At 27.6% G+C, this 61,411-nt stretch overlaps 6 protein-coding genes and 1 long non-coding RNA gene across 9 annotated transcripts; 5 read left to right on the top strand and 2 right to left on the bottom strand.

The window, feature by feature from the left end:
* Positions 1-4,597: 4,597 nt before the first annotated feature.
* On the top strand, positions 4,598-8,339 carry LOC134838025 (uncharacterized). Of its 3 annotated transcripts, XM_063853462.1 has the most exons (5): positions 4,598-4,782; positions 6,476-6,991; positions 7,056-7,217; positions 7,377-7,505; positions 8,038-8,337. In XM_063853462.1, exons 1-5 carry the CDS (start codon positions 4,720-4,722, stop codon positions 8,131-8,133), a joined length of 966 nt encoding a protein of 321 aa, XP_063709532.1. In that variant the 5' UTR covers positions 4,598-4,719; the 3' UTR covers positions 8,134-8,337. The 3 variants fall into 3 exon arrangements, with proteins under 3 accessions (XP_063709532.1, XP_063709534.1, XP_063709533.1); XM_063853464.1 differs by lacking the exon at positions 7,056-7,217 and having other exon boundaries at positions 8,038-8,339; XM_063853463.1 differs by lacking the exon at positions 7,056-7,217 and having other exon boundaries at positions 6,476-7,000; positions 8,038-8,325.
* A 16,317-nt stretch (positions 8,340-24,656) lies between these two features.
* LOC134836754 (uncharacterized) lies at positions 24,657-26,360 on the top strand. The gene is made up of 3 exons (XM_063851962.1): positions 24,657-24,784; positions 24,847-24,899; positions 24,958-26,360. The coding sequence occupies exons 2-3, from the start codon at positions 24,854-24,856 to the stop codon at positions 26,307-26,309; spliced, it is 1,398 nt and encodes a 465-aa protein (XP_063708032.1). The 5' UTR covers positions 24,657-24,784; positions 24,847-24,853; the 3' UTR covers positions 26,310-26,360.
* A 564-nt stretch (positions 26,361-26,924) lies between these two features.
* LOC134837752 (uncharacterized) lies at positions 26,925-44,669 on the bottom strand. The gene is made up of 14 exons (XM_063853137.1): positions 44,565-44,669; positions 43,949-44,383; positions 43,143-43,612; positions 43,015-43,086; positions 42,766-42,958; positions 41,474-42,703; positions 39,995-41,358; positions 39,804-39,939; positions 38,526-38,653; positions 36,735-38,469; positions 36,460-36,674; positions 28,613-30,901; positions 27,840-28,580; positions 26,925-27,441 (listed from the first exon to the last, which is right to left on the bottom strand). Exons 3-14 carry the CDS (start codon positions 43,203-43,205, stop codon positions 27,085-27,087), a joined length of 8,523 nt encoding a protein of 2,840 aa, XP_063709207.1. The 5' UTR covers positions 43,206-43,612; positions 43,949-44,383; positions 44,565-44,669; the 3' UTR covers positions 26,925-27,084.
* Positions 32,660-35,531, top strand: LOC134826923 (dual specificity mitogen-activated protein kinase kinase hemipterous-like). Its single transcript, XM_063839435.1, has 2 exons — positions 32,660-32,835; positions 32,904-35,531. Exon 2 carries the CDS (start codon positions 32,952-32,954, stop codon positions 35,094-35,096), a length of 2,145 nt encoding a protein of 714 aa, XP_063695505.1. The 5' UTR covers positions 32,660-32,835; positions 32,904-32,951; the 3' UTR covers positions 35,097-35,531.
* Positions 44,670-44,975: 306 nt separating the features above from the next.
* Positions 44,976-46,401, top strand: LOC134826974 (uncharacterized). The gene is made up of 3 exons (XR_010161742.1): positions 44,976-45,090; positions 45,897-46,232; positions 46,295-46,401. It is a non-coding gene; the product is annotated as an uncharacterized LOC134826974 (long non-coding RNA).
* Positions 46,402-46,710: 309 nt separating this feature from the next.
* On the top strand, positions 46,711-52,650 carry LOC134827132 (zinc finger protein 729-like). The gene is made up of 3 exons (XM_063839681.1): positions 46,711-46,856; positions 46,917-48,442; positions 52,383-52,650. Exons 1-3 carry the CDS (start codon positions 46,746-46,748, stop codon positions 52,558-52,560), a joined length of 1,815 nt encoding a protein of 604 aa, XP_063695751.1. The 5' UTR covers positions 46,711-46,745; the 3' UTR covers positions 52,561-52,650.
* A 143-nt stretch (positions 52,651-52,793) lies between these two features.
* Positions 52,794-56,192, bottom strand: LOC134837749 (mucin-2). The gene is made up of 2 exons (XM_063853136.1): positions 55,930-56,192; positions 52,794-55,170 (listed from the first exon to the last, which is right to left on the bottom strand). Exons 1-2 carry the CDS (start codon positions 56,190-56,192, stop codon positions 52,794-52,796), a joined length of 2,640 nt encoding a protein of 879 aa, XP_063709206.1.
* Positions 56,193-61,411: the final 5,219 nt, after the last annotated feature.

Raw genomic sequence — 61,411 nt, 5'->3', positions numbered from 1 at the left:
AGATTATGACATAGCAAAAGCTATATTTCTCATAGACAATTTTGGATTCCGGATCCGGAGTTCTTTTTAAGAATTCTTTCTTTAAGAATTTAATAAAAATTCAAACAAACTGTTTCTTTAGATTTTGTTCAAAATTAAAATTAAAACTTAATAAAAATATACCATTAGAATAAAGTTTCATGAAATTATCCATAAAATCAAAAGAATTTTCAAAATACGCTCAAGCCTTTTACCATATCAAGACAATTTTTAAATAATTTTTTTTTATCTTAAAACCTACCAACGACACAAAATTTCGGAACACATGTTCTTATTTAAACTCAAAAAAAAAAATAATATTTTTGTAATCCATGGATTAAAATATCGTTAAGCTCGTGTTAATTGTCGAACAAACATTTGTACAGACCCGAGTTATTATATGTCCAACCAAACTTCTGTATATAATATGAGCGATTGACAAGCTATTTATTATTTTACAGCCAACTCAACTCGGTTCAAAATCTCGGGAGAATATTATAAATATACACTTCATTTAGTGTCTTTCAGTGTTTTGTTTTGTTAATATTTATTATTTTATTATTATTATGGTTTCCTGTTACAAAATTGAGTAGGTGTCAAATGCACTTTAATTCTACTACAATATAGTATTCCCATGCAGTTAAAAATACGTCAGTCATTCACATCGATTTTTGGAATTGTGAGTCATTTTTTTTTGGAGTGCTGGATTAAAAAATGATAATTATGCAAGTGGATAATCTTTTTCTCACAAATTTGTCAAAAAAGAAGAAATTTATTTGTTCAAGATTCAATAATTTACGGATTTTTTTTTTGCAAGTTGAATAACATTTTTGTATAAAAAAAAATTTGTGTGATTTTTTTTTTGTAATACGACACCATCCACGCTCAATTGCTGGACAAATTCCTGAGGCATAAAACATTTGTCACAGCATTGAAGTTTTTTTTAGTAAACCACACGCGAGACCAAAAATAGTTTGGCAATGTACTTTACAATTGTACAACATTAAATTCTTTTTTTCCCATGTAAAATTACAAAAACAAAAAAAAAATGAGAAACAAGCATATCAAATAATTGTCTCTTTTTTTCGTTGAATTTGTACTTTTTTGATATTATTACTTCATGTTTGTTACATTTTATTCGAAAAATACATGTTTATTGTGTTTTTTATTTGTCCAAAAAGTCTATCGAGAAATCTAAATTTTGTCTAAAAATTTATTCAGTACTCGAAAACTTTAAATAATTTATGTGTTATCGTGCACACCGCATGCAAGATTGATATCGATGGAGGTTAAAAAGATGTTTTTTTTTTGGCAGAAAATTAAGTATAACAAGAGAGAAACTTTGCGACAACGAAAAGTTGTTGAAAAAAAAAGTCGTACGTTTAATTGGAGAAATGTCGTACAACTGTTTTTTTTTTGTTCAAGTTGCATGGATATTTCACCGCGTCGCGACCAAATAAGTAGTATAGTTTATCACGTTTAACGTATTATAAGATAAACGTGTGACCCGAAAATGCATCTGTGTTCGAGAATTGATCCAGTTAAGTGAAAGGTATCCCAAAAAACAATTTGTTTGCAATTTTTGCATAGTAATCGTTAACAAGGGTTTTCTTGTTGCGTAACTTGTCTCGACATCCTGGTTGAAAATAAAAGTTTAATTTCGTTTAAAATTCTGAAAAGACATGAATTTCAGGTATTTCATAAAAATCACGTCGATGTCACCAATAAAAATATTTGAACATGTGTAACGAGCGACACGGTAAATTACATCGCAATTCCAGAAATTTTGTTCGAAAGACTAATTAAAGGCAAAAACAATGAACCTTTCTTCTTTCTTCACGTTTTTTGAGTTGTGTTTCAACACTTTCGTTCAGTAACTGACTGACGAGTTACATTGTAAAGGCACGTCATGCGAACATGTTTATGGCAGCTTGTATCATCAACGTGTGTGAAGTGAAGTGTGAATTTATGCTATAATGGTAGGAATTATGTAAAGTTTTGAAGATGTTTGTTTTTGTTTTCGGTACAGATTTGTATCTTGAAGGGATGTACTTTGAAAAGGAGGATCGCGAAAGTTGTGAATTATTAGTTTTGAGTAAAAAACGTGAGATATTTAAAGTTTGTGCTTCAAAATTGCAACTTTGTTGATTTATTTTAATTTTCAAAGTTTATGAGGTAAAACTTTTTCTATTAAAGTAAATGTAAGAGGAAAGTTCAGAAACTTTAAAAAATTTTCAAAAAAGTAAGTCATGAAACTAAACTAATCCAATTTTTTTCTTTACAGATCTTTCTGGAAATCAATATCATGAGACATGACATCTTTGGAGGGTTCATGAAGATCCATACAAGCAATCTTTTAACAAAGTATCGTATCTTATGTGTACGAGAACCAGTTCACTATGACTTTAGCATGATGATATACAAATTAAGGGACGAGTTTTTTTAATTCTTGTCTTGAAGGAGTTACTTACGTTTTTAGGCTAAAACAATGTTTTTCATATCCTTTTTCAATTTTTTAGGAACTCTCAGGAAGAATAATATCAAGCATCTGAAATAGAAGAAAAGATTCATATTTTATTACATTTTTCATCAGAACTTTTTTAAAAATAGAAGAAAATTATGCCTAAGCTGAAAAATTACCAAAAATGACGAAGAACAAAGAAAATTAGATGTTAAGTGTGAAAATAAATTTGTTTAGTTAATTAAGTGAAATTATCGTTTAACCAAAAATTGAGACAGAATGGAAGTTCGAAATCGATAAGCACGTGGAAAAGAAGAAAATAGATTCCAAAAGGAGAAAAATGAGTACAAGGCAAAAGAACAATACAATACAATATTTTCATTAACCAGGACTTAAATTTACACAATAAATGACATTAATTAAAGGGACTTGATTACTAACTAATCATAACATCTTATATATAGAACAAGAAAGAAAACTTGTTTTGATTAGATCTGAGGTTAAAATTCTTAAACTTAAAATTTTTAAAGGTTTATGAAATTTAAAATATTTTCAACACTTGTATCAGCCTTTTTTACTTGTTGTTTCTTGTTTTGATTCATGCCAGTAGAGTAAGTGATATTTGTAACTCAATGAGATTTGTATCTCTTTCTTACAAATTAAATATTATTTTACGCGTTATTTTTTAACTCCTTTAAGGCGTTGGATACATATTTTGTATCCGTCAAGCTTTATGCTTTTGAAAAATAGAACATTATTATTCATTTGGAAGATTCCCTTTATTTTACTATTTTTTATCAAAGGCTCAATTCAATTACGTCTTCAAAATATTTTTTTTTTTTCATTCAATTATCTCAGATTCAAGAAATTTTAAATCTGATTCTTGAAAGTAAATTGGTTACAAAAACTAAAATTTCTCGTTTAAAAAATCTTTGAGTTAGTCAATAAAAATTTCCAAAAATTTTAAACTAACTTTAAATGCCTTTTAAAAAAAAATCTTGGAAATAAATTTCCTTTTACGAAAATAACTGCGTAAGAAAAATTCCAGTTATGAAAATTATTAGTGACACATCCCATGTCTATAGACGTCAATTACTCCATATACAGGGCTTTTTAATAAATATTCTAATTAACCAGTAACTACAGTTAATTGCAATATAAAAAACTAAAGCATTTCCGTCTCTATCACTTCCGAACTTCACTTACGCTTGACGTACGTAATCATGGAAGTATAACAACAGCAACTACAAATTAATGCATGACTCATTTTATTAAATGATTAAAATTTAATCAGATCTACAATAAATTTCGTAATCTTTGATATCACAGATCATTCAAGCAAATTTTTTCTCACAAATTTAAATACAAAATTTCAGTCATAAACTAACAGCTTATAACATTGTGAAGGTCAAGATCTTAACTTTTTATTTATTCTTCGAGTAAAATGGCCATAAAAGAGACTTTTTTGTCATAATCCCATACTAAAAAATATACAAACATTTCGTAAGAAGATATTTACACGAAAAATTTTACAGAACTTTGAGCCGTGACTTTGTAACGTCACAAAAAATGAACAATATTCATGCATTGACCTGCTTCTTTCCTATTTTATGACTGGCCAATAAACAGGAAAGTCCCACTGTGGCTTGTAAATTTACCTGAAATCAAGTCTTGTATCTTTGGAAAAGTTGCAATATTGCAATGTGGTCATTCGTCTTTTTTTTCATCATCATCATCACGATCACACATTTCAATACAAGACTAACCGGTGTTAATGACGGTCTTTGACGTAAGTAAACAATTCTTTTTTTTATATTTTTCAGGCAATTTAAATCTGAAGAATAAAAAAAAAAGAATTAAATCAAACGCAAAAACGAGAATTAACTCTCGTATAAAGTTTTGTTCTTGGGCACTCTAGAACATGTTTCAGTACAGGTAAAATACGCTCATAAACTGGTATTAAATACAATTAAAAATAGTATACGACGAGCTACTAGTAGCAACGAGCAGATTAACTTGATGGTGTCGTAGATGCCTATCTGGTTGTCGCTCGCGTAAGTTGTTGTTCGTTCGCATCGCACAAAACTTTTGTTAGTTTATTCTTGCTTATTGACCAGATCGGGTGTTAAAAAATCGCGCGCGCGTGCAATAAGAGAGGAATTTAAATCAAAAAAAATTATTTGAAGAAGAATTAACAGTGATTTACATTTAAATTTGTGCAAAATACAAAAATAAAAAAAATGTTTTTATATAAAATTTTCGCTTTGGCATTATTGTTCGTGAATGTTAACTCCATGCCACAGGTTAGAAAATTTTTAATTTTTTTTTTTTTTTTTTTTTTTTTTTTTTTTTTTTTGAAAAATTCACTTCGTTAGGATAGCAACTCAAAAAATCAAGGTCGATTTCTATTTATTAGACATTTAATTGATTTATGACCTTTATGCGTTACACATCGACAAACTGCTGGAACAATGCCAAATATCTAAGCTGCAAATCTCATGAGCATTTCCTGCATACTGAACTTACTTACATACGTCATGGATTTTTTTTTTGTTCAGTAGCTATGCATTGCGGATATTTACTTTACTTTAGGAATAAGTAATTTTTTGATGTTTAATTAAGTACATTTTAATTAAGCAGTTTTTTTCCGATGATTGATTCAGCATAGTAAATAATGCTTTTTTATTCTAATTGAAAGTAATTAGAATAAAAATGGTGTTTAAAGATTTATGAAGGTATTGTTTGGCTAGGTTGCAAATCATAATTAACAATAAATAAAAAGAACAGGTTGTGGTTGCTAATGTAAAAGTTAACTTGCAAGTTGATTTTTTTTTTGAACAATGAGGTTTTTAGTTAATTAAATTAAATTAGGCTGATACAATTTTGAAAAATGTTTCAACTTTTTCAAAATTATTATTAATAAAAAATAATTTTATATTTTCTGATAAAAGTTATGGGCATTTGTAATAAAATATGAAAAATTATTTTATTTTAAAAATTTTAATTTTTACCAGACAAATTTTTTAGATTCGAGAATTTAAAAAAAAAATTAAAAAAATATTAAAAAAATTTGAATTTAGATTTTATTATTTTTTTTTTAATTTAAACATTTTCATCCTTAAAATCGAAAAATTAATTTTTAAATAAATTTAATTAATATTTATTTCATAAAAAAATTATTTATAAATTTTGATTAATTTTTTAAATTTTTAATTTTTTTTAAAAATTTTATTTAATAAAAAAAAATAAATTAAATAAAATAAAAATTAATTAAAATTTTTTTATAATTTAAATTTATTTAATTTATTTTATTTAAATAATTTTTTTTATTTAATAATTTTTCTAATTATTTATCAATAATATTTTTTGTGAAAATTATTTTTTATGTGAAATTATTTTAATTTAAATTAAAATTGTAAATAAATTAAAAATTAATTTAACATAAAAAATAATTTACTTGAATTAAATAAATATTTTTTTTTTTATAAAAAATAAAAGTGAACCTTAGCTCTTTTAAGAAGAAAAAAATAAAAAAAAACCCAATAAAGCACAATCTCATGATGAGAAAAAAATCTCTTATGTAACAAAAAAAAATTTACTAAGAAGATATCTAATATAATTACATGTTCACTTCGTTCAACTCTTCAATGATTTTGTATAATTTTAATTGAAATAGTGAATAATTGCACACTTACGATTAAAATAGTTGTAACAAAAAATTTTCTGAACCTAAAAAAAGATTTGAAATAGGTTGAACGGTCAAGTTTGTGCATTAATGCGTGAGATCGTGACTTCAATTAACGCATTTTTTTAAAGGTCTTTATTTATTTTGGCTCAAGAGTTACAAATGTAATAAAATATGTAAAAATTTATTATTTTATGTTTGACCTTGAACTTCAAAATTAAAAATTTTATGCGAAAAATTTTTTTAGCTTCTAACTTCAATAAAATTATTTTTTCCTTTTTTTTAAATAAATTTTTTTAATTTTTTTTCAGTTCATCACATTCGACAACGGCAAAATCGGCGTAAATTTCGCCGGATATCACGCTGAAGCCGGCTTAGGAGGCCTTCTCACGGGAAATGCTGCGCACGGAGGACTTTCTGCGAGTGCAGGAACTCCCTTCGGACAAAAAGCGGGCGCCGGTTTGGGCGGAACTGTCGCCGGAAATAATGGGCGCACAGCTGGCGGTTTGTATGCGGGTGCTACTGATGGTTTTGGACAAGGCGCCTCCGCTGCATTGGGCGGAAAAGTTGACGAATTCGGACCTGCAGGCGGAAGCGGTGCTGAAGCTCATGCGCAAGGCGTCAGCAAAAAAACTGTCAAACTCGGACAAGGAAATGCCGTCAAGGAAATTCACAGCGTGCAATATCCAAGCGGAGGCGTCTCGTCAGGAACTGTGAATGCTCAAGCAGATTCCGTAATTGACACGAGATTCGCTGATGAAGTTGCCACGCCAGTTGTGAAGAAAAAGGTTGTTCACAAGGAAAAAACTTATGTTCGCCCGCACAAGGTAAAGAAGGTAAATTTCCAAAAATTTTCATTTTTTATAATTTTTTTCCTTGATAAACCAAAAGGAAGTTGTTCATGAAGAGCCAGAATTCGATTATAAAAATTTCCTCGATTTTGGCTTCTTTTCCAATTTGGGAGCGCAATTCGGCGGAAATCACTATCCCGGAGATCAACAAGTAATTGTTGAGAAAACTTACGCAGCTCCAATTCATCACACACAAAAGGAGGTTAGACATTTGTTTGGCTTGTGTGTTTAGCTTTTGGGGCTTTTCTTTGTTTTTTTAGAACTTGTAGTCTTGTAGAAAGTAGATTTTGAAACGCTTCCTGTTTTTTGCTTGTTTTTTAATTGAATTTTGTGAAAAATATTAATTTTTGTTAATTTAAAGGTCAAATTGCATCATCGTAACAACTTTGCTGCAGGAGCTGTTGGAGCACAAGCTGGACCTGCTGCTGGAGGAGTTACTTATACAAAAACTGTGAACACTGGAGGATCTTTCTTTGATGATATTTTCAACGTAAGTATTAATTTTTTTTTCTTTTAAATTAAAATTAATTGATTAAAAAATTTAAATTAAAAAATAAATTTTAAAAAAATTATATTAATTTTTTTAAATTAAATTAAATTTATTTTTGAAATTTAAATTTTTTTATTTTATTTTTTTATAAAATTAATATTTTTAATTAAATTTATTATTTCAATATAAAAAAAAATTTTTATTTAAAAAAATAAATAATTTAATTAATTAATTTAATTTAAAAATTTTTTATTTAAAAAAATTTAAAAATTATTTTAAAATTTAATTTTAAACTTTAAAAATATTTTAAAATTTTTTTTAGTTTCATTTTTTTTTTACTTCAAATATATTTTCTTATAATTTTTTTTAATAATTTTTTTTAAAATTTTAATTAATTTTTTTTTCTAATTTTGAAATTAAATTTATTTTTTTACTTTTTTTTATTTTAGTTTTTTAATTAATTTTTTTTTTAAATTATTTAATTAATTTTATGTTAAAAATTTAACTCTAATAATTTTTTTTTATTTTTTAGATCCCAATTTCGACATTACGTGCAGTAAATGGCTTTTTAAATAACAACCGTGCAGGAGTTGTCACAAAAACCAAGACTGTCGCCTATGAAGCGTAAACACGAACCACTTTAATTTGAGATTTTGACAATTTTTTGTTTTATTTTTTAATAAATTATTCTTTTTTATTGGGAATTTCATACCAAATCCTCTTTCAAATGCCAACGACCTTCCCAAAATGACGTCGAATTCGCAAACTAGACCTACTTTTCTCTACATTCTCGACTCTCACTTATGCTTATCATGCGCAAACTCGCCCTGAATACGTAATTATTCGTTCACGTCAATTGTCCAAACGCTACTTTAGTCGTTTAAAAATGAAATTTACAAGTGTTTAAATGCACAGTCCATTATCATTAAAATAAAACTAAAGAAAGAAAGAAAAAAACCACAACAAACTGCCTGATAATGGTCAACGCATAATTGTCATCAATAAATTACAGAAAGGAACGGATGTCAGTGTAAAAACGTAAAATTATGAATAAATAGTTTTGTATTGTGTTTATTGGCTTTTGTTTGTCTCGTCTGACCACTTACTGGTGAAAAGTTGAAATGAAAGCAAAAATTTGAATAAATTGACATGACAAAAATTTATGCGGTATGACAGGAAGAACAAAGAATATTTGTGGTTTGTTTGTTTATTTTATCGACATTTGCTTGTAAAGTTTCACTTTTTAACAGGAATTTGCATAAGTTTCGAGAATTTTTGTGTCACCAATTATATCGTGGCTGTACAAAATGTAAGAATTTTTTTTATTTTTTAAATTTATTTATTTATTATTATTTTTTTTATTTATTTTTCATGTTTTATTTAAAAAAAAAAATTAAATAAAAATTCTTTTATATTATTTTAAAAAATTTGATAAAAATTAAGCAAAAATCGATAAAAAATTCAAACTTTTAAGGAAATTTTTTTTGTAATTTTTATATTTTAAAATTTATTTAAATATTTTTAATTAATTTTAATTTTTTTTTTTATTAATTAATCAATAATTTTTTAATAATTAATTTTTTTCAAATATTTTTTTTAAAATCAATTTTTTTAAATTTAAAATTGAAATTCTTCTTCTAAAATTTATTTCCTTCCCATTTGCATTGATTTCAATGGATCAACTGAATCCAACAGAAAATTCAAATAAGCTATAGCAAACGTTTGATTGTCCTTTGTGAACCCTCGAAACACAATTTTATATTCGCCTTTCGGGATAATTTGCGGAAACATTGTGCTCGCAGTTTTATCAACACTAATATTGCGGAAACCTTCTTCGCCGCGATACGGACATTTGTGCAATAATCCAGGAATATTCTCATCTATAGATGTTTTTAACAACTGACCAACCAAAGGAACATCTTTTATACTCTTTTCAAAGCTACAAACGTCTGCTTTGACTCCCGGATGCCAAGGGCGAAAAATTGTTCCGTACTTAAAGAATGGCCTAACTTCCATCCAAATATCATTTGCTGGCTTCCGAAAGTTGTAAATCATGGAAGTAAGGCCGGTGCCATCTCGGGTAGCGCGTAATCGACAAACGGAAAAAGATCCGTTGTAGACTGATGGATCTGGGGTTTCACATTTCATAGATTTCATGGAAACTTTCATGAAACGCCCAGAATGACAAAATGCGAATAAAGTAAAAAATATTACAAAATGACTCGTTAGTCGCATGGTTTATTTTGAACTGATTTTGATTTTTTTTTTTTTGATAATTATTTAGACGGAAGTCATTATTTAGTTATTAATAGTCATGGAAAATTAAAAAAAAAATTACAAGCGTATCAGAAAATTTTCCATATATTTAAAATGTTTTGAATGTTTTTGCCCAATGCACATTTTAAAAATTTTACCTAATGCATATTCAAAAAAATTGATATACAAATTATTTTTCATTAAGTTCAAAATTAATTTAAATTTTTTTTATTCAATAACAATTAAAATTTTAACCTGTTATGAACAATTTAACTTTTCGACCCAGTGCACATATTAAAATTTTTGCCCATTGAATATTTGAAAAATTTGACCTACAATATACTTTCCATTTTACACGATTTCTTATTATTAACTTTTGATACAAAATAAGTAATAAAATTTTGACCTATTTAACATTTGAAATTTTTATCCCAGTAAACATTTTAAAAAAATTAAAGAAAAATTTTTATTTATTTCTTTTTTTTTATTTTTTATTTTTTTTTTTTTGAAAAAATTATTCTCACGCTGAGCTCAAAAAAATCTTTAAATGGTATCAATTCACTCCCAGCTTTTAAAATAATCATAAAAATGACAAAACACTCCATTATCATCAAAAATTAGTAGTAAATCAAGAACAAACAAATGGTAATAATAAGAATAACAAAATTGATGATAACATAAAAATTTTCCGTTATTCTTCTTAACTTGGGTAAACATATCATTGTCACAAGAAATGTGGGAGTTGTAAACATTTTATGCCCACTTAAATGGTCACTTACTTAGCAAGTATTCAATCCAGCACTTCACAAAAGTAGGTATCATACTTTCACTCTTTTTATTGTAAGTATCATTTTGGATTTATTTGACATTTTTTGTGCTGATATCTTAATCGTTTGTCTGCAAAAACAATTTGATGTCTTGATTTTTTGCCTTTTTTATTAAAAACACCTCCAAACAATAAAAAAACAGTAAGCTTATAATCTGATATTTTGCTAAATTTGTATAAAAAAAAATATTTTAGAAAAAAATATAAATAAAGAGATTAAAAATTCAAATAAAAAAAGAAATGTTTTGAGTATCATTTCCCGATACAACTAGTTATTAATATTATATTAAATAACATTATTCCGTTATTGTATAATAATTAAGCCAGACGTTGCCACACAACTATAACCAATAATTTACTCCAAAAACAATAAATAAGCTCAGCAAAAGAAGATATATTCTTATTTGTATTGTGTATTGTTTCTGGTTTTTTTTTTATTTCACTTTCTTTTTGTTGTTTTATTACATTTTTTACTTGATTCGTCTCATTAAAAATTATATAACGAAATTTCAACACAGAAAAAATTTAACCGCAAAAAATCGGAAATAATTTTTTTTTATTTTGAGGTAATGCGACAAATTTTGCAAAAAAAAAATTAAGTAAAACAAATAAAAGTTATAATAAATAAAAAAAATATTAAATTTAATGAAAAAACATATTTTATTAAAAATTATTTAATTTTAATTTAATTTAATTAATTAAATTAATTTTTTAATAAATGTAACTTTAATTAAATTAAATTAATATATTTTTATAATAATTTCATTAAATTTAATTTAAGTTATTTTAAATTAATTTTTAAAAAATATTTCAAAACTTTAGTTCATTAAATATTATTTCTTTTTCATAATAAATATATGATTTATTTAAAAAAAATTAAATTAAATAAAATTAATTAAAATTTATTTAAAAATTATATTAAAACAATTTAATTAAGAAAAATAATAAAATAATTTTTAATTAATTTTATTTAAATTAAATTCAAAAATTTTATAAAATAATTTAATTTAAATGGAATCAATAGAAATTTAAATATAAATAAAAAAAAAGTTAATAAATTTAATTAAAATATTAATAAACATTAATTTAATAATTTTAAATAAATTAAATGTAAAATAAAAAAACAAATTAAAATAATAAAAAATTTGCCAATGCTAAATAAAAATAAAATTCTTAGACCATATGTCACCCATAAAACTACATTTAAAATAAAAACCAGTAAATAGATAACAAACTAGCCAACCGACAGAATGCATTAAAAATTCACTTTTATTGTCTCGCATTGTATGTCGTAATTAGCGTTATTGTGATATTGTCACCTATTTAACGTAAAAGCCCCCGAAATTGATACGGACGAGTACATAACAACAAAAACAGCTGTAATATATTTTTTTTCATTAAAAATATTTCAATTTAGACCGGTTTCGTCGAGGATGGTAAGCATAAAAAAAGAGAGAAAAAAAAAACTTGGAGAGAATTTTTTAACATTTCCAATGAAATTCCAGCCGACATGAAATGCATTTGATGCAGTCAATGGAATGTGATGCAGTAACAAAAATGCATCGAAACTGATATCGAAGTACGTGCAATGAAATATTTTATTCATGCAGATTTTCTGATCGTGTCGTCTTTCACCCAATCATTAATCAAAATCATCAATATCATTTGTTAATCTGTGTTTTTTTTCTGTGTGCGTTGGTTTGTGACGTGCTTTTGATCTTTTATGGGCGTTAAATTTCTTGCAGAAAATTTACTTTAATTTATTCCGAGTTGATCATTGAGCCAATTTACTCAAGACTCGAGATAAACTAAGTAAAATTATTCATTCTAATAATATTTGAAGAAGTTGAGTCAAACTTTTTGAAGGAGAAGTCGTATGAGTAATTTGTTAAATAAATAGAGAAAAAAATAAAATTTAAAGCCGGAATTGAGAGAAACAGAAAAATTGTTTCAAATCGCTCAACAAGGCCATTAATATAAACGGTCCGTAATGTTTATTTACTTTTTTTTCCTTATTTATTTTTTTTTTATTTTTTTCTGCTTTCGTGATTTCGTGGTTAATTTATTATATTTAAGAAAAAAATTAAAAAATTTCATCTTCACTTTTAATTTTTTTTTTAAATGTCAAAAATGCTCCATTTCATTCATTAATATCTCGAATTTCACACCACATTATTGCCGTTTGTTTAGAAAAAATTCTTCTTTTTTACTTTGTTGTTATATAAAAAAGGAACATTTCCAATACAAAAGTTTACATAAGAATAAAGGGGAATCATTGAACATATTGTTGTTACTTGTTACAAGCGTTTTGTATTAAAAAAAAGGCACAGATTTTATTGAGAGTTGATACAGTTTGCCCTCATATGCATCCACATGAAGTGTGTGTAAAAATAATTTATTTTTATTTATTTTTCGAAAAATTAGAATAAAACATGTTGTGAACGAATTTATTAAAACTGGAGTTATTTTTAAAAGTGCATGTTGCGTTTAAAAATAGAACGTCAAATAAGGTAATGTGTGAACGAACACTGCATTAATAACAATAAATAATAATAATATTATTTATATAAATGTTAGAAATGTCACTCAGGAGAGTGTTTTTAAAAATAAATGCATTAGTTATGGCTTATGTAATGTGCTTTCATTCTAGAAATGATCTAATAAGGCAGTAGAAAACTTGTATTATTATACGCTTGTTTTACTGAAACAACAACCATTTGCTGTGAAATTGTCAAGTTACCGGGAGTGTGTATGACCTAACAAACCAATTATATTTTATTATTTGTAATTTTAATATAAATATTTTGAAATGTTATTTTTTATTGGTTTTTTAAGATGTTTGAAGCGTGCTTTTTGTTGTTAATATTGGCTTTGGTTTTAATTTGTTGTTTTAATTTATTTTTTTTTCTTTTTATTTAAAAATAAACATTTACTGATAAGAATTTTAGATTAAAAAAGTTAATAAAAAAATTAAATTAAATTATTTATAACATTTTTTTAATATTATACTTTTTAATATACAAAATTTAGAATAAAAAAAAATTAAATAAAAAATAAAAAAAAATTAAATAAAAAATAAAAAAAAATAAATAAAAAATAAATAAATAATTTTATTTTATTTTAAATGTTAAAAAAAAATTAAAAAAAAAATATAAAATGATTAAAAATTATCTAAATTTAAATTTATTTAAAAAAAAAAATTAAAAATATTGTTAATATTTAATAGTTAAATAAAAAATAATATGCAATAAAATGTTTTAAAATATGTTTTTAAATTATTTTATTTTATTAAACAAAATTAAGAATAAAAAAATTAAAAATATACCTATTATTTAATGAATGAAAAATAATTCTAACTATTAAAAATATTTTTTTTAAGTTTTTATTTATTATTTATTTTCTTTTTTAATTCAAATTAATATTTTTTTTAATTAAAAATTTTAAATTGGTAAATCTGAATTTTAAATAAGTTTATTTTTTTCTTATTATATATTTATTTTATTATTTTTTTGTATTAAATTTTTTTACTTATAATTTAATTTTAATTTTTTAAATTATTATTTTTAAAAATAAATTTTAATTATTCGTTTATTTATATATTTATTTATTTTTACCTAACCATTTATTATTTTTTTGTTCTTAATATATATTTTTAAATATTTTATTACATAATATTTGATATTAAATTTCTATTAAATATTTTTTTTTCTAAAAATGTATTTAAAATAATTTTAAATTTTGATAATTTTTTTATTAAAACAATTTTATATTCTATATCATTTTAAATTGAAATTCCCTTAAAAATATTCAAAAACAAAAACCAAGACATAAAATAAATAAATGTGTCAAATTCTCTTCTCGAGTTAGTCTAAAAGGGTTCATTAAAACAAAAATAATCTTCTGTATAAAATAAACATACATAAAAAAGACAATGATATATATTAAGATGTCACTTGATACATTTTTATAACAGCAAGTCTTGCAAATAACTGACATTATTACATAAACATTTTCACAAAAACAATCGTCAAGTGCGCTTCTCTTTGATTCAAACTCTACTCACTGACTTGAAAAATGAGTCTTTCTTTCTTTATTTATTAAATTTATGAAATTTCTTTATGTTATGCTAATTAACTTTGATAATGTCTTATAAAATTATTTTTTGTTTTTTTTTGAAAATAATACTGAGCAAAATTTAATTATTTTTCTTCCGGTTAAAAAATTTTTAATAATAAAAAAAAATCAAGGATCGGAGAACAAAAATTTCAATTCAATTCCGACCCTTGATATTTTTTTTATATTTATTAAAATCTTTTGTATTACAATTATGAACCATATGACAAAAGTTGAAGTTTATAAAAACATTGTTTAACATCATGCAAAAAAAATTCACGTATTTCCTTTCCAACTTTGTTCTTCTAAGAAAGGATATTCCATTTTTTGATACAATCTGTCCCCATGCCAGACCATACTTTCAATTTCAATCATCAGCCAAAAAAGATTATAACATACACAGTCATATATTATATTTTTAGTCGCACGCAAAAGGGAAAAAAATTAAACTTTGTTCCGTAGAGTTTATTCGAGGTGTAGAAAATATTTTTAAGCGTGTGCCAAGCAGCTGTTGATTTTTTTGCTCCTTTTATGTTTCTACCTTTATATTAAATAAACTTATATATTGAATGTTCGGTTAAAGAACTCAAGCTAAACCACATGATAATTATAGATTTTGAGATAAGTTTAAAGAAAAAGAAACAAATCAATCGATTTTGATTTATATTTAAAGTTTCGCCCATTTTTGGCAGTTTTCGGCTCTTTCAGAGTTCAATGTCACGAAAAATAAAATTAAATTAGTCATACTACTTGATTTTAAATTGAAACTTGGACCCTTTTATAGGAGTTCACCAAAGTCTAGAACAAATATAATAAATTTTAAAATTTTTATGAATAATAAAATTATAGTAAGACCTGAAAAATAAAATAAATCAATGTTGAATGAATAGAAATGCAAATTATTAGAACAAATTGAATCATTCATGTCAGAAAAATATTTTTCTTGTCCTGGATTGAGGCAAATGGTAGTAAAACTAACAAATAATTATGACGGTAATAATCTGCAGACGAGAAAAATAAATGTAGCAGGACGTTTTTGTTCAGTTTAGGGGATAAAATTGCCCTTCATCGGAAATTTTTTGTTTATTTTGTATATTTGATACTTAACCAAATGGTTCAAAATTGTGTGTTCGTTTAATTTTTTTCTTAAAAATGAATTTTATGAAATTTTGTTAATTTTCATCATTTTTTTTCTAAATTTCTTATTAAATATTTATTTTTTTCTTAAATATTTAATTTTTAAAAAAATATTATTACATAATGAATCAATTAATTATATATATATTTTTTTTAATTATTTTCAGTAATAAAATAATATATTTTTTTTAAAAATTAACAAAATTTAATAAAATAAAAATTATTTTATTTTATTTTTTGTTTTTTGATATGACAAAATAATAAATAAAAATAAATTAAATTTTTGATAAAAAAAAATATCTATAAAAAAATAATTTAATAAATAAAAAAAATATATATTTTTTTAAATTAAATATTTAAGGAAAAAATAAGTATTTAATAAAAAAAAATTACAAAAAAAATATAAAAATTAACAAAATTTCATTAAATTCATTTTCAAATGATAAAAATATTTAAAAAAAAATTAAAATTAAATTTATTTTGTCATAACAAAAAAAAATTTTTTTTTCAAATCAAAAAATATTTTTTTTTAAATTTTTTTTTTTTTATTAAAATTTTTTATAAAATTTTATTTATTTTTAAAAATTAATTATTTAATTAAAATATTTTTGAAAATTAAGAAAAAAATATTTTTTAAAATAAAATCTTCTTTTAATTGAATTAAAATGTGTGAATTAATTTTTTTTCAATTATTTTTTTTTTGCTTTTCCTTTAATGAATATTCAATGTTAACTGACCACCCACAACAAATCGTTCTAAATCTGGTTTTGTCTGTTCTCTGCGCATTTAGCGCGAACAAACGGAACGAACAATCTACCGGCATGACACTAAATTACAAATACACAATACTAATAATAATAATAGTAATAATAAACATTGATATATAAAAATAAATAAACAAGTTTTGAGAGCAAAGAATTCTCCCTGTATTCATTCTTCGTATTTTTCTTTCATTCTCCCAGGTACGGCACGACACAGTATCACAAAAACACAAAACAGATAAGAAAGAATAATAAATTTTACTTACATTCTACACACGAGGCGAGTACAGTCGAGGCGTAAACACTGTTTATTTTAAAGATGTCTGGAAGTCATAATCCAACGATTTGTTCTCTCGGTTGTAGTATTTAATCCTTATTATTATTTTTTTATATTTTTTTTTTGCTCGCTTCGATTGTGTCGCAAATAATTTTTATTTTATTTATTTCTTTTTTCTTGCTTTTAATATTTTATTATCTTCTTTAATTCATGTTGCAATTGTAAAAATGCAACTATAAATTAATTTACTGAGAGATAATGTATAATATGTTATCAGCACATACACTCGCACAATGATTTATTGTTTTTTAATTTTCTGGAATTTTTTTCTCAGATTATTATTTTTATTTATTTTCTTTTTTTCTGAACACTAAGTTAAAATTTTTAACATATAATTTTTAATTATTATTTTTTTTTAATAATAATTTCACTAAAATTCGTTCACTTAAATTATTCGCATGGTTCGTTGGAAATTTCCTGAAAATAAAAAAAAATAAAAGTTTATTATTAGAATTCATGTCTAAGTACCTAAAAGACAATAAATACTAAAAGAGTGAAGATAAAGAGACAACAGTTAATGACTGAAACGTGTGGGACTTAATTTTTTTTTATTTGGAGTCATTCGGTTTAGTAAATGCGTCGTTCGTGGGTTTATTGACACAAGCTGTTATTAGTAAAAGTTTTATATCCTTTACTTTTATAACTTATTTTTATTTTATTTTACTTGACTTATTGGGATGCGGGAAAAAACAATAAATAACAATGTATTTGGTGACATTTTTGGGTCTCATTAAGGATTATATTAACTCGAAATGTGGAAATTTTTTAAAACCAATGTTTTTGGTTTTCCGGGTTTTGAAAATTAGGAAAAATAAATGAGATTATTGACTTAAAATAACTTGAATTTATGAAAATTAATCGCTTTTTAGGGTTTCCTGTTGATTTTTGTTTTAAAAGGTCCTTAAACTCGAAGAGATTAATATAAATTAATCCATGGTCAATTTTTGGTTTTGCTTTAAAAAAAATTAAAAATTCATTTTGAAGGAAAAAAAAATAGAAGAAATTACTTCTTTAATTTCAATTCTATGACTTTTCATTAATTTTAAATAATTTTTCTTTTATTTTTAATTTTCTTATTTAAATATACTTGAAAATAAAATAATCTAAGTTCAAGTGTCATTTCTTCGATTGAAAATCTTTCATTAAATATTTTTTTCAATCGAAAAAAGACACTTGAACTTAAGGTCTCGATAGATTATTATTTTTTTCTTTTTGTTTATTTTAAAGTCAATTTTAGGAATTAAGAATTTTAAAAATTTGAGTTGAAAGTCAAAACTTATAGAATTTACTTGAGGTAAATAATGTCAAATTAAATTTATTAAAAAATAAATAAATAAAAAACTTAAAAAAATATTATTTTTTCCCCAAAAACGGTCGAAAAGTAAGAATTTGATATAATTAAAATAAATTTAAAAAATAAATGAATTAATTAAAAATTTTTTAAAAATTTAATTTAAATTTAAATTAATTAAAAATTTTTTAATTAATTCATTTTATTTTTTAAATTTATTTTAATTATCAAATTCTTACTTTTCGACTATTTTTGGGGAAAAAATAATATTTTTTTTAAGTTTTTTATTTATTTTTTTTAATAAAACTAAAATTAATTAGTTAAACGATTAAAAATTAACTTAAAAAGTCAAAACATTTAGATTTGTTTTTTGAAGTTTTTTTTTTAATTTAACTGAAGAATTTTTTTCGTTCCTGTCATAATCTTAAAAAATTTCATTATTTTTAATTCCATTTTTGGTTTCTGGTTTAGTTTTCTTTTTTTTTCTTCATATTTTATGAATTTCACGAAATTTTCAGTACATAAATAGTTGAAATATTCACCAATTAAAAATTTATCTCATAGAATTCTTCAAAAAATCCTTCTTTAAATACTTCAAGAATCCATTCAGAAATATATTTCACTCAAAAACTTCCGCAAATTTCTTCATTACTTCAAAATTCCTGTCAAGCACTCTCGAAGATTTATTAGAATTTATTACTCAACGTGAACTTCCCATCTGGTTTCCTTCATTTCCCCACAGATAGCGAAAGAAATTGCACACACTCAAAGGTAAAAGGACTTTACACATTTATTTCCCTCCTGACTATTTTTTTTCTACTATTCCCGTTAAATACTTTTACATTCAGGGAATGCATTTGTAATAATAAACAGCAAGGGTGGTTTCTCTTTGTCTTTGTATGAGTTTTGTTTTTTCGTTGCAGAATTGAAATGTTGAATCGATCAATAAAGTACCACAAAATGTGTTAATAATTTGCTCTCATTTTGCGTTAATCGAAAAAAGAAAACAAGGCGTGATGTTCAAATAATGAAGTTTTTATCAATAGATTTTTTTTGCAATGTCACTTTTTTTCTGTTTCGGCAAATTTCTGTATGGACACTTAACACAGAACAAAGAAGTCTGAGGGTAATTTTTCATTTCACTTCACAAGAGTAAAATTTTTTTTCTTCAACTTCCTATCGGTTTCTTTTGTTTATTTATCCAAACTAATTGGAAAATGTAAGAATTTCACAATATTCTCCAATCCAATGTTATGTTGTTAGGCGTATGTATGAAAATTTAATGTTTTTGTTGGAAAAACCAATTCTTCAGAGATTTTCCTCGAATTACACCGAGACATACCTGATACCCCTTTTCCGGCTTGTTATAGGGCTTCGTGTGTCTTGTTCGCTAATTAATTAAGCTTCGTTAGTTAATGAACTTTTTCCAAATGTCTTTTTTCTTTTTTGCAAAATAAGCAGCAAGGAAATTCACACACCCGACAAATGTCTGAATACAAATGATTTTACTTTTTTTTTCGTGGTCGATGCACACCGCGTACCAAACAACAAAGTATCGTATGGATGCGAGATGTGCAGAGCTCCAGTGCGCAGTCAGCGCATGTCTTTTGATAAACTGTCATATCTCGTGCTGTTTGTTGTTGTGTCGGCTACATGTCCGCCACTCAATATCAAGTTGAAGGAAAATTGTCTGGATTTTGTGTACCGTACGTTACTTGCCGAAGATGAATGACTTTTGTAGAGAAGTCGTCAAAAAAAAAGAAAACAGAGATAGAGTTCTATCCGGTGGTCTATCTCTGTTCCGTGAGAAAGCATGATGATAATGCTTGTTATTTTTGATACGGTGTTAAAATAGGAAGTATTACTTAATGCATGTAACAATATTTTTTTGACTATATACTACAATAATATGAATAAGGGGGAACACTCAAAAAAAAAAATCAAATGAGCCATAATAAAAAATATTTATCATGAGGGTTAATCTCGGTACTTTTTCTAAAAATAAACGTTTAACAGATTTTAAAAAGTTAAATTTTATTTTTTAAATAATTGCTATTTTTGGTGCATGATTTTTTTTTTAGAAAGTTTTCACCAAAAATGAAACACTTTCGTGACAAAAACTAACAAAAATTACACTCTTTAAAAAATTCATTTGACAAAAACTTTAAGCTTTAATATCATAATAACACAAAAAAAAACATTTTAATCTTTCAGATCTAAACAAAAAGAGCAACAATACACGATTAAAGCGACCGCAAACAACGTATTTACTTTAAAAAGTTAAATACAGAAAAAAAAAACAAAACAGCAAGATGCACCAAAATTGAATGCAAAATGAGTTGGTAAACTTTTGCACACGATTTGACATTGCCGTCATGCATTCTATCGAGCCAAAAGGGAATATCCATGCGATGTGAAAAGCTTATGTTTCGCAGGAGATTAAAGTTTTTTTTGGAGAGATGCAGTGCGAGAATTTGAAAAAAGGTAATTTTTCTTTGAATTTTTTTATTGATATATTTTAAAAAAGTTTGCTTTAAACATTTTAAAGCTTTAGCAAATGAAAATTCTTACAACTTTAATACTTTTTTTACAGAGACTCGATATTTTATGCAAAAATATGAAATCATATAAAATACTGAAAAATATTGACCATTATTGAATTAAACAAGAGAATTTTACCAAGAGATCAAGAAATCATATCCAAAGTGTTATAAAAATACGAAGTACCTTATGCAAAATGACAATCGATTAGATGTGCCCATCAAACTTTTTAAACAAGTCTTATGAATAGATTGAATGAACTTTTATGATATGATTCAGTAGTAAAATAACCAAAACGAAAACAAAAAGAGCCAATTCTTCTATATCAAAGATTAAAAGCAGTTTACTTGTAGCAGTTAAGAACTCAGCTTCATCTTTACCGAATATCCGAATTTCATCAGTTTACTGAAGTAAAAGTGCTCCAAAAGGCTATTGTTATTTCATGTCATATGTCCCAATGATCAATTTTGCCACAAATATATATGTTATATCAACCAAAGAAAACTAAAAAGAGACTGTGCCTTCAAATATCTGATTCATTTTACATCCAAGATCCAATACCTTGATTTTCCAATCGAACTAAAAATATTTAACGACGAAATTATGCAGTTATGCAACTTTTGAATATTCAACAAAAAGAAAATCTTATTAAAGCATCTAAGATAAGCGTCAGTATCTCAATAATAAAAAATATTCATATCAGGTCAAAAAAATTGTACTACTTCAAGTTAAATTTTAAAGTGACACGAATTTTACTTTCAAACTTTAACAGATTCAAAAGTTTTTTTTTAAATTTTATCATAAAAATTTCATTTCAAAATCTCGCAATTTTTTTTAACGTGCGAGACACAAACTTTTCACATCATCAGACATGAACACAAAAAATTTTCGCAAACATTCGCCTCAATATAAACTTAATTATAATCACAATCAGAAATTGAAACTAAAATTGGTGCACAAGTAAATTACCAAATCAGATTTAAATTGATTGACGTGCCTTTCTGTTACAGAACGAACTGAGAGAATATCCCTTTATCTTTATTACTGCACTAACGCACCAACGAGACAAATGTAGATCTGGATCGGTATGCGCGCGAGTTCAATAACTTTCTGGCTCCACTGACGTCATTTTCAGGCATTAATTAACGTTTGAACTGAATCTCTTAATTGAAAATAGTTTTTTTTTTATAAATCTTACGTCTTACTATATGGAAGAAAGTGCTGCTAATGAAATTTAAATCCAGATACTTTTTTTTCATGTCTGTCAGGCACATCATTTTTATTTATAAAACAAAACGGAAAAAAATTAATTTAGTTTCTGTTTTTTTTTATTTCTAACATCGTTCTTGGGACGACACGGCACAGACACCCTTTTTTCGTGTTTTCTCTTTCCGTCTGCAAAATCAATTAAAATCATTATGCAACTGAATACACATCAGGCAAACAAAAAAAAAATAAAAAGACGAGGATGATGTCATCGCCAGAACAAACGCAGGAAAGGAAAACGAAGGTTCTTCGACAAGGAATTCGTAGTAGTAATATTTTATAGTCTGATATGTGACAGTTTTGTCAGAACGCATGAAAGAAGTGGAGATGATAAATTACTGGAACATGAGTCACGCAACCAGGCGCGTAGTTTCAGAATTTTTTATTTTCTCGAACATTAAATTTTGAAACTTTTCCCTTAAAAATCGAAATTTTGAAAAAAAAAATTTTTTTTTTTTGAAAAATTTCAATTTTTAAGGGAAAAATTTAAAAAATCATATTCTAAAGGGGCAAAATTTTAATAAAAAAAAAACAACTTTTAAAAATTTCTTTTAGAAAATCGAAATTTTTTAGAGAAAAATTTCTCAAGAAGTTTTAATTTTTAAAGAAATTTTAAAAATATTGTGTTCAAAAAAAATTTTTGCCCCTTTATAAAATTTTCTGTAGCTACACTTCTGGTCATAACTCACGTTCCTCGTCAATCTTCCGCCTTTTTTGTGCCATTTTTAATCCTTTTTTCTTTGTTCTCTCACTCATGTGTGTGTTTTGTTGTTCAAATCTCTCTATTCTTCCAGAAAAAAATCAACATCGCATCATTTTTGTAACTAACTAGCTAGCTGGCTATATTTATTCAGTGTCATGTTTCATAGTGTTCCTCCGTTGCATCATCCAGAACATGTTCATTGCCCTCTATCTCTTTTTTTCTCGTTACACTTCATAATAATAATAATCACAAATAGTGTCTAGCTACACAAAAAAAAAGAAAGAGAGACGCAAAAAATATCCTTAAGCGAGTATCATGCTTGTTATCATAAAAGATGCATCATGTCTCTGTACTGAACGTGTAGCGAGAATGGCATTTCATGTAAATTATTTGAATAAATTGCATTCAATGGCTTGTCAAAAGTGTCTGGAAACTTGCGTTTTACTTTTGCACGAACATCAAGTCGATATTTTTTTTAGAACTTTTTTTTTGTATTTACAGAATTTTGTAATATTTCGACTTCCCATTTGAAAAAAAAATAATCGTGGGAGTCACGTAGTTGTGTAATATTTTTTTTTTTTGTACGAAATATTAGAACAAAAACACATAAAAAATTAAAAGTTCAAATGTTTACCATTTAAAGCACGTGCACGTAGATTAACACTTTTTTTGACGTAAAATTCGTCGTCGTCAATATTTTTTTAATAAATTTTTTTCTTGAGATATTTTAATTTTTTTAATAAAAATTTAATTTTATTCCGGATTCAATAAATGAAAGAATAATTTAAAAATCAGATTTTCTTAATTACTCGAAAATTAGAGTAATTAAATCTTCACTGAATAAATAAACAAACATGAACCGGCGTCGATCGCGTAAATTTTTTTATTTTATCAAAACAAAAAACACGGCATGACATGCTAATACGAGAGTTGAACAAGAACTGATCTGGAAATGAATTCAAAGTGCATGAAAAGGTTGAGGGTAAATAAAATGTGTGTGAGAGAGAGATAATGATTTTTATATGCTTACCGTTCTTTGGGTTTAAAATTCATTTCGGTTAAATTTTTCTTTAAAAATTTGAAATTATTCATTTGTGGATTAAATAAATTAATTTATTTTTTTTATAATTTTTTTTCTTTTTAATTAAAATAATATTTTAAAAAATTTATTTTTTTTATTTAAAAATGAAATTAAAATATTTTTGAATCAAAATTTTTAAAATTTTATGTCTACTAAATTTTTTGAAGAAATTAAAAAAATATAATTTTTAATAAAATAATATTTTTAAATATTTTTAAAATTTAAAAATTAATAATAATTAATTATCCAAATCGAAAATAATTTTTAAAAAGTTTGATTTTATTTAATTTAATTTTTAATTATTTTTTAGATATAAAAATAATAATATTTATTTATTTTAATTTTAAATATTAAATTATTTTTAATTAATTATAATGTAGATTTAAAAAAAATAAATATTTTTATTTTATAAATTTCAATAATTTTATTTGAAGTTTTAAAATATTATATTTACTTATTATATTATTTATATTAAATAAAATTAAATTATTATTTATTTATTATTTTTTATTATTTAATTTTAAATATTATAAAAAAAATAATTGAAAATTGAAGAAAAAAATTAATGAATTTTAAAATGTATTTTTAAAAAAATTAAATATAATTTAACTTTTAGTTATTTTTTTAAAATTTTATTAAAAATATTAATATTCATTAGTTTAATTTTTTTCTTTATTTTTTTAAATTATATTTTTAAAAATTTAATAAGTAACGGATAGACATTGAAAAAATTTGCAAAAACGATTTTTTGTTCAAAATATCTATGAAAGTAAATTTTCAAGGGCATATGTCTTTACTTTGATAAGAAAAGTGTTAAACGTCAATGATTGATTTCATTTAAAAAAAATACCAATGTGGCGTCATATCTGTCTTTTACATTTTTTTCTGTTTTTTTACAATTTTCTTAAATCAAAGCATTCTTCTTTGATAAAACATTTTTTAAAATTTCCTGTAAAATTATTTAAAGGTAAAATTTAAAAAAAAATAACTTTTATAACTTTTTCTATTTAATAAAAATTTTAATTTCAGATAAAAAATGAGTGACATTTTATCTCCAATTTTTCCCAAAAAGCGAAAACTGCGTAAGTTTTTGTAAATTTTTCAAATTTTTTTTTTCTAAAATTAACAAATTTTTTTCAGATCACGTGGATTCCATCAAAATTCCATTCGATTTGATGAGTCTGGATGACGATTGCTTGCTTCATCTTCTCGCCTACTTCACCGCTTTGGAACTTATCCATCTTCGTGGTCTCTGTTCCCGCTTAGATCGCCTCATTCTTCGTCATCGTCGTAATTACGTCACTTTCAACTTTTCCAGCATTCCAATTTCGGAACTGACCTCGGTACGAGTTCACGAAATCCTCGAATTTTTGGGTCCTGTCGTAAAATCTCTCACCATCAACATTTGCTGCCTCAATTTGGAATATTTCATGGGAATTGAAGGTCGCGTGAAAAAATTTGCTGAACTTTATTCGTGCATCGCACAAAATTGCGTCAAACTGGAGTCACTAACTTTGGAATTTCTGGACTTGAATTCAAGAACAGTCAAAAATTTGAGTCTCGTCGTGAAAAAATTAAAATCTTTCACGTTGCGTCAATGTCAATTTGGCGAGTCGTTTGTTTCGTGCTTCGATGACGTCAAAAATTTGGAAGAATTGTCAATTTTGAAGAACTTTTCAATCACGTACGAATTTCTGACAAAAGTTTCCAACCTCAAAACTTTGTGCATCGAAGACTGCAAAAACTCCGTATTCGACGAATTTGATTTCACGAAGGTTTTTAAAAATAACTCGACACTGAAAAAGTTGGAAATTCAAAACTGCAAATGGCTCAACGACTCGTTGATGAATTTTATCACAGAAAACGTCACCGAAATTCAGGATTTGTCGATTTCTGGCTTTACTGACGTCAAAATTCATCGAATTTCAGCCTTACAACATTTAAAAAGGCTCAAAATTGACGCGACAAACGATAAAGGAGTCAAATCGACAGACGTGGAGTCTCTTTTGAATGGTCTGAACGAAGAAAATCTCGAAGATTTTCATTTTACAACCGATAATTTATGCTTTAAAATTGATTTGGTCGCGAAATTTGTGAATTTGAGGCAGTTATCGTTGATTCGATGCAACAAAATTACCGACATTCAGATGAAAAAGTTGCAAAAATTGACGTCATTGGAGGTTTTATCGCTCGAGGGCACGGCATTTTCACAAAATTCTCTTCTTGGTTTGATAGATTCTTTGCCAAGGCTGTATTTGTTGTGGATGACAAACGATAAAATGAGCCCTAAGCTAAATTTGGAGTTTTTTGAGGAGTTAATTTGTTTGTTGAAAAAGACACAAGATCGTTCGATGGAATTTGCAGCTACTTACAAGATGGGCCAAAATAGAGAGATTTCTCAAAATATTCTGGATTTGTTGGAAAAAAATCGGAAATGCTTGAAATTTGTCGTTTTGGTGAGAGTTCCTTGCGGAAGTGGAATGTGTCATTAAAATTTGAGATTTTTATTTTTAATCCTTTTAATAAAAATTCTTTTTAATTTTATTTTTTTTATTTTTAATCGAAATTAATTTTTAGTGGAAATTTTTAAAGCTTCGAATTTTGTATAAAAAATCTAAATTAAAAAAAAATAAAATAATGTTTTAAAAATTATATTTTTTTTTTTTGATAAAAATTTAATTTTTTTTTTATTTTTAAAATATTTTATTATAAAAAAAAAGTTTTTTTTTGTATTTAATTTTTTTTAGAAATTTTGAGCTATACCTCATAGGTTGAAATATATTTTTTAATTTTTTTTTTTTAATTTTTCTTGTTGATTTTTTTTAAATTTATAACAAAACAGTTTTTTTTAAATTATTTTTAAAGCTGAAAAAAATTTTTCTTTAATAAAATTTTATTCTCAAATTTTTTGATATTATTAATTTATTTTTTTAATATTTTATTATTATTTATTTTAAAAAATTTTTTTAAGCCACAATTTTTATAATTTTTTTTTAAAGATCAGCATAATGTTATTTGAATTTTCGGATGTTAATAATTAATTTAAAATATTTTTAATTTTTTATTAGCTTTTTAATAAAAAAAAACACTCACTTTTTATCAAGAAACATTCAATAAATATTAATTTTTATTTTCAACATGAAACATCAATTTTCACAATTTTTTTACATGAAATTTCGTTTAAAAAAATATTTTTTCTAATGTATAATTTTTACATTTTCTGCCTTATTTTAAATTTTTTCAAATATTTTTCTAATAAATATCGATTTAATCACATTTGAAACTCGCTTTTACCACACAAGTACTTTCCGGTTCAGTTTTTGCTTGATAGAAAAGAACGTCAGATTCGGTAGTAACTGCAAGGAAATCTTTCGCACACTCATGAACTTGATCGACTTCTTGATGCAACTTCACGTGTTGCATGCTGTGAGCGACTTTGGGCAAATTAAAGTTGGAAAGCTGAACAAATCCTTGAATTCCGCGATAAGCGTAGACACGAACGCCCGAATTTCCCTCAAGGAACGTCAATAAAGTTTCGTCTCTCATATGGATCACCGAGAGTCCCGAGGGTTGGTAGCACGGGATCGATTGGAAAAGTTTTCCTTCGAAAATGTCTTCGTAGATCTAAAAAATAAAAATTTAATTAAATTAAAAAATAAATAAAATTAAATTAAATTCAAAATTATGTATATAAAATAATTATAAAAAAAAATAAATAAATAAAAAATTTAATTAAATTAAAAAATATAATTAATATATAATATAAAATAATTATTAAAAAAAAAAAAAATAAAAAAAAATAAAAATAATTTTTTTAAAAAATAAAAAATATTTTTAAAAAAATAAAAATTTAATTAAAAAGATTAAATTTAAAATTAAATTTTAATTAAAAAAAAATTAAAAATTAATTTAAAAGAATTTAATAAAATTAAATTTTAATTCAATTAAATTTTTGAAAAATATTTTTTAAATTTTTTATAGAGAAAAATTATTTTTTTGATCAAAAATTAAGTAAAAATTACCTGAATCACGCCATGTTGCGTTGGAATAGTACTTCGACGATTAACAACTGACGACACAGCAATCAATTTCCTTTGTTGACCTTCAATTCCGACATTTAACAACACAATTTCTCCCTTTTTCTTCGCCGGCAAGAAGAAATTTTCCATTAATTGAACGCCACCGACGTTCATTGCTTGAGCGACAGTCGGTTCGGTTGTCGAATCGCGTGAATCAACATTCGCTGGCGTAGTTTCCCTCATGAAAAAGCGATTATCCGGTGCAGAAGTCGTCGCGAACGAATCTTCTTGCTCAACAAAAAGAGTTTTTTTCAAGTCAGGCATCATCTGGACGTCATCCGGGCGCGAAAAAGCGGGTTTTTGATCCTTTGGCGGCAATTTTGTGACGAGAACAGGAGATTTTGTGGTTTGCGCCTCAGTTATTGCGAGTTTTGGCTCTTCGGTAGTGACAGAAGTTGTGAGTTCCGTAATCGACAGTGTTGGATCTTGAGTTGTTTCAAGATTTTCCGTAGCTGCGAGAGTTGCTTCTTCAGTTTTTGTCGTTAAAAGACTTTCTGTGGCTTGTAATGACGGTTCTTCGGTCGATTTTTCATCAATTTCCGGTATTTTTGGCAGTTTTGTGACTTTTTCAGGTAATTTTTGTGCAAATTGATTCCATTTTGAAAGTTGTTCTTGCATGTCTTTATCGAATTTTGGGCTCAAAGTCGTTGATTCTTGCGTTACTGCAACTTTTGTCTCTTCCGTGGTTGTTAATTTTGGTTCTTCCGTAACTCCAACTGATGGATCTTCATCAATTTCGTTCTGGCATCGACTTTTCCTTGTTCCTCGAGATATTTTTTCGGATTTTTCAAGATATTATTGACTTTGTATGTGACTTCGTTCCATTTTGCCACTGCTGAAAGAAGTTGTTCGGCAAATTCTCGTTCCTCCGATGATGGAAGTGACGCAAGTTTGTCCACAAAAGGCTTTAATTCGTTCATTTGCGTCAAAAATGGTTCAAACTCGTCCTTGACTCGCGACGAATTGATTGCGTCTTTTAAAGAAGTTGCTTTTTCGTTCCAATCATTCACCAAAGAACTAATTTTTTCATTATTTTTCATTGCAGAAGTCAATTTTGGCAGCTCTTTTTGTACCAAATCCTCGAGAATTTGCGTTTGAGCGACGATTGGTTCGACATTCAGGGCAGTTTTTAATTCCGCAACTTTTTTATTCCACTTTGAGACTAAATTTCTGATGCTTTCACTGAATTCCCTGTCTTCTGAGTTCTTAAAATTCGGAAGTTGTTGTTGGATAATCCCTTTTAAATCGTTTTCCTGACTCACAAAGTCGTCATCAGCATTTTTCGTGGTCGTTTCTTGAGGTTTTTGATTCCATTTCGAGACAAATTCACGTAAATTGCTTGAAAGTTGAGTCTCGTCTTCGGTAGAAAGGCTTTCTTGAGGACTTGAAGCGTTCTGTGAGTCACCTACGAGGTCATCGATCTTATCAACCATCTTCAAAGTGGTGAGAAGGACTCCTTTGAGCACGTTAGAGGCTTCTTTCCATTCACTCAAAGTCGATTTGAAGTGATCCCCGAGGTCAATTTCTTCAGAGTACGTTTTTCCGCGTTCATGAAGTTCAGCTCCGGCGCGTTCTTTGCTGTACGAGACTTGATCATCGTCCGAGGAATCTTTAAAAGGCTCTAAATTTTCATTTTTAGACGAAAAATCACTTTTAGGAGACGCTACAATTTTTTCTTTCAAGTCAGAAAATTTTCGGTTGACATCAGAAACGGCTTTTCTCAATAAATTTTCGTAAAATTGTTCATCTTGCGACTTCAAATGAGGCAAATTCTGATGTTTGTGTTGCTCAAGATTGACTTTTACGACATCCGCTTCATTGTGAAGGTATTTCCAAGCAGGACTTCTATCTGGATTGCCTTCATCGAAAGGTAAAGACGTCGTTTGAAGCAAATCTTCAGCTGCTTTTGCTCGTAAAACGTGAGAAAACTTCAATTTTTCCTGATTTTCATCAGTTTGACGTCTAAATCTTGCCCCATTTTGCATGGAAGACAACGAAACGACGGTTCTTCCATCGGAAAGTGCCAGTCCGATACCCAATTCATGCGGCAAAAAGCGATATTCGGTGACAGTTTCCGGTAAAAGCCATTCCTCGACCTGCTGGAGACCCTCGTTGTACTCAACAACCTTGCTGTTGTCCAATAATCCATAGAAAAATGCGTTATTTTGCGATTTTTTATGCAAATTTTGGATTTTTTCCTTCAAATTTTGGACTAAAGTTAATTCTCCCAACGAAACAAATTTCAATAAAGAAACTCCTTCCGCTTCACATCCGTCTTTTGGCGTCGCAAGGATCAATAACGAGTCATTTTTCAATACCAAAACCTCAGAAACGTATCCCGTGTGCAAATTTTCATCAAAACGAACGAATTTCTGCTCCGCGAGATTCCACTGATAAATTTCGCTCATGCAATCGATGTTCAAAAGCACAAATTGTGCATTTCCAACGGAAAAGTGATGCGAGTTATGCAGTTTTCCCCGCGTCAAAGGTCGCAACTCGAACTTTTGCTCGAAATATTTGAAGAAATAGATGCCAGTGCGAGCGTTTTCCGACATTGCTTGGATGTTGTGACACACATCTTGATATTCTCGAGCTACTCCGACGATGTTTTCGTCTGTTTGATTCTTGCTGCTTGCGATTTTTTGCACAATTTCGTCCATTTTGACGTGATTTAGTAAGCCATTGCCACTCATCGGTGACTCAAGATACAAATTGTCGATAGTCCAGTTCTTGAAAACTTTTTGAGGAGCATTTAGTGGGCCCGTGACGAGACTGTGATCGCACCAATAGTTGAAATCGACGCCGGAAATGTGATCGATGGTATTTAATGAAGACACTTCGAGTGATTTGAACTCTAAAGGTGAGTCGAAATAGAGATCTTCGTTTAAAAAGGCGATGTTGCTTGTTGGATAGCCGTTTAGGTGTTCAACTGTGAGGTCTTGGAGAACACGCAATGAAGCGAATGATGTGCTGTAGGCTGCTATGTGTTGTTGTCCTCCATAAATCTGAAAAAAAAATAAATTAAAAAAATTAATTTAAATTCATTTTCAAAAAAAATATTTTTTGACCAGTTTTTAGCCTAAAATTGAATAAATATTCATTCTAAAGATGATTTTTGATCATATTGGGTCGATATTTGATGAAACAAAAAAATCAGAGTTTGGAGGTTCAAACTCTGATTTTTTTTGCAAGTCATTTTTTGACCAGTTTTAAGCCTAAAATTGAATAAATATTCATTCTAAAGCTCATTTCTGTTCATATTGGGTCGATATAAATCATTGCGTTTGGAAGTTCATCAGTTTTAAGCCTAAAATTGAATAAATATTGATTCTATAGTTCTTTTCATTTTTTGACCAGTTTAAAGCCTAAAATTGAATAAATATTCATTCTAAAGCTCATTTCTGTTCATATTGGGTCGATATTTGACGAAACAAAAAAATCAGAGTTTGGAGGTTCAAACTCTGATTTTTTTTACAAGTCATTTTTTGACCAGTTTTAAGCCTAAAATTGAATAAATATTCATTCTAAAGCTCATTTCTGTTCATATTGGGTCGATATTTGACGAAACAAAAAAATCAGCGTTTGGAAGTTCAAACGCTGATAAATTTAACAAGTCATTTTTTGACCAGTTTTAAGCCTAAAATTGAATAAATATTCATTTTGGAATTTCAAACGCTGATAAATTTAACAAGTCATTTTTGATCAGTTTTAAGCCTAAAATTGAATAAATATTCATTCCAAAGTTGATTTCTTATCATATTGGGTCGATATTTGATGAAACAAAAAAATCAGCGTTTTGAGGTAAAAACGCTGATAAATTTAACAAGTCATTTTTTGACCAGTTTTAAGCCTAAAATTCTGATTTTTTTCATATTGGGTCGAATTTGACGAAACAAAAAAATCATTTTTTGACAAGTCAGACCAGTTTTAAGCCTAAAATTGAATAAATATTCATTCTAAAGCTCATTTCTGTTCATATTGGGTCGATATTTGACGAAACAAAAAAATCAGAGTTTGAAGGGTCAAACTCTGATTTTTTTTGCAAGTCATTTTTTGACCAGTTTTAAGCCTAAAATTGAATAAATATTCATTTTAAAGATGATTTCTGATCATATTGGGTCGATAATTCCATTAAAAATAAATATTGATTTGAATTTCAAAAAATAATTTTATTAAATTTAAATGTAGCTAAAAATTATTTAAAAAAAAATAAATTAAATAATTAAAATTTAATATTTTTTGTCATTTAAAAAACCAACAAAAAAATAAATTAAGTACATTCAATATTCAATATCCAAAATATTCAGAATATTCAAAAAATAAAATAAAAATATTAAAATTTAGGAAAAAATTTATTTTGTTAAATAGTTGATAAATTATTTTAAAATTTAATGTGATTAAAAGTTGATAAATTATTTTAAAATTTAATGTGAATAAATATTTAATTTAATGTTAATTTAATTTAAAAAATAATATTTAAAAATTAAATAAATTTATTAACATAAACAAATAAATTAAAAAATTATAAAATTTAGAAAAACAAAAAATAATAAAAAATTTAAAAATAAATAGAAATTAAAAAAAAATTATTTTTTATTATGTGAATTTTAGAAAAAAAAAATTAAAAATTTAAATTTATTAAATTAATAATTGAATTAATTAATTTGTTTATTTTTTAAATTATCGGTTATCAATCGGTTATGCAATTTAACGGTTAAAATTTCAAATTAAAATTATCTCCTGGGCAACTGAAAATTAATTTGTCACATGGGAACAAAATTTGACGTTTAAACTGTCATCGCAGGAAAATAAATGGAAGGTTCCTCATAAAAAATTCGAAAAAATCCACAAAAAAGCTCACAAATCCAACGAAAAAAGTTTATTTTCACAAATTTCGTAACACATCGCATGCTGTAAAATTGCTCGAACGCAACTCATGGTAAGTTTTCGCGCAAATTCCCTCATTTTTTCCCTCGTCACGTAATTTCTTGTTGTTTTTCCTTGCAGTGATAAAAAATAATCTCCGCAAATAATGAATATTTTCTGCAACATTGGATGCAGTGGACATGTAAAGCAATTACTGACGCAACATTTTACGCGAAAAAATTCCTAAAAACCGCAAAAGAAAAAGACGACTTGGTAATTAGTGACCTTGAACCGATGATGTCGCGAAACAAGCTGCTCAAGTTGCCCATCCGCAAGACTGAACGCGAAAATGCGGAAAAGTTCAAAAATATCATGGGCCGCAACAAAATCCTCACGATAAACGGCCAGGAATGGCATAGCGAGCGCGAAGATATGCAGGATCAGGGCGAAATTGGGTACGGAACGTGTGGGCATGTCCAAAAAATGATCCATTTACCGACGGGCACCCCAATGGCAGTGAAGCAGATGCGTCGCAGCGGCAACGACGAAGAAAATAAACGAATCGCCATGGATCTGGATGTCGTACTAAAAAGTCACGATTGCCGGTATATCGTGCGTTGCTTCGGCTGCTTCATTTTCGACTCGGAAGTGTGGATTTGCATGGAGCTGATGGCAACGTGTTTCGATCGTCTTTTGCGACACACAGACAACAAAGCGATTCCCGAACGAATTTTGGGCAAAGTCACGGTTGCCACAGTAAAAGCTCTGTCATATCTCAAAGACAAGCACGGCGTCATTCATCGCGATGTCAAACCCTCAAACATCCTAATTGACACGCTGGGCAACATCAAACTCTGTGATTTCGGCATCAGTGGTCGTCTCGTCGATTCAAAGGCGAAAACTCGTTCCGCGGGATGTGCGGCGTACATGTCACCCGAACGCATCGATCCGAAACAGGGAAATTACGACATCCGAGCCGATGTTTGGGCTCTGGGGATTACGTTGATTGAGCTGGCGACGGGAGTTTTGCCGTATCAGGACTGCCAAACGGAATTTGAGGTGCTGGCGAAAGTTTTGGGATCAAGTCCGCCGAGATTGCCCGCTGACAAGGGTTTTCACGAGGATTTTCATCGTTTCGTGAATTTATGTTTGACCAAAGATTTCAATGATCGCCCGAAATATCAACAACTGCTGCAGGAGCCTTTTATCACGTATTACGAAAATGCCCCCGTTGACGTCGCCAAATGGTATCAATCGATAAGTCAGTGTTTCGAAGCGAATAAAACAGAATTCGCGCCAATTCCCACGATAAGGCCTAAATTTTCGCTTCCTCCATCGCAAATTCTCAACGGAAATACGTCGTCGTCCGTGACTTCGAGCGGAATTTCTTCGGGAAATTCCAATTTTGAGATAATGACGAGAAATATGTCGGAATTTAAGTTTGCTCCGTTGAATAGGACCCCAAATTTAAGTGCGCGTCCTGATCGGAGCTTAAGTCCGCCGAGTACGACAAAAACGCCGCCCGCACGACAACGACGCTTAGGTCTCATTACCCCAGGTCGCAACTATTGCATTTGCGATATCAAGAGCAGCGTGGAGAATTTGCAGGAAAATACGAGTCCCATACTGATAAAACGGTATTGCCATCAACAAAGTCAGATGTCTGTGGTGAACGGAGGCAACAAAATGTGTCCCCGATGCAATGGCGGACGAAAAGCATCGAGTGCAAATGCCGCAATTCCCGCAAATAACTACTCGAATGGCTTCAGTCCGTTACCGCAGCGACAATTTTCGTACGATTCGCCGCAACATCATGCTCCCTCACATATTCCTAGTCGGTTGTCGCGCGAAGATACCGTGCCGCGACACCATCGATCGACCGATACTTACCTAAATTCAGATTCCTGTGATACAAAAGCCGCATCTCCCGCCGTCGTCGCTCCGCACATTTCGTCAAGTAGCAGCAGTAATGCCAGCACAATAACCAACAACAGCAGCAGTAACAGCAACTTTGCGACGCCTTTTCAGAAATTTTTCGCAAATGGAGCGTTGCCATCGTCAAGTAACGCGACAACTCCATCGACAAATGGAAATCGGGTACATGCGATGACGCAACTTTACCAGCAGAAAATTGAGATAAAGACAACGACAACGACGACAATGATGCAGGAAGTGACGTCGCCGCCTCCCCTGAAACCGCGAAGACTGCACGAAACGCCGCCTGAGCTGCCGAGACCAAGAAAGACGACGACGGAGGCACAACAGCAACAAAATGGACAAACAAATAGCAGCATAAGCTTTTTGCAGAGCTTGATTAATCGAAAAAATTCTTAAAAAGCTTTAAAGTGCTTGATGGTGACTTGATCAGTTCTTAAAATAAGGAGAATTGATTCAAAGTCACTTTTTCCCGTTTCTTAAAATTTGTTTTTTTTTTTTGAATTGCTATTTGTACTATTACCCTACAAAAAAATCTATCTAATTAATTGAACGCTAAACTATTTTTGAACATTGAAAAATATAAATTTAACGTGTAAAAATATGTAAAATATTTATTATAAAAAAAAATGAGAGAAAAGCTTTGCAATCAAGTGTAAAGGGAAAAATAAAAAGGTTTCTTAAACGTTGAAAAGTAAGAAAAGTGCGGGAAATTATAAAAAAATTAACAAAATTTTGAAAATATTTTAATTAATTTTTTTTTGTTGATTTTTGAACTCTTATTGAATAAGTGATGATTTTAATTTAATTTTTTTTTTATTTAATTTAAAATAATTTTTTAATAAATTTATTTTTAATTTAAATTAGTTTTTCAAGTAATTAATTTAATAAATTTATTAATTTAATTTATTTTTTAATCAATTAATTTTATTTAAAATTAATTTTTAAATTTATAAAAATATTATTAAAAATCAGAAAATTTAAAAAATTCCTCAAAATTGCTCAAATTTAAATTTTCTAAATTTAAAAAAAAAATCATTAGAAAAATTTTGAAAATATTTAGGCAACAAAAAATTCGTAAATCGTTTAAAAATATTTTTTTTCGGAAAGGAATTGAACCGAAATATTTTTTTACAACTAAAAACATAAAAGAAGCAAAAATTCAATAAAAATTGCTGCATATAAAAATTTTAGAAAAATTCATACATTAAAATTTTTTTCTAAATTTTATACGTATCAATTTTATTTTATTTTTTATTGCTTGATTCATAATTTTTAGCTCAATATTTTATATTTTTTAACTGTTTTCTATAATTAAATATTTATTAATATTTTTAAAATTTTGTTGATTTTATCTAAATATTTCTTCAAAACTGAGAAAAAATAATTAAAAATTTCAATCAAAATTAATTTTTGTAAAATTTTCCTTAAAAATTAAAAAACATAAAAAAAATATTTTTTTATTCGTTAAAATTTCAAGAAATTTAAATATTTTCAAAATAGACAAAAAATTTGATAGATTTAAAATTTTGTAATTTTTTTACAATTTCCCGCATCTCTTTAAAAAAAATATAGAAATCAATCGCGCTTATTGTGTTTATTTTTTCATGTTTCTCTTAAGGTCAAATTTTCCGAGACTTTGAGTGACTTGTAGACCTTTGAGTAACATTTGTATGTATAAAGCAATTTTTTAATAAAAAAAATGAATGAATTGAATTGTATAAAAAAAAAAGAATAAAGTCAAAAATATCAAAAAACTTACTTTTAACGTATTTTCCATCTCCAAAGGTAATTTTACGCCATTAACGAGTCCTCCAACATCAATTGATCCAGTCAAATAGAGTTCATTGATCGCCAATGGCAAGGAAAAATGTTGCGCCGAATGCAATGTTACGACATCATCTACTGGTTTTCCATTCAAATTCACCGTAAACATGCCTGGCGTCACCAAATTTTCGGAATTGAAATGAAGAGAAGCTAAAAAAAAAAATTAAAAATTGAAATTTTCTTAAAAATTTTTAGGAAAAATCAACTTACTCATGATACTTTCGTGCTCATTGACTAAAATCCCGTTGTAAACCCATTCCTGTGGACTGCAATCCGCGATATTATGCGTCGCAATGTCATTTTCCACGTGAATCGTTGGCGCAAATACCGGTTCATGGAACGAAACGAGGCTGTTGATGACATTTTTCTCTGCTGCATTCACCAGAACGATGTCTTTAAGGAATTCTGTCAACGGTAAATTATTCAATTCGTAAATTTCGACGCCTTGATCGAACAATCCGAGATTCAGGAATGTTTTTCTTCCGGAAATATTGTAACTTTTGTCGTCCCTGACAATGGAATTGAGGTAACTCGTGATATCTCGCATCGAATTAAAGGGTCCATTAACGACCAAATCATTAATTGTGCAACTTTCATGCAAATTTGCGTCTTTTTTGATGACATGACGATCGGTTTTGCTATCAAAATCGTATTTCGAGGCAAGATCATGCACGGAATTATTATTTAAAGTGCCTTTAACATCCAAATGACGAACATCAACATGTCCCATGACATTCAAATGACCTTGACATGCAACACTTCCGTCTCTCCGGAGGATATTTTGGACATTTACGTCGTTAATGTACTCCGTATCGATATTTGACGTCACTGAAAATCCATTTGAGAAGCCTTTATGTCCCTTCCAGTACAGAATTTCTTGATTTTTTAGCACCAAATCGCCTAAAAAGCTCTCGAAATGATGTCCATTGAGCAGGGAGTTGTAACTGACGTTCCCGTGAACCTCTAAACCATCGAGAAATTTCATGTCGCCGTAGATCACACAAGGCCTATCGAGCCAAACGACGTTTTCGAGCAAGTGATTGAGGTCAACGCCATTCAAACGGTTAATTGCAACGTTATTATCGACATACAAATTGTCAATTAGGATCTCTCCGGAGTACATGAGGTTCCGCACGGACTGCGCTTTCAACACATTATTCGAAAATGACGTCGTCGACACCTGATTTATCAATTCGTTCCTCAAATTTCCATGAATCGTGACATATTTCAAGTGGGCTGGAGCTGTAATGTGCTGCGGGCGTGTCAAAGAGAGACGCGTTTCGTCAAAAATCTTCAAATTTACGCCGTTTAACAAGCCGTTCGTGTGAATTCCGCCTGCAACGTTCGCCTGATCGATCAAAAGTTCGTTAAAACTCACTTTGCCAGCCAAATGAAGCTCTTCCGTGACACGATGATAGTCGTTCAAGGCATACCCGTTCAAATTTTTTTCGATTTTGAGAGATTTGGCATGCACGGGATTTCTTACGGACATCGAAACTTCGGAATATTGATCGCCATGCAATTTTACGGTGTTCATATCGAGTTCCGTGGCATTCACAAAGTCGAATAATCCATCGAGATCCAAGTTTTGGAAGAGAACGTCGCCCGTCAAATGGTTCAAACTCAAATATTGCTCCGTGCTCTTCGTGACAATGTTTTTCGTGTCAATTTCGTTCACGAGACCCGATCTAATGTTGATGCCTTCCTCGAAATCGCATTTTTTGAAGTGTTTGTACGAGTTGACGACGACAGTTCCGTTATCAGTGTAAATCACATTTCCCAATGCCTCGTCGATGGTTTTGTCGTTGAAGGTATCGCGAATTTTGATGGGTCCCTCAACGCGTAAATTGACGAAAATTGTGGAGGCATCGACGACACGAGATTGTTCTAACGTGAGATTTTCCTCAAAGTCGTCTAGTTTTTCGCCTTGGATTTTGCCGTTGACCTAAAAAAATGAAAATTTTAATATTGAGATGGAGGAATTTAATTTTTAAAAATTACTTCTAAGTCGTCTGAAACTTCAAGACTGCTGAAAACAGATCTTCCGGGAATTTTTTGGTAATCGCCCAATGTGATGACTTCCGTTGTGACAATTCCATCCAAGGTTTCGCAGTCAATTTGTTGAGCAACTGTTAAAAGTATTAAAAATAAGTTAAGGTAATTTTAATTTTAATTTTAATTTTAATTTTAATTTTAATTTTAATTTTAATTTTAATTTTAATTTTAATTTAAATTTTAATTTTAATTTTAATTTTAATTTTAATTTTAATTTTAATTTTAATTTTAATTTTTTTAATTTTAATTTTTTATTAATTTTAATTTTTTTAATTTTAATTTTAATTAATTTTAATTTATTAATTTTAATTTATTAATTTTAATTTATTAATTTTAATTTATTAATTTTAATTTATTAATTTTAATTTATTAATTTTAAGTTATTAATTTTAATTTATTAATTTTAATTTATTAATTTTAATTTATTAATTTTAATTTATTAATTTTAATTTATTAATTTTAATTTTAATTTATTAATTTTAATTTATTAATTTTAATTTATTAATTTTAATTTATTAATTTTAATTTATTAATTTTAATTTATTAATTTTAATTTATTAATTTTAATTTATTAATTTTAATTTATTAATTTTAATTTATTAATTTTAATTTATTAATTTTAATTTATTAATTTTAATTTATTAATTTTAATTTATTAATTTTAATTTATTAATTTTAATTTATTAATTTTAATTTATTAATTTTAATTTATTAATTTTAATTTATTAATTTTAATTTATTAATTTTAATTTATTAATTTTAATTTATTAATTTTAATTTTAATTTTAATTTTAATTTTAATTTATTAATTTTAATTTTAATTTTAATTTTAATTTTAATTTTAATTTTAATTTTAATTTTAATTTTAATTTTAATTTTAATTTTAATTTTAATTTTAATTTTAATTTTAATTTTAATTTTAATTTTAATTTTAATTTTAATTTTAATTTTAATTTTAATTTTAATTTTAATTTTAATTTTAATTTTAATTTTAATTTTAATTTTAATTTTAATTTTAATTTTAATTTTAATTTTAATTTTAATTTTAATTTTAATTTTAATTTTAATTTTAATTTTAATTTTAATTTTAATTTTAATTTTAATTTTAATTTTAATTTTAATTTTAATTTTAATTTTAATTTTAATTTTAATTTTAATTTTAATTTTAATTTTAATTTTAATTTTAAAAATGTTTATTTTTAATGTCTTAAAAAAAATACTCACACAATCCACTATTGAAACTTTTCTTGCCCGAAATCTGCACGTAACTGTCCTGCGAGGAGCCAAAAACCAAATCATTTACAAAGTTCAGTTGATTTAAGTGAACGACGTCTAAATTCGAGTGATCCACAAATACAGTCTGCAAATAAAAATTAATTAAAATAATTTTTTTCAAGCAAATTTTATAAAATTACCCCATTAACAGTCAATTGCGGCATATTCGTGGGTAAATTTCTCGGAACAACACTCGAAACAAATTCATTCCAATCCAAATTGTTGACAATTTTTGCGTTTAAATTTCCATTAACCTCTAATTTTTGCACTTCCAGTACTTTGGGACTGTCTTCCGTGTGAGGATTTCCCACTTCTTCCGTTTTTGGATTGATTTCCATCGCATCAACGCCGTCAATTGCTTCAAGAAACTCGAATTTCAGAGGATTTTTAATTCCAACGGGATTCGTAAAGTGAACCAAATCTCGATCAAGATCGATTCCATTGACTTTTCCTTCGTTTCCGAGCAAAAATTGCTCCACAGACACGACATTTTCGAACGTTACAGGCCCATTCAGCTCAATTACTGGATCATCCCCGAAAATTATGTCACTCGCACGAATTCCGTTGATATTTTCAACTTGCAACTCTTGCACTTCGAGCGTTTCAAATTCCACGGGACCCGCAACCACCAAATGACGTTTTTCGCGATTCAAGTCGTCGTAAGAATTTTTTTCCTCAAATTCCGTGGGCAAAACATTCAAAGTTTCGATGCGGAATTGCCCGTTATTGACAGCGTTTATGGGATAAAATGGACTGTCGGAGTACCGAAGAGGTCTGTTGTACGAAATTTCCGATGTGACGAGCTCTACTTCCGCCTCGCTCTTCGCCAAAAATTCCTCGAGCGTTGTCAAGTCACGTTTTTGATCGAGACTCGTCCATGGCTTCGTGCCGAAGAGGATTTGATCGTTTTTCCACGCGACATTTTCCGTTAATTCGACTTTTTGTGCTCCCAAATGGGCAAATTCCCATTTTTCCGTGACGTAATTTACTTCTGCTTCGACATTCAGCGCATTTTTGATCGTCTCAAGGGCAAATTCGACGACGCGATCTTGATGTTCGACGATGTCAGCCAACAATTCGTACGTTTCTTCGATTTTTTCGAGTTCCTCGATGACGGGATCGGGCGCCGGAACAATTTCGTAGTACAAATCGTACAGAGCGGATGGCGCCTCGTTCTGCGGAATGACCAAAGTCAGGTGATTGTGATGTTGAACGAAGCCACTGCCCCATAAACCTTCTTTGCGATACGGATCCAAGATGCACGTGAGGCCTTTCGTGAGATCTTCTTCGTCGTCGTAGCACGGAATGTTCGGAGTCACCCGAAATGAGTCTAAATTCCAAACAACGCCTTTGATATCTAACGTGGTGTGTGTGTGGTACTCTGTTTCTCTCAACGCGAGCAGCAATAAGTCATCGCGATACGTTTGAACGTGAATTGGGAACCAAAAAACGACGTTCGTGAGTTGATCTCCGACGATTTTTTGCTCGACGAAACCCGCATCGCCTGTAAAAATTAAAGAAATGAGCTTTAGAATGAATATTTATTCAATTTTAGGCTTGAAATTGGTCAAAAAATGACTTCAAAAAAATTTTTGGTCTCATAAAAATAAATTTCTTACCTGTAAACATCAAAATTCGTGACGAAGAACCGCCGATCGCGAGATAAGTATATCCTCCAACCGTAAATCCCGCTACCATAGTGACATTCGGAGCTTCAACCGACTCCTTAAAAATCAATCTGCCATGATCAAAGGTCGTTTTTTGATATTCATACACTCGAACGTCATCTTTTTGCGGGAGACAAATGAGAAATCCGTCGCCATACCGCAAAATCCCCACAGAAGTGCTTGGAAAATCGAGCGGAATGACTTGCGCAATCCAAAAACTCTTCGAAAAATAATCAAATTCGTAAATATCCGCCGACGACGGAGTCGCATCGTTCACCAAAAGTACCAAATCCGTGTTTTTATGCCGAAAATACTTCACTTGCAGCATTTTTTTGTGCACATTCCATCGCCAAACTTCCTCCAACTTGGTGTGTTCCCCCTTTGACTCGTACCAGACAATTTCCGTGGGTGTCGAGACAATCACAACGCCCAACCATGAGCTCGTTGTGTCATCCCACTTTTCAAAAACTTCCGCATAAATGGTTTGAACTTGCATTTCCAGGTGTTGCAACACCTCAAACTGCCCATTTTGCTCCTGTACCAGCAAAAGTCCATTGTTTGTCATCGCAATTAGCGTCAAGGCATGTTTATTGCTGAATTTTCGAAACGCTTTCCACATTTCAATGTCGGCACCTTCGCCAATGATGAAATTCACGTTCACCGCAACTTGCGTCAGGGCCAATTGATCGCGTAAATGTTGCCCGTGCCCGACTTTGCCGTGCCAGATGTTCTTGGATTTGTTGAAAAGTGCCTCGTGTTTGAGCAATTCGCCATTTGCGCCGTAAAATTCGCGGTTCGTGAAGATATTTTTGTTCAACAAAAGTTTTTTGTCGGAAAAACTCGAAGTTTTTGACGTGGTTTCGTTACTTTTTGTCGCTCCAAGTGAAAATGGCGAATCGTAAAGTGATTGACTGCCTCCCAAATCGGTTGCAGTGTGAGCGTACGTGTCAGTTTCCTGCGCTTCCTTGATTTTATCGCGAATTATTGCTGTTTCCATGAAACTTTTTTGGTCAATGTTCAAATGTTCGCCTTGCGATGGGTTTTTCGGCTCTTCTGGTTCCTTCAAATGATCTGGCAGAACGACGGGATGCGAGGCAACCGACTCAAGATGCACAGAAGACAAACTTGGATCGTCGAAAAGGCTTGCAACGCTGCCGCTGGATGACTTTACTTTACTTCCGCCTGGAAATTTTAACATATTTCATAAAAAATCGTGTCAAAAATTGATAAAAATATTTTTTTACCTAAAACATCCAAATTCGCTTTGTTGGGTTTTGTTTTTTGAGCAACCTGGATTTGCGTTCGCAGATCAGCAGCTTCATCGTAGCTTCCCTGACCAATTTTTAGACCGAAACCTTCACTAATTTTTTGTTTCATAGCCTCAAAATCGTCATCTTCTTTGTCTTTTAGATGGTCCGGCAATACAATATGAGGTTTCTGATAAAAAAAAAATTATGAAAAATTTATAAAAAAATATTTAGAAAATTTCTCACATCATTTTTTAGTATAGGATCACTCGCTTTAGGTCCTTTTGCGGGAGATACAGGCTTTAATTTTGGAAAAAGCTGCCCAAAAAACGTAAATTAGAATAAAAATTTGATGAATTCAGAGAAAAACTTACCTGACCACGTGCTTCAAAGCAAAAAACACAACAGAAAATCAACAAAAATATCTTTTTATTCATTTTTTTTGTATTTTGCGTAAAATAATACGCATTCTTTTATTTGTTTTAATTAAAAATTTAATTTAACTGCACTCTTCGATTTTTTAATTAATTAAAAATAGGGACACAAATTAAAGCAGAAACACCTTCAAAGACAGTTGGCGACGGAATGTCTCAAAATTGGATGTGTTTTTATCAGTAAAACGGGATTTTTCATTTTTTTTTTTGTTGTTTGATTGTGTGTGTGAAATTTTTATCGAATGAGAATTTTTTACGACTTGAGCGCATTTTATTTTAAAAATTATTTAATTTTTCTTAAAAAATTACATTTTGATTAAAAATAAAAAAAAATTAAGGAAAAATCTAAAATCTCCAAAAATTCTCCTTTTCCATTTCTGCCTTTTCTCCGTTATATTTAATGACAAAAACTAAAAAAAAATAAATAAAATATTTTTTATAAAATTAGAAATAAATAAAAAAAAATAAAATAAATAAAATAAAAATAAGAAATATAAATTATTATTAATTTAATATAATTCCTTAAAAATAGAAAAAAAAATTTTTTAATTTATTTCAATAATTAAATATAAAATATTAAATATTGCTAATTTAACACCCGAAAAAATAATTAAAAAATAATAATAAAATAATTTAAAATTAAATTTAAAAATAAATCAAATTAAATATTTAAAAAATTAAATAAATAAAAAATATAATTAAAATTTACATATTTAAAAAAACTAAATAAATAAAAAAATCCTTACTTTCAACGCCTGTTTCATAAACACTATTTCTTCCAGGTCCTCCGCACATTTCATCTGGTGCTCCTTTACACGCATCACTGCACAAATTGTCATCCAATTTTCTATAAGGTCTCCATTTCGGCAACATATGTCCACAAAAACACTCGTTATGCCATTGAAGCCCCGCATAAACGTATCCAAGGCCCGCACAATAGTGAATGCAAATATCTATCGTTGCTCGATATCCTAGATCTGTGTAATGTTTGAACATCCGATTGTGACCCTCGTCCTGATAGCATCCGAGATATTTTCGAAATTGACGCTCATGATGGAATTCATACTCTTTGTTTTGGGTTGCAAAGAGCGATGTAATAAAAGTTGGTGCAATATCCGAATTATTAAAAGAAAGCTCTGAATTTTGTGAAATTGTTGTATCTTGAGTTGCATTTGAATCATCTGAAAAGAAAAAAAAATTTGAAATTTTTTTTAATATTTTTTTTTTTTAATTTTTACAAGGTTAAAAATTTAACCTTAAATTTTATTTTTATTTTAATTAATTTTTTTTTATTAATATCTAAACTACAAAAAATTTTTTTAGTAATTTTTAATCGAGTTGAAAATATTTTATAATTCTTACTACTTTCAGTCGATATTGATGAATCAATATGCAAAGCAACAAAAATTAAAAAGACAGCAAAAAATTTGTTATTGAATCCCATATTGATGCGATTTGATTGAAAACTGAATTAAGACTAATCAAATATTTGCTCTTAAATGCACTTTAATATTTTTTTGAGCATCCTTGAATTTTATTTTCGTCTTATTTAGATTATAATCTTAAATTCTGAGAAGTTAGCTGATACTGTGTTTTTCCATTGAATTGATAAAAAAAAACTAAATTCTCGTAAATGCGGGTTTTTTGAACATCCTTGAACCTTATTTACACATTCTGATAATCTTTGATTCAATTCTACGAAATTAGCTCATGAGTTCAAGTTTTTGTAAATTGCATAAATAAACTTTTCAATGAATCTTCGATTTAGTTTGTATTCAGATTTCAATCGATTCGCATCTAACTTTATCAAAAATGAATTTTTATTTAAAAATTTGCGCTGTATTTTTCATATTTTGCACTTTGCATATCAATTCATCGGAATCTCAAGGTAATAAATGAAAATGAAAGTCATATTTTAATTTTGCGAAAATTAAATTTTTATAAATTTTTAAAATGATTTTTTTTAAATTTTTATAAAATTTAACTTACTTAAAAATTAAAATAATAATTAAATTTAAATTAAAGTTTGATTAAAGTAAATTAAATTTTATGAAAAAAAAAAAAAAATTCTTTAAAAATTAGAAAAAAAAAGTTTTAAAAAAATAGAAAAACAATCAAAATAAAAAATTAAATAAGGCCGCTCCAAATTTATTTCGAACTTTTTGTCCCAAAAACTTTTTTTCAAAATGGGGGGGGGGGCATCAAAAAAAAAAAAAAATTTTTGAAATACTTTTTCATACAAAATGACAAATATTCATAAATTTTTGACCGATGATTATTATTTTCGTTGTTTTTGAAGTACCTTCATTGATAATTTCTTATTTAAAATTGATTTCAGTGCAATTCAACTAAAAAACTGAAAAATAATTTTTCACAAAAAAAAAAATTGGAAAAAAATTTTGAAAACATCAGTTCACTGATTTTTAAAAAAATATTTTTAGAGAAGGAAATTCTTTATAATATACCATATTCAATGCTAAAAGCTAAAAAAAATTTAAATTTTTTTTGAAAATTTCTTGTAAAATCATGAAAATATGCCAAAAAACGGCGATTTTTGATGAAATTTTTAACTTTTTTTTTTATTTTGCCCCATTGGATTTTCGGCTTTTGAAATGGGGCATGGGACAAAAAGTTTAAAAAAAATTTGGAGCGGCCTAAATAAATTTAAATAAAATGAATGAAAAAAATTTTCAGGACAGCATAGTCGTACATATTTTTTCAATCACGAACGTACTTACGGAAAATATCTCGGATGCTTTCAAGACGACGCAAACCAAAGAATGTTTAGACGACATTTTCAGTTTGGACAACCTGCAACTATAGAGCAATGTATCTCATTTTGCGCAAATGAAGGATTTATGTATGCAGGAATTCAAGATCATGAGCATTGTTTTTGTGGTAATTACCCGCCAAATCCATCAACTCACAAAAAGTTACATGATAATGCCTGTGATATGTGGTGCAATGGAGCTTTTCATCAAATTTGTGGAGGCAATGGGAAGAATAGTGCTTACGAAACAGGAAATCAAAGTGAGTTAAAATTCAAAAATTTTTTTTTTTTAAATAATCAAATATTTTTTTTTAAATTTTAGTTTTTATAAAAAATGCAAATGGAGTCGATTTTTTCCCGCCAAGTGATGATTATTGGAAACATTAAATTTATTTGATTTTTTTTTATGTGAAAAATAAAATATTTTTTAACTCATAGCGTCTCATTGTTTAAAAAAATTAAAATGTTGGTCCCAAAAGAAATAAAAAAACTTAAAAAAAATAACATTTCTTGTGTTTACAGCAAAATATTTTTGTTAAATCTTTCGTATTTCATAATCATTTTGTTATAAAAAAATATTTAAAATTGAAAATTCGATATAAAATACGATTAATTTCAAAAATTACCGCCTTTTAACACTTTGGCGACATATTTGAATTTTTGTATGTCGCCTATAGTTACCGAGAGTCGCCAAAACATTAAAAACAAAAACAAAAAAAATTATTCGAAATGAAAAATTAAACTTGATCAATAAAAAAATGAAATAAACCATTATGGAAAATCGTTGTTGTGTGGCTTGTCTCCTGGATGAAACCAAAATCGCCATAAAAACTGACATTTCTGAAGACATAATCGAAACTTATAAAATTTTAGTGCAATATGAGGTAAAATTTTTCTCTTCTAAGCCAAAAAATTTTAAATTTTTATCAAAATTTCAATTGTAGGTCAACCAACTGAACCATGAACCGAAAGATTTTTGCTCGAAATGTGTGGAAAAGTTAACTTTAATTCAGAATTTCATGAAAAAATGCCTAAAATCCATCGAAAAACTCAAAAAACACGAGCCGGAAGAAAATTCTTTCATTACGGTTTTTATCAAGCAAGAAATTCTCGAAGAACAAGACGAAAGTGAGATAATTGAACATGAAAATGTTGAAATTAAGTACTTGGAGGAGTCATCACAACCTGATGAGGTACAATTTGAAGTAAATTCTGAGCAATCGGGTGTGAAGTCGGCTAATAATTTCCCGAATTTAGCAGAAATTGAGGTTTTTGTCCCCAAAAAACTTGGAAGACCAAAGAAAAAAGAAGAAGAAAAGAAAAAAGTGACTCGAAATACTGAACAAATTTATTGTGCTCATTGTCACAAATATTATTTCAACAGAGTTTCACTCGCGAGACACATTCGGAAGAAGCATCAAGGCGGTTTGGAATGCAAATACTGCTGTCGGATCTTCATGGACAGGGAAAAGTACGAAATTCACATGACAGAAAAGGCTCCGATCGAAAAAGAAGCTAAAGAAAGCGGAAAAAAGGAGAAAAGTTACTTTTGTGAGCATTGTGGGTACAGTACGCCTCACAATTCGACCATGCACACACACATGCAAATGTATCATTTGAACGAATCTGAGAAAATTTGCGATTTTTGTGGAAAAGGGTTCAAATTGAAGCACGCTTTGGTCCAACACATGCGACGACGACACATGGAAAAGAAACATTTTTGCTCAGAATGCAACGAAAAGTTCCCCGAATTGCATTTGCTGCGAAAACACGAGAAATTTTTCCACAGCGAAGGCTCGCGACCCGACGGAAATGCTCAATGCAAATTCTGCGGCGACTTTTTCAAGGCACATTACCTCATGAAGCACATCCAAGGTGTTCATATGAAGCTCAAACTCTACAAATGTGAGCATTGCAACAATTCCTTTGACACGGCACACCAAAGGTACATGCATGTAAAGCGAGTGCATGAAATCGAGAACGTCACTTGCGAATTATGCGCGAAAGAAATGACGAAACAGCATTACCGGAGACACATGGCGAGCGTTCATGACGTTCAAATTGCGCCGAAAACGAGTTATAAAAGAGTTACGATGCCAAAAAATTACCAACGCGAGGCGTGGGATAAGAAAAAACGAGAAAATCAAGCGAAAAGGGGCAAAATAAAAGAAAATGGCACAGACGAAGTAAAAAAAGAAGCGAAAAAGCCGTGCGAGCAATGTGATGAGATTTTTGCGAGTTCGAGGGAATTGAAGCAACATCAAATTCGGAAACATTACGATTCGGCAACTTTATCGAAATATATGCCGTGTCAGGTTTGCGAAGATTTGGTGCTGAAAAGGGGAATGTGGCATCATCTGACATTGACGCATAGTGACACGAAGCAGTTTCAGTGTGGATTGTGCAAGTCGGCTTTTAAGTCGAAAGGCGGATTGGATGAACATCATAATACGAAGCATCTCGGAATTAAGTGAGTTTTTCATATTTTTTTTTTAAACTGATATTTTTTCAAATATTAAAAAAATATTAGAAAAAAATTAAAAAAAAATAATTGATTTTTTAAAGTAATTATTTAAAACATTTTTTTATGAAAAATTATAGTCTTAGTCAAAAAAAATTAAATAATTATTTTTGTTACGAATTTAATTTAATAAAAAAATAAACTGAAAAAAAAAATAATTTAATGCAAATTAATTTTTATTTTTTTAATTAAAAAAAATTATTTATAAAAATATTGTTTTTAAATTAAAAATCAATAAATAAAAAATATATTTTTTTTTTGTATTTAAAATGATTTAAATTTAAATTGTCTAGAATGTTTGGCTTATTATTATTTATTTATTTTTTGACAATTTTCACTAAATAAAAAAATTTTTCATTTTCAAATTTTATCTTCATATTTTTTATTTTTAAATTAGAGCCCCCTGATAAATTTTTATCCATTTGGAGCAAGATTTGACAAAAATTGCTTTGACTTTTTGACACAGTTTTTTTGTTCTTGATTTAGTTTTCAAAACAAAACTATGTCAAAGGAAAAATTTTTTTTCAGTTTCAATTTTTTTTGAGTTAAAAAATGATTCTTAAAAACACAGCACAGTTTTTGATTTAGTTTTTCTTTTTTATTTTGATTAAAAAATGATTAAAAATGATAATTTAGAGCCATTTTTTATCCATTTGGAGCAAGATTTGACAAAAATTGCTTTGACACAGTTTTTTTTCTCTTGATTTAGTTTTCAAAACAAAACTATGTCAAAGAAAAACTTTTTTTCAGTTTCAATTTTTTAGCAGTTTTGAGTTACAAAATGATTAAAAATGATAAATTAGATTTGACAAAAATTGCTTTGACACAGTTTTTTTGCTCTTGATTTAGTTTTTAAAACAAAACTATGTCAAAGGAAATTTTTTTTTTCAGTTTCAATTTTTTAGCAGTTTTGAGTTAAAAAATGATTAAAAATGATAAATTAGAGCCTTCTGACAAGTATTTATCCTTTTGGAGCAAGATTTGACAAAAATGGCTTTGACACAGTTTTTGACATAGTTTTTTTTAAGTTTCAATTTTTTAGCAGTTTTTAGTTATAAAATGATTGAAAATGATAAATTAGAGCCCTTTGACAAATTTATATCCATTTGGAGCAAGATTTGACAAAAATTGCAAAGTTTTTTTGTTCTTGAAGTTTTCAAAACAAAACTTTTTTTCAGTTTCAATTTTTTGGCAGTTTTGAGTTAGTTTGATTAAAAATGATAAATTAGAGCCCTTGACAAATTTTTATCCATTTGGAAAAGATTTTTGCTTTGACACAGTTTTTGACACAGTTTTTTTGTTCTTGATTTAGTTTTCAATATGTTTTAATTTTTTAGCAGTTTTGAGTTATAAAATGATTAAAAATGATAAATTAGAGCCCTTTGACAAATTTTTATCCATTTGGAGCAAGATTTGACAAAAATTGCTTTGACACAGTTTTTGACACAGTTTTTTTTTTGCTCTTGATTTAGTTTTCAAAACAAAACTATGTCAAAGGAAAAAAAAAATTTTCAGTTTCAATTTTTTGGCAGTTTTGAGTTAAAAAATGATTAAAAATGATAAATTAGAGCCCTCTGACAAATTTTTATCCATTTGGAGCAAGATTTGACAAAAATTGCTTTGACACAGTTTTTGACACAGTTTTTTTTTTCTTGATTTAAAAACAAAACTATGTCAAAGAAAAAATTTTTTTCAGTTTCAATTTTTTAGCAGTTTTGAGTTAAAAAATGATTAAAAATGATAAATTAGAGCCCTTTGACAAATTTTTATCCATTTGGAGCAAGATTTGACAAAAATTGCTTTGACACAGTTTTTGACACAGTTTTTTTGTTCTTGATTTAGTTTTCAAAACAAAACTATGTCAAAGGAAAAAATTTTTTTCAGTTTCAATTTTTTAGCAGTTTTGAGTTAAAAAATGATTAAAAATGATAAATTAGAGCCCTTTGACAAATTTTTATCCATTTGGAGCAAGATTTGACAAAAATTGCTTTGACACAGTTTTTGACACAGTTTTTTTGTTCTTGATTTAGTTTTCAAAACAAAACTATGTCAAAGGAAAAAATTTTTTTCAGTTTCAATTTTTTAGCAGTTTTGAGTTAAAAAATGATTAAAAATGATAAATTAGAGCCCTTTGACAAATTTTTATCCATTTGGAGCAAGATTTGACAAAAATTGCTTTGACACAGTTTTTGACACAGTTTTTTTGTTCTTGATTTAGTTTTCAAAACAAAACTATGTCAAAGGAAAAATTTTTTTTCAGTTTCAATTTTTTAGCAGTTTTGAGTTAAAAAATGATTAAAAATGATAAATTAGAGCCCCTGATAAATTTGTATCCATTTGGAGCAAAAATTGAAAAAAATTGCTTTGACACAGTTTTTGACACAGTTTTTTTGTTCTTGATTTAGTTTTCAAAATAAAACTATGTCAAAGGAAAAAAAATTTTTTCAGTTTCAATTTTTTGGCAGTTTTGAGTTAAAAAATGATTAAAAATGATAAATTAGAGCCCTTTGACAAATTTTTATCCATTTGGAGCAAGATTTGACAAAAATTGCTTTGACACAGTTTTTGACACAGTTTTTTTGTTCTTGATTTAGTTTTCAAAACAAAACTATGTCAAAGGAAAAATTTTTTTTCAGTTTCAATTTTTTAGCAGTTTTGAGTTAAAAAATGATTAAAAATGATAAATTAGAGCCCTCTGACAAATTTTTATCCATTTGGAGCAAGATTTGACAAAAATTGCTTTGACACAGTTTTTGACACAGTTTTTTTGTTCTTGATTTGGTTTTCAAAACAAAACTATGTCAAAGAAAAATTTTTTTTTCAATTTCAATTTTTTTGTAGTTTTGAGTTATAAAATGATTAAAAATGATAAATTAGAGCTTTCTAACAAATTTTTATCCATTTGGAGCAAGATTTGACAAAAATTGCTTTGACATAGTTTTTGACACAGTTTTTTTGTTCTTGATTTAGTTTTCAAAACAAAACTATGTCAAAGGAAAAATTTTTTTCAGTTTCAATTTTTTAGCAGTTTTGAGTTAAAAAATGATTAAAAATGATAAATTAGAGCCCTTTGACAAATTTTTATCCATTTGGAGCAAGATTTGACAAAAATTGCTTTGACACAGTTTTTGACACAGTTTTTTTGTTCTTGATTTAGTTTTCAAAACAAAACTATGTCAAAGGAAAAAAAAAAATTTCAGTTTCAATTTTTTAGCAGTTTTGAGTTAAAAAATGATTAAAAATGATAAATTAGAGCCCTCTGACAAATTTTTATCCATTTGGAGCAAGATTTGACAAAAATTGCTTTGACACAGTTTTTGACACAGTTTTTTTGTTCTTGATTTAGTTTTCAAAACAAAACTATGTCAAAGGAAAAAAAAATTTTCAGTTTCAATTTTTTAGCAGTTTTGAGTTAAAAAATGATTAAAAATGATAAATTAGAGCCCTCTGACAAATTTTTATCCATTTGGAGCAAGATTTGACAAAAATTGCTTTGACACAGTTTTTGACACAGTTTTTTTGACAAATTTTTATCCATTTGGAGCAAGATTTGACAAAAATTGCTTTGACACAGTTTTTGACACAGTTTTTGATTTAGTTTTTCTTTTGATTTAGTTTTCAAAAAAAAACTATGTCAAAGAAATTTTTTTTTTCAGTTTCAATTTTTTAGCAGTTTTGAGTTTAAAAATGATAAATTAGAGCCCTCTGATAAATTTTTAACCATATGGAGAAATATTTGACATAATTTTTTTTTTTTTTGAATTTCAATAATATTTTTTTTTTTATTTTTGAATTTTTTTTCTTTAAAACTTTAAAAGTCTCTTAATAAAAAATCAATTTATTTTTTAATTTTATCAAAATTTACTAAAAAGTTTTTTTTCAATTCTAGGATGTTCAAATGCACTCACTGCTCCGAAGCATACGACAAAAACAGCTTACTCCGAAGGCATTTTGAGCGAATTCATGGCTTAACTTACACAGCGGAAGAATTACGAAACGTCCTTGGACTGAGGCCTTTAAAACTATTCAAACCAACATTAAAACAAGAATCAAACCAAATATCATAAAAAATAATAAATTTTATTTTAATTCCAATTATTTACACATTTTTCCTTAACAATTCTTAACCAAATTGTGTAAATTTGAGCATTTTTTCCATTCCCTCCTTAAATAAATATTTTTTTTTACGAACTACCCTGACTTTAAATTTTTATTTTAACAATAAATACGATTTTTTAGTGGTTTTATGATGAGTCAAATGCAATATTTACAAAATTAATTTTTAAAGAAATAAAAATTTTTATCTCGTCTTGCTTGGAATGTGAACCGGAATAAATCTACTTGGATCGCCAATTTTGGGGTCGAATCTCACGACAACTTTTTCCTCATCTTGTCCGACTTCGAGAAAAGAATTCCAATCGGCGAGGAAATAAAATCCGTTTCTCCGTGGCAGGGGAAGGGTTTCATCCAAGGGCTCGTCAGGATCTGTGTCGTTGGGGAAAGAGTCCTTGAGCTCATCCGCCGAAGCACTTCTTCCATCCTCAGTTGTTGTTGTTGTGATTTTTTCATTTTCTTCCTCTTTTTCCGTCGGATTTTCATTGATTTGGTTCAACGGAGCGAACGTCGTCGGATCTTCGGATGAAAGTTCGTCACTCATTTTCACGGCATTCACTACTGTGATCTTCGGACTGTCACTTTCGTTCAAATCCAGTGAAATTTTTGTCGGATTATCCGTCGATTCTTGTCTTTTGATCTCATTTTTCAGCGGATGCGAGTTTTGCGGATAGAAATTCACGGGATCCGGGCCTTGGTGCACCAAACTATCGCTAAAATTGAAGTTATTCAAGTCAAGTTGGTCCAAATGTTTCGACGTCAGAGTCGTATTGAGCTTATCGAGCTCTTTAATGGTCTCCAAAAGATGTTCGAGCTTCTTGTAGTCATCGGCAGTGGTATGTTTGGCAGCAATTGTTGGCTTAAAAATGTTCGTTCGTGAATGAGACTCGATTTTTACGGGTTTTTCCATCGGAATTTCAGCAACAACTATCGGTTTCATCGACGAATGACGTTCCGTGGTTGAGCTAACGGGAGTTGTTTTGGTCTCGGAACGTCTTGAGAATGCCGCCGCTTGAGACGAGGTCGTTTTTAGTACTTCAGCATTCGATTCGGTGACTTCTGGCGTGACACTTTCGACTTTTTCGGGCGTAACGACAGACAATTTCGCACGAGATCGTGTCGGTTTCGAGCTGGAAGGCATCTGGACTTTAATCGCGATCGGAGATTCCGTGGAAACGCCCAGATTTTGCAAAACCGCCATCATGTCGGAGGGCAGGGGGATGCTAATGACCTCCGGGAGGTATTTAAAAGGCATTTCCGTCGTCGTCGTCGTAGTTGTAGTCGTACTTGGTGTCGTCGTAGAAGTCGTTGTTGATGAAGTTTTTTGCTTTTTCGGTGCCCGAGTCTTCGTTGGAGTCGATTCGCCGCCTAATAATCCAAATTGTCGCAAGATACTTTGGAAATCTTCGCTAATAGCTTGCGCATTATCGACTTTTATGGGACGGAAATTCACAAAATCCGTCGGTTTGTTCAATTTTGGCTTCGTAATTGACGGTTTTGGAGTTGTAGTGGTTGTAGTTGTCGTCGTCGTTGAAGTTGTCGTACTCGTACTTGTCGAAGAAGTGCCCGTTGTTGCTTCAGAAATGCTTTCGGGAGCTTTTACGGTGACAGAAACCTTCTCACTTCCCCCTAATTCGGTGTCAAAACTCGAAAATCCGTTAAAAACTGGTCCTTGATACGGATTTTCCATCATCGGCAAGGGTCTGAAGTCGTCTGAACCGACGCTAAATCCCGGATTTTGTACGCTGAACGAATATTTTGGCTCGTATTGGACATCAGGCACGTACGGAACGTCAGGTTGGTACACAGGATGAACTTCCACGGGCTTTTCTTGCTTGTACAAACCGAAATCCATGAGCAATTTTTTCATTTCTTCGCTCATTTCGGTAGTTGTTGATGGAGGAGCGGGCGTTGTAGTTGTCGTACTTGTCGTTGTCGAAGTCGCCATGTAACTTTCCTTCACTTTTTCCTGATGCAAACCGATTGCTTGCAAAATATCGAACACGGATTGCGGATTTCGCGTCGGTTTCTTCGTGGTTGTTGTAAAAAGCGGCGCTTGTGTGATACTGATGCTGGCGACATCGACTTTGCCTCGTTGTGCGATCGTCAAAAGTTGGGAAGGGACTTTTTTGCGGAATTTTTGTTGTTTTTGGATCAAAGGAGGGTTTGTGGGAGGCGTGAATGGACCTGGTTGACCTTTCAACGGGATAATTTGGTCTCGTAAACCGAAAGGCTCGAGCGGTAAAGGCGGATATCGTTGCATTGAAGGTACAGCAGTGACGGGAGTTTCGGTAGTTGTCGTCGTCGTTGTTGTGGATTTTGTTACCAAAGGACGAAAAGCGGGAATATTTGAGGATTCAATGCTCGTTTGAAGGTTTCGAAGCTGCGTTTGAGGTTGTTTCGTGTAAAGTTCCTGAATTTTCTCGGGAGTCATTTCTTTCGTGTGGTAAGGAAGGACGAGCATTAAGGCACGCATGTGTTTTTCGCGACGTTGATCACCCATGTGGATGCTCCGGACTAATTCTTCTCGCGTGACGTTTTCGAAAAGTTCTTCAATTTCGCCCCTGAAATAAGAAAATAAATTTTTTTAATGAAAATTTTTAATGATATTGATCAAAAATTAAATTTTTTTATTTTTGTATCAATTTAAAAAAATAAATTCAATAAAAAAAAATTAAAAAAATAAATAAAATAAAAAAATTTAAAATATTCAAAAATAATTTAAAATAAAAAAAAATTAATTTTGAAAAAATAATTTTTTTTAATGAGTAAATAAAATTATATTGAAATAAAAAAAAAATAAAATGATTATGAAAAAAAAAATTAAAGAAAATAAATTTCAAGTCTTTCAAAGAAATCATTAATTTTAATTTTTTTAAGAATTTTTCTTATTTTTTTATTTTTTATTTATTTGAAGTCATTCTGAAATTAAAAAAAAAATAATAAAAAAATTAAAAATTAATTAATTTAATAAAGAATTTTTTTTTAAAATTAAAAATAAATAATTTTTATTTTAAATTTTTTTTAAATTAAAATTAAATTAATTTTTATTTTTTTTTAAATTAAAATTAAAATTATTTTTATTTTAAAATTTAAAAAATTTTTTTTTAAATAGATAAATAACAATTTTTAAATATTTTCAAATAATTAAGAATTAAGTACTAATTATTTTTAGTTTTTTTTTAAATCTAAATTTAATTATATTTAAATTGTTATTTTTAATAATATTTTAAAGAAATCTTAATATTTTGCTCTCACCATTTTTTCTAATTATTTTTTCACTATTTTTTAAAATATATATTTTAAACTTAAAAAATACTCACTTTGTCAATCGCGGCATATTCGGATCCGCTGCCAACCTCTTTTGCACTTCATTGATCGTAATTCTCACATCGTGAATCGCTTTCTGTATTTGCTCTTCCGTCAATTGACCCACATCGTCCAACCGCAAGTCGGTTTGCGGCGAAAATTTATGCGGTATTTGGTACGGAACGTTCAGCTGATGATGCGGCGTTCTTATCACAGGATTTGCTTGACCAAGTCTCAACAAAAGCACGCAAAATACGATGACGGTGATATAATTCATGTTTACTGTGTTCACCTAAAACGAGAAAAAATTGCACATTTTATGTAAATAAGACATGTTAGTTTCTACTTTTTGTGTAAATAAAGAAATTTTTTATTTATTTCGTCATGCCAATGATTTCCGTATGGTGAACAAAAAATTCAAAGAGAAACATGTGTAAACTCGAAAAATAAATTGTTTGCTGTTTGTTTTGAAAGAATCCGAACAAAAGACTTCTACATCAAGTGACGAAACTTTAAATTTTGTTTAAAATTATATAAAAAATGGTAAGTAGTCGTTAAATTATGTGAACATCATTCAGTAGATCACTATCACATTTTTTTTATTTTTGTAGAATTGAAATGGAGAGATTATGCATAATTTTTTCTCATCGTTGGCGGAAAGATACAAAAATACGAAAAAAAAATTTTTTTTTTCAAGTGCATTAAAAGTTCAAGTATGAGTGTCGATACAAATGAAAATAAAAGTAAAAAAAATAAAATGAAATAAATTAAGTCCGAAAAGAAAGGTATCGTAAAGGAAACTTTTTCAACGAAATTTAATTGGTTTTAAATTTTAAAGGTTTTTTTTAATTTTTATTTTTTTTTTTTTTTGTTTTAAAAAAAAATTAATTAAATATTTAAAAAAAATAAATAAATTTAATATAAATAAAAATAAAAATAATTTTTTTATGATTTTTTTTATTATTTTTAATTCTAATGTTCAATAAAAAAATATTTTTTAATGACCCAGCCTTGTAATTTTTACGATAATTGCTTTATTTATGAAAAAAATCGCAACAAATTCAAATTATGCTAATTTCTTTCTAGAAATATCGATTTTTTCTCTTTATACAAGTTGTTTACAATGTAGAAAATTGATGGAAACTTCCAGTACCTAAATAAATAGTAAACCTACGAGTAGTTAAAGTTTCTTTCATTATTCATAAAGCACGAACGAAATCGTGATTGATTCATTGTTTGCGGTTTTGAACATTGAAGAGGAAGATGCAACACGCAATTTTTATGTTTATTATTTTAGCTATTGAAAAATGCAGTATAATTGTCTATATTTATTTTAAATAGCTTTGTAGAGGCATTTCATAATAATTTTAAGGAATTCCTTTATTTTTATTTGTTTTAATTAATTTAAATAGGAATTTATTTTTTTTTTCTTAATTTTTATAAATTTTTTTATTTACTATTTTTTATTTTTTTTATTTTATTCATTTTTTATAAAAAAAAAATTTAAAAAGTTTTATTTAAAAATTTAAATTAATTCAATTAATATTCAATTATTCAATTATTTAATTAATAATATTTAATTAATAATATTCAATTAATATTAAAATAATTAAATTAAAAAACATTTTTTATTATTTTTTTAAAGAAAAAAAATTAAAGAAAAATTATTTTAAACTTAAAAAAAATATATTTTTTTTATCTTATATTTTTTTTAACAAAAATAATAAAAAATAATTTAAATTATAATTTTTTTTTTCTTTTAAAAATTTATAATTTTTTTTCTTTCATAATGAAAAAATAAACTTTAAATCAATTTAGGCATAAAATTGTTCAACGAGATCATTCATACAATCAAAATAGTTTTTTTTATTAAATAAATAAAATTTAAAAACGAGGAAGAAATTAAATTAAAATTTAGCAATTACGGATTTTACATAACTCCAATCACATTTCGCTCTACTTTTATTTCCTTTATTGCATTATTTCGCAAACAAATATTATTTTTAACATTTTTTCACTGAAAGTTCAAAGAGTTAGTCATAATATTACTTTTTTTTGTTACAAAACACGTCAGCCTTAATGGCACTTATGATTTGAATATTAACTTTTTTGTTGTCATTTTTTTGTTAAAATGCCTTTAAATAGTAAAATTATGATTATTATTATGCAAAAAATGCACATGTTTAAACTACTTTTGCAATTACGCATCATAATTCATAAATAATAAAAATTAAATCCATAACGATTAATTTCTAAAAAAAAAATATAAAGAAAGCAGTTTTGCATGAAAAAATTCTGCAAAAATGCGAATAATAAAAATAAGAAAGTCGCGTCTTTCTAAATAAAAAAAATTAACGTTTTGGAATTCAAATAACTGTCAAGATGTGAAACATGATTTAGAGCTCGTCATGCATTTTTTTTTTTTGTAGAATGCAAAATAATTTTTTCAAAAACGTGTTATTAATGGCAAAAATTTAAATATTAATTAGCATAAATTTTTAAAATAAATTCTCTGACATTTTTTTCGTCATCATCATCATCATCACACGTGTGACGTTGTCATCAAAAGAAAGTAAAACTTGTATGATAATTTTGGTTTAAAAAAAATTTCACTATAAAAGGTTGGACGTTTTGTATCAAGTTTATCGCGTTCGGTAAAACAAAAACCTGTTGCGGCGTTCAATATTTGCTCCGGATTGTTTGTTTTTGTTGTTTAACTTGGGTTTTTTTTCACTTGAACTTGAATGGCTTTGAAGTTTAATTACGCATTGAGTTATTTTTTTGACCTTCTCTTTAAAATACACCTGCGTGTTTGGCACTTTTTCTTATCGATTTTTTTTTGTTTTTAAATAAATTAAATATTATTTGGGTTGAATTAATAATAATGGCAATTTTTCTTTTTATAAGAAGAATTTATACCGGCAATTTTATTGTTGATATTTTTTTTATTTTTAGTTTAAATAATTTTCGAAAAAGCGATCGTGAAATATTTTTGGTAAAAGTTTTAAAAAAAAGTTAAATTTTATTGAGTTCTCAATTTAAAGTAAAAATATAATTTAATAAAAAATTTATAAAAAATTCAATTTAATTAAATTATTAAAATTAAACCACTTTTGATAAAAAAAAAATAATAATTTTTAGTAATATAAAAAATTTTAGTTAAAATTTACAAAGTTATTAATTATAATTTAATTAATTATTTTTTTTATGTTTTTATTACTATTTTTTTAAATTTAAAATAATGAAAAATCTAATATAATATTTTATTGGTATAATTTTTAAAATTAATAAAATATCAATAAAAAAAAATAATAAATTATAAATTAAATTTTATAAAAAAATTAAATTAAAAGTAATATTTTTTAATAATAAAATGCAAAAATCATTTTCAAATAAATTTTTTAAATTTTTTATTAACGGTAAACTTTTTTGATTAATTAAATTATTAATAAAAAAAATTTTTTAAAACAAATTTTAAAATTTTAATTTTTTTATTCATAGAAAATTATAATAAAAAAAATATATTTTTTAATAATTTAATTGCATTTTGCTTATAAAATAAAATTAAAATTCTCATATTCAAATAATTTATTTTTTAATTTAATTTTTTAATTAAAATTAATATTTTTTATATATTTAATGATTTAATTAATTAAAATTTTAAAATTATATTTTAAATAAAAAAATATTTAAAAACCTCTAACAAATTAATCTTGAAACAAATCCAGTTTATTTTTTTTGTTCTTCACACATAATTTAAATTATTCTGAATAATTGTTCAAATGTTCATTAAATACCAAGAACCACGAAACATTAAAAATTATCGAAATAACTCAAGTAAGTACCTCCTTGCAACATGGCTAGATTCATGCCAAGGCCTAACCACTTTTTGCAATAATTTGCGCTATTAATAAACTTTTAGCTAAACAACTTAACAGAACAAATAATGAACATTCAATTTAAACAAAAAATTAATTTGAATCAATTTCTCTCTAAAATCGGAGACTAGAAAGAAAGAAAGAAAGAAGGTCAAGTTGTCACACTCGACGAGGACAGAATTTCTTTTTTTGTCCGATGAATTATCTGCCTACGAGGTGAGGAGTGTACTTCAAAAGTCATCTTTATTAGCACATTCATCTTATCATAAATTTCTTTTATTTCACAGCAAAAAGTGAATCAACATAATAAAAGACATCCAACACATCTTCGGTACGTGCCGAGTATATTTCTACAAAAAACGCAGCCAAAAGAAACACTATACATAAACACAAATTCACTTGTATTGATTATCATTCATTAATTTTTCGTTGTCGGTAAAAAAACTTTCTCTATACTTTACACACAAAACTTTTTTTTTATTTTTTTTTTCGAAGAAAATGTGTTGGTATCATCACAAGCATGTAATTTGGTCAACATGAATGCATCACTACCGCAAACAATTATCGGTTGTCGTTCATTGATTGATTGAAAAATTGCTTTAAATGGATGAAAAAAAGTAATTGTTAAAAAAAAGATGATATAATATCACTTAAATTTGCCGCATCATTTAATCCAAAACTGATAATTTTCTGTTTTTTTTTAAACAAACATAATTAATTTTTTATTTATTTTTTTTTTTTTGTTAAGCAACACTTTGAATTCTTTGATTTATTTTTAATTTTTGTCATTACTCATAATTGAAACTATTATGTATTAAACGACAAAAAATAACAGGTATTACTTGAAAACATTATTATTATTAAATGCGAGTTAAGTTGAGCAAGTTCAATATTGAAAGTAAGAGGTAAATAATTTTTTTCGAATCTCCGGTTTAAATGCATATTTTAAATATGAGCATAATATTTTTTTTTGTTACACATGCGTTGAATATCATTCACATGACTCAATTAATTTTTTTTTCTTTTTAATTATTTATTTACTAACTTTTTTTTAATTCTTGAAATAATTGTTAACTCATAATTATTAATTTCCAGTAATTTTTATTTTTAATTGCTTTTAATATTATATTTTGTTTTTATATGGGACGGTTTGAAAACACGACTTAATTCACGAACGGCTTAAAGGTGACTGAATGAAAAATAAAAACGTTTGGATTTGAATTTAACGAAAAATTAACGGGATTAACGGCGGTCGGAAATTATTTTTTTTTGCACTGGGATTTTGTTTGAAATTATTTTTTGCAACCGTTGGTGTTTTAGCTTCGTAGTTTCGTAACAAATAAAAAAATTACACTTGAATTTGAAGTTATTATTTAGAAATTATTTTATTTATATTTTAATTAATTGTTCGATGTTGTATATTGATGGCTGGACTAGAAGTGAACGAGAAGAGAGAGTGATAAGAGAAAAAATATTTATTATCCCGCGTCAAGAGAGGATACGAATGTTAAAACAGTTGGATTTTTTATTTTATTTAATTTTTTATTAAACTTTTTTGTTTTATTAATTATATATTTTTTTTTATTTAGGCCGCTCCAAATAAAAATCAAAAATAAAG

Source organism: Culicoides brevitarsis, chromosome 1 (assembly GCF_036172545.1).
Source record: "Culicoides brevitarsis isolate CSIRO-B50_1 chromosome 1, AGI_CSIRO_Cbre_v1, whole genome shotgun sequence".
NCBI classification, from domain to species: domain Eukaryota; kingdom Metazoa; phylum Arthropoda; class Insecta; order Diptera; family Ceratopogonidae; genus Culicoides; species Culicoides brevitarsis.
Note: the sequence above shows the minus strand (reverse complement) of the source record. Positions and strands in the feature narration are given on the sequence as shown.

What these genes read in the sequence shown, in the direction of transcription:
- LOC134837749 (XM_063853136.1), bottom strand. Translation starts at nt 56,192, where the DNA reads ATGAATTATATCACCGTCATCGTATTTTGCGTGCTTTTGTTGAGACTT. An exon ending in AATATGCCGCGATTGACAAA is followed by an intron (nt 55,171 to 55,929) that starts GTGAGTATTTTT and finishes TTCTTATTTCAG; the next exon opens with GGGCGAAATTGAAGAACTTT.
- LOC134827132 (XM_063839681.1), top strand. Translation starts at nt 46,746, where the DNA reads ATGGAAAATCGTTGTTGTGTGGCTTGTCTCCTGGATGAAACCAAAATC. An exon ending in AAATTTTAGTGCAATATGAG is followed by an intron (nt 46,857 to 46,916) that starts GTAAAATTTTTC and finishes TTTCAATTGTAG; the next exon opens with GTCAACCAACTGAACCATGA. An exon ending in ACGAAGCATCTCGGAATTAA is followed by an intron (nt 48,443 to 52,382) that starts GTGAGTTTTTCA and finishes TTTCAATTCTAG; the next exon opens with GATGTTCAAATGCACTCACT.
- LOC134838025 (XM_063853462.1), top strand. Translation starts at nt 4,720, where the DNA reads ATGTTTTTATATAAAATTTTCGCTTTGGCATTATTGTTCGTGAATGTT. An exon ending in ATGTTAACTCCATGCCACAG is followed by an intron (nt 4,783 to 6,475) that starts GTTAGAAAATTT and finishes ATTTTTTTTCAG; the next exon opens with TTCATCACATTCGACAACGG. An exon ending in TTCATCACACACAAAAGGAG is followed by an intron (nt 7,218 to 7,376) that starts GTTAGACATTTG and finishes GTTAATTTAAAG; the next exon opens with GTCAAATTGCATCATCGTAA.
- LOC134836754 (XM_063851962.1), top strand. Translation starts at nt 24,854, where the DNA reads ATGAGTGACATTTTATCTCCAATTTTTCCCAAAAAGCGAAAACTGC. An exon ending in TCCCAAAAAGCGAAAACTGC is followed by an intron (nt 24,900 to 24,957) that starts GTAAGTTTTTGT and finishes AATTTTTTTCAG; the next exon opens with ATCACGTGGATTCCATCAAA.
- LOC134837752 (XM_063853137.1), bottom strand. Translation starts at nt 43,205, where the DNA reads ATGAATAAAAAGATATTTTTGTTGATTTTCTGTTGTGTTTTTTGCTTT. An exon ending in AGCGAATTTGGATGTTTTAG is followed by an intron (nt 42,704 to 42,765) that starts GTAAAAAAATAT and finishes TAAAATTTCCAG; the next exon opens with GCGGAAGTAAAGTAAAGTCA. An exon ending in CGCAATTGACTGTTAATGGG is followed by an intron (nt 39,940 to 39,994) that starts GTAATTTTATAA and finishes TTTTATTTGCAG; the next exon opens with ACTGTATTTGTGGATCACTC.
- LOC134826923 (XM_063839435.1), top strand. Translation starts at nt 32,952, where the DNA reads ATGCAGTGGACATGTAAAGCAATTACTGACGCAACATTTTACGCGAAA.